The sequence below is a fragment of the Chrysemys picta genome, chromosome 17, assembly GCF_011386835.1.
Source record: "Chrysemys picta bellii isolate R12L10 chromosome 17, ASM1138683v2, whole genome shotgun sequence".
NCBI classification, from domain to species: domain Eukaryota; kingdom Metazoa; phylum Chordata; order Testudines; family Emydidae; genus Chrysemys; species Chrysemys picta.
Window position 1 is genome coordinate 12,719,026 of NC_088807.1, and position 71,877 is coordinate 12,790,902.

At 47.7% G+C, this 71,877-nt stretch overlaps 1 protein-coding gene, 1 long non-coding RNA gene and 1 pseudogene across 2 annotated transcripts; 2 read left to right on the top strand and 1 right to left on the bottom strand.

Annotated features, from left to right (window-relative positions):
- The first annotated feature begins 8,902 nt into the window (after window positions 1-8,902).
- Window positions 8,903-33,117, top strand: LOC101933780 (deleted in malignant brain tumors 1 protein-like; annotated as a pseudogene).
- Window positions 31,689-33,652, bottom strand: LOC135976295 (uncharacterized). Its single transcript, XM_065571330.1, has 2 exons — window positions 33,115-33,652; window positions 31,689-32,290 (listed from the first exon to the last, which is right to left on the bottom strand). Exons 1-2 carry the CDS (start codon window positions 33,650-33,652, stop codon window positions 31,788-31,790), a joined length of 1,041 nt encoding a protein of 346 aa, XP_065427402.1. The 3' UTR covers window positions 31,689-31,787.
- Window positions 33,653-51,507: 17,855 nt separating this feature from the next.
- LOC135976330 (uncharacterized) lies at window positions 51,508-65,242 on the top strand. Its single transcript, XR_010593485.1, has 3 exons — window positions 51,508-51,723; window positions 57,137-57,588; window positions 62,904-65,242. It is a non-coding gene; the product is annotated as an uncharacterized LOC135976330 (long non-coding RNA).
- The last annotated feature ends 6,635 nt before the right edge of the window (window positions 65,243-71,877 follow it).

Consider the following 71,877-nt stretch of genomic DNA (forward strand, 5'->3'; position numbering starts at 1 on the left):
CCAGTTCTCAGGGGCTCAGGGAGGGTGGGGGATCCTTTCTTCAGGATGCAGGTGATGATTGGGGCAGACACCAGCAGGAGCAGAACCAGGCCAGAGCGGAGAAACCAGACTCCAAGGGACATAGTAGGCCCTGGGGTGTGGGAGGAAAGGCAGAGGTAGGGCTGTGCCATAGGTTATAACACCAGAATATTGTGATCACCTTGTCTGCCTTCTTACATAAAACAGGTTGCCCCTGAACTAATTCCTGTTTGAACAGGCAGCTGGGAGGGCGGAGAATATTCTACCCACTGACACAGATTGATGGAGAAACTAGAATTGAGAGAATGTGCGATTTGGCTACATTCGGGACCTGAAGAGTGTTGAGTGCCCCCTGAGAAACACTGGGAGCCCTCCCATCCCACTGACATCTCAACACCTTGTGGGACCTGCCCAGTGACTCTCAGCATTAGTATTCCCTTAGACATTGGGGACTGAAGCAAAAAGAACTTTGGGCCAGGAAGTGAGTAGAATTCTGTGTCCAGCTGAAAGCACATGCCAGGATTTCAGGCTGAAAAAAGGCAAAATGGATTCACCCCACCTGGAATTCAGACCCAGCATTAACTCCCAGACTGCTGAGAAAGTGCCAAGAGAGAAAGAATGGGCAGGGCCTCAGTTTTAGCTCTCAGCATCAATTACCCAGTACAGGCCAGTCTGGGACATCAGAGTCAGGGCTGATTCAGAGGGGAGAATGACCCCTGTTGAGTAACACATGCTGCTCTACTCCCTGCAGCACAGTACTCACCACACAGTGCCATATGTGTCATGGGTGAGGGTTACCTGAGCACACAACACTGGCATCTTCTCTGTGGTTACAGTTATGGTCTCCCCAAGGCCCACTCCAGCATTCCGTGAGGGCAGCTTCTCTCCCTGTGCAGTTAACCTCAGCCAGCCAGATGGGGTCAGACCCTTCTCCAAACTCAGCCCCCCCTGGGGCTAACAATGCCGTCCCACAACCCAGCTGCCTGCACACAACTCCAGCATCGTTTAGGTCCCAGTCAACATCACACACGCTTCCCCACTGGTGGTTGTGAAGCACCTCGACTCTCCCAGCACAGTGACTCGAGCCATTCACCAATCGGAGCTGAGCTTGCTCTGAAATGGTCAAACCTACAAGTGAACCATGGGAATAAAGACATAGAGAAGGGGAGATTAGGTCTGATCCATGAACATCCTTTCTAGCATCCCTTATGTTCACATGCATTTACAGTGGGATGTTCCCTGTCTCCTGGGGACCTGGAGCTGACCAGCTCTTTGCCCTGAGCGAGGGCTTAGAATGTGCGTTTCAACAGCTGAAAATCCTAACTGTATAAAGGTAATGAGTTCTCTTCAGCTCAGACTATTTGCAGCAAGGGTTTCACAAAAAATATGAAGATTTCCCAGTTGAATATATACCTCCCTTTCAAATTGCTTAAGCTATTTGTAGAAACTCTACCCATAATTCCATCCTTCACAGGTGGGTGAGGCTGTGACCTGCACTATACATGGATTGCACTAGTGCAGTTGAAACCACTTCAAAAACCAATTTATTGAACTTGTGCAAACCCCATATAGATGTTCTCATTTTGAATTTGGCAGTTTTGAGGTTAGCTTCCCCCTGCCAGAACAGGAACAAAGTAGAACCAAGAAAAGTCTAGACACGCCAGCTGACATGGTTTTCACTCAGCTTGCAAACAGCACTTTAACCCAGTTTTAACTAAAACCCAGGGCGGGTTTGCACCTAAGGAACTGACTGAAGCTAAACCGCAGTGGGAACCCAGGTCAGGACTGGAAGGGAGCATCCCCCATCATATCACCCAATTCAGAAACACGTCAAGTTCCATCTTCAAACTAGTTAGGGTGTTTGTCCCCCATTCCTCCTATTAGGAGGAGGTTCCAGAATCTGCCTCCTCCTCTTTTATTTTCTGTAGCTCTTCACCTTCTCTGGTGCCCTCCCTCCCCTGCACAATGTATTTATAGAGAGCATTCAGATCCCCTCTCAGCCTGCGTTTCACCATGCTGAACAAGTCAAGCTCTTCCAGTCCCCTCTCATAAGACTGTCCTCCAACCCGTGGTCATCCTAACAACCCTTCTCTGCACTTGGTCCAGCCTGAATTCATATTTCTAGTACATGGCTGACCAGAGTCGTGCACAGTTTTCCAGATGAGGCCTTCCCAGCGCCTTGTACTATGGCATTAACACTTCCCTCTCTCGACTGGAAATACCTCTGCTTTGACCCCCAGCCCTACCGCCCACCTCCCTTCTGCAGCTGTGAAGCTCTTCACCCCTTCCCAAGCCTGGGGGAGCAGTTTCTACTCCCCCCCCCCACACACACAACCAACCTCCTTTCCCAGTCCTAGTTGTGCAGTTTTTTTGGTGAGGGGAACAGAGTCATTCTGAGCTGCTGGACTACTCCTGCTCCCCCATATATCCTTGGTCATTTCCTCCATCCCAGAACTGGAAATCAAACCCAGGAGTCCAGGCTCCCAGCCCCTCTGCTCTAATCACTAGACGCCACTCCACTACCAGAGCCAATGGTAGAATCCAGGAGTCCGGGCTTCCAGCCTCCTATGCTCTAACCCACTAGACCCCACTTCCCTCCAGCCCCCTCCCCACTCTAACTCACTAGACCCCACTTCCTCCCAAGAGCTGGGGACAGAATCCAGGAGTCATAGAATCATAGAATAACAGGGTTGGAAGGGACCTCAGGAGGTCATCTAGTCCAAACCCCTGCTCAAAGCAGGACCAATTCCCAACTAAGTCATCCCAGCCAGGACTTTGTCAAGCCTGACCTTAAAAACCTCTAAGGAAAGGAGTCCTGACTCCCAGCACCCCTTGCTCTAATCACTAGTCCCCACTCCCCTCCCAACATTAGGAATAAAACCCAGGTGTCTGGATTCCCAGGGAAATCCAACACCTAAGTCTTCAAAAGGCTCTGGAGTAAAAGATGCCAGAGAAACATTATTTATGAGGCTTTTAAAATCTCTGTGCAGCCGAACACCAGGAGAAAAGGGCACTCACCCCCAAGCCAGCCCAACAGGGTGAGCAGCGCTGTGTTCCCAGTCCCGTAACCCCTGGCGACCATCTCCAGAGCCCTCACTGTGAGCTGCGTGGTCCCCCAATGTGGATTGCTCAGTGGGGAAGGGAGAGCCTGGTTCTGGGCTTCTCCAATCTGTGGGTTTCATTTCTCAGGCTGGCCAAAGCTGCAGCTGCTGGTTTCCTGCATGAGACGCATGATGTGCCAGACTCGTGAGTACAGGAAGGGGTGTGAGGAGGCTCCTGTGCAGAGCCCAGGGAGGTATGAAATGAACCTCCTGGCAAGACCCTGCACCCCATGGCAACTGCTATAATTCATGCCCCATGCACCTCACTGCAGGGACAGCCTCAGGCACCATCTGGAGGGGCTTAGCTTGGTAAACCTTGCCCACTCCCATCTTCCCCTCTCTGCATCTGCTCGCAGCCCCCCAGTACCCGCTGCATAATCTCTCCCCCGCTCTCTGCACCTGCTGGTGCCCCCCAGCCCTTCCCGTTGCCTCTGCACCAACCAAAGGGGCAGACAGTCAGTGTTTCACTCATGCTGTCATGCAAACCCTGTCCTGGCAGGGACTCGAGGAGTGAGGAAGGAGTTCCTGGCTGGCTGCCGGGTGCTGAGGGTGAAGCAAGCAGTTGTCTGCAGGGACAAGGAGCTGGAGAATAGCTTCTGGCTGGCTGCCAGGGCTCAACTAAGATGAGCTATGGGGAAGTGGCCCAAGGAAATGTAGAGCAGCAATTAGTTAAGAGGCGCAGCACAAGGCTGCTATACTTCAAGGGTCCCTGGTTTTGGACCCAAAGCAGTGGGTGGGACCAGGTCCCCCACCAGGCTCTGGGGGAAGTGGCTATGCCCTAAGGAAGGGAATTAGAATGGTGGCACCGCAGGGAAGGGGGCTGCCCTGGGACTGACTCAGTGAGGAGCTGTGGTCAGTGAACTGAGTCCAAGAGGGGTGGCACAAGTGGAGGCAAGGAGTCGCAAGGAAGAAGCCCTTGGGGCACTGCTCAATTCCAGAGTAGGAACCTTGCAACCTAGCCGGACCGAGTGAGGGTACCGTGATGGGCCCTGTTAGATTGCTTAAAGACTGAGCCCAGGGAGGGCTATAGGAAGATGCACCAGCTGAAGGGGTACGGAGATAGGCCACCATTGGACTAATTAGGGGTGTCAGCCCAGGAAGGATTAGAGGTTGATACCAATGGAGAGGGTACCATGACGGGCCCTACTGGACTGTTAAAGACTGAGCCCGGGGAGAGCTGCAGGACATTTTGGACTGTGTACCCCAGAAGAGGTTTGTTTGTTTCACACACAGACTTGGGCTGAGTCACTGAAGATGTGCCTGACAAGTGCAGCAGCCAATGGGGGCACCATGAGCGGAGAAAAACTGCAGGCATGCACACACTTGACCAGGGGGTGCTTGCGAGAGTTGGGTGCCAGCCCATTACAGTGATACCAGAAGTGGGAATCGTTACAGAGACATTCAAGAAAGTTTTTTTTAAAAGCACAGAGACAAGAGAAAAGCATTTCACACCACAGATTGTGAACAACCAAACTGCAGCACCCAGGGCCGGCTCTAGGTTTTTTGCCGCCCCAAGCAAAAAAATGTTTGGCTGCCCCCCGCCCCAGCCCTGGGCTCTCCCCCCGACCCCACCCGCACCCCCTGCCTTTCCAGACCCACCAGTGCTGACTCCGCCCGCTCCCCCCTCACCTCCAGCCAGTCCAGCGCTGGCAGGGTCGGGTAAGCAGTGGGGCTCCCGGGCCGCGCCTCAGCCCAGGGTCCCTCCAGCCAGGGCTCCCGCCTCCAGGACTGGCCGGGACCCAGGAGGGCAGAGCTGGGGACCGCCCCGGCACAGGGCTGAGGAGCCGGGGCAGGGTAGCCCCAGAGGGAACAGAGCCCCGGAGAGCAGGATGCAGGCCCGGCACGGCAGCGCCCCGCCCTCTATGGCCCCACTGCTGCTGCTTCTGACCGCCCTGCCACAGTCCCTGGGCAGCTCGGGGTGCCTGCGGCACCTGCAGGCAGCTCCCTGTGCCCACGGGGCGGCCCCCAGCCCGAGTGTCCCCTGCTCGGAGCCTGCCTGGTCCAGCCACAAGGTGTGGGCACTGCTCCCCCGCGGCACGAACCGCAGCATCCCAAGGGCGCCCCCCGCGCACCACATGCTGCTGCTGCCAGGGCCGGCTCTAGGCTTTTGCCGCCAGAAGCAAAACAAAACAAAAAAAAGATGGCCGGAATGCCGCCCCTGAAAATGTGCCACCCCAAGCACGTGCTTGGTTTGCTGGTGCCTAGAGCCGGCCCTGGCAGCACCCCCTGCTCTGGAATCTTGCAACAAACCACCCATCACTGGTGAGCCAATCAGAAGGGATTCTTTAACCACATGACTTTTTGTGGACTCACATGTCACTAAATAGTAAATTGCATCACATTTTCCTAAACCAATCAGAAGGATTTTCTAACCCCATGGATTATCCAGCAGAGCATATTAAATTGTAAATTAAAGATAAAATACCAATTCTAATAAGCATGTATGTAGGTTTCTTTATCCATTTTTTTTACAATACCTACATACATTCAGCAGTTAACCTTATTTGTTTCTTAATTTGGACCAGGAATAAAATGTCTTCTTTCACCACAATTCTTTTAGCATTTGTCTTTAAAAACTGATAAGTACCTAAATTTTATTCCAATTTCCCTTATTCCATATACTCAAATAATGTATTTCTTCCTAACCTTTTATATTTATTGGAAATTAGCACCTATTGGCTCAAGCTGTATTAGGGGCCTCTTAATTTTCGTAAAGTTTTTGACAAAAAAAAAGTAGGGAAACTTGCAACACACCCCCATCACGCCCAACCCCAAATAAGTATGTTCAAGCCAGCTTGTTCACTATTTATAGATAACCCCTTTAAACATATAATATAAAACTACTTTGAATGTTTTATAGATGTGTCTTTCTCACACACACTTGTTTTTCAGCATTGTTTCATATAAAACACACACAATACCGCACTCAAAGGAAATCTAATGGTGAAAATTCATTAATAGGCCCATTTGTGAGAGAAAATGCAGGCCTAGTTTAAGCTACCTTTTTATTCCTCTTTCCTCAAACTATGCCCTTTTTGGTAAGATCTGAAATGTGGATTAATTAATTAAAGTTGTGTGTACTAAGTAAAATAAAAACAGCAATGGAGTATTTGGGAAACCTATATTTTAGTATTTGAGAGACAATAGCTACAAACAAAATTTTATCCTTAAGATTAAGCAGTAAATATTTTGCATTAATAACTTATTTGGCACATTTTGCAACATACACAAAAGAGATTAACAATCACTGAGCACATACACACACACACACAGGTACACAGAGTTATCTGATAATCAGAGCTATCTGAAAAACAGTTAATTTTTTTCATTTTATTTATCATCACACTGAAGCAGCACCAAGGTATTAATTTTCTTTCTCTTATAAAAAAATTATTGTATAGTGTCATGCTGTCTGGAGTGGCTCATGACTGTGAATGCTACCTCAGGGCAGACTGCCAGAAAACAGGGCAGACACCCCAAGCTGGTGGTGTGTTCTATAATTAGATTTCACCAAACCAATAACAAATGTGAACTCCTGGATCACTATACCAGTCATGCCATGGAGTCACAGACTCTCCAGCCTATCTTGCCACCCAGACAAACTGGATTTCATGATAAAACGGTCACTTAATCCAAAAATCACAAATATTTTAGTTACTCCCAGTCCCAAGAGGCCAGTCACTCACCCAGATCAAATGGTATCCTAGATCTTACACCAAAGACAATGCTGGCAGCCAATTCTATAGTAAACTAACTACAGTTTCATTAGCAAAGAAAAGGAAATGAGTTATTGAGAGGTTAAAGCAGGTTAAACATAATAACAGGTTAATCACAGTCTATAATTCCAAATGGTGGCAGAGATGTAATACCCAGCCATTTTCCCAAAAGGATCTCAGGGCTACCCAGATTAACTCTGGTTATTCCACCTGTTAGAATCCAAACAGCTCAGAGATGAAGGAGCTTTCCCTAACTCCAAACTTATAGCTTCTTCTCACAGCAAGCAAACTCACTGGGTCACTACCCACATGAGCTCTTCATTCGATTATGGAGAGTGAGGAATGCACTTAGCGTCTTTGACCTCTGATCACCACACACAATGATCACTTGCCTTAAAATTAGCACTTTTCTGTTAAAGTTCTTCATTTGCATTCCACACGGCTTCTTTTTTGTTTGATGGGTTATTTAGTTACAGGGATATACACTGTGGATGTTTGCTATTACATTATAACGGGATACAGATAAGTGAAAACAATGCACGTAACATCCCACTAGTTTTCATGAAGTTTAAACATCAAATACACTCTCATACATTTACCAATCACTTGGATGTGTACTAATACACAAGTGAATTGGTCTGGCTTCCAACTATGGATTTATAAACATTCAGTGAGGACTGGGGCTTTGGCATGAGCTGGTACCTGGTCTGCCAGCATCACATATAGTGCCTTTAAAACCATAACCTCTAATGCAGTGGTGAGCAACCTACGGCCCGCGGGCCGCATGCAGCCCATCAGAGTAATCTGATTGCGGGCCGCAAGACATTTTGCTGACATCCTCAGGCACGCCCCCCATAGGTCCCACCACTGCTCTAATGCTCCCTCTCCATGCCTCCACTCCACCTCTCATAAACCTTACTGTTGTGTCCTAACCAAAGAGAAGGGGGTCTGGTGAAATAAAAAGTAAATTACAATGCTGACAAGAGAAACTAGCTCAATCTTTTCAATAAAAGCATTTGTTTGTTTTTGAAGTGATGCCTACATGAATTACTCAACATGCAAAAAAACCCTGACAACAACGATATTCTTTAAGGGCAGTATACAAGGATATGATATAAGCTCATCAACTGTAATTTGTGAAGAAATTTCCAGAATGCATAAACCTTTGATCATTTACCTAGCGGTTTTACAATAAAAATATCAACCCTGAAAAGCCAAACCACCGCTTTGTAACTGCATAAAGGAGAGAGATAAAGTCTGTAGCATCTGACACTGTTATCTGAAAAAACTTGTCACCCCACATCCTACCCCATGCCTCTCTTTTCCTGACTTTTTTTTATCTGAAACAGCCATCTCCCTCTTCTGCTGCTGCTAAACTCACTGTTTTTAATAACATCAAACAACGTTTTACAAAATAAACTATCATAAACTTTTCAAAGTTGAATATGAAAAAAACAGGGACCTAGGAATAAGAGACCTGACATAGATTTGGGGGGTGGTTTGACTATGGACTGAAATTTGTTTTTGTTTAGTTTAAGAGTTTTGTATCCATTCTTTGTTAGTTGCCTTGCTTTAGCCAGGGCCAGCCTTTGTCATACAGAAACATTCACTGAACTTCAGAAGGCTTTATTGCCCCCCATCATTTTGCCAAATTTCTCATAATTTTGTCATGGTGCATGGGGGATTGGCTGTGGGGTGGGGGATGTTTTTCCAGATAACAGGCTACGGACTTTATCTATCTCCTACATGCAATTACAAAGCTTTTCAAATTTGATATTTTTTATCTGCAAATGACAATGGGGATTAAACTGTACCCTGGAATCTAACACTTTCTTCACAATTTACAAACAATGTTTATTAAGAGGTTTATGTCCCATCTTTGTAATCTGCCTTTAGAGGAGTCTTTTGTTTGTGGGTTTGTTTTTTATGGGGGGTTGCATGCTGGATAATTCATTTTAAAAAACAAGTTTATGTTCTTATTTAAAAGGTTGGGATAGTCTCGCTTTTAAATATTACAATGTAATTTTTATTTCACCAGACTTCTTTCTCTTTGCTTAAGACAAAACCATGATGTTTATCAGAGGTAGGGTGGAGGCAAGAAGTTGCTAAGAGGGTACAGTTTTAAAGGCACTATGCAATGTACATTTTGATAAAATTGCAGGGAAATTAATATTTTGGGGCCACTTCAAATGATGATAAAAATGGAAAAAAAGTAATTGTCATACAGCTGTTTAAAATATTGCTACAAAAGTAAATATGTTGGTGCATTTTGATTATATCACAGGGCTTTTTTATCATGTCTGAGCTGGGGGGGGTTGAAGCAGTGAGCTGCACAGTGCTAACAATGACTTTACCCCTCTACTCCTTTTAGGTTTCATGTTTCATCATTGCTGTTCTTTTAGGGTCATAGAATCATAGAATCATAGAATATCAGAGTTGGAAGGGACCTCAAGAGGTCATCTAGTCCAACCCCCTGCTCAAAGCAGGACCAATTCCCAGCTAAATCATCCCAGCCAGGGCTTTGTCAAGCCGGGCCTTAAAAACCTCCAAGGAAGGAGACTCCACCACCTCCCTAGGTAACGCATTCCAGTGTTTCACCACCCTCCTAGTGAAATAGTTTTTCCTGATATCCAACCTGGACCTCCCCCACTGCAACTTGAGACCATTGCTCCTTGTTCTGTCATCTGCCACCACTGAGAACAGCCGAGCTCCATCCTCTTTGGAACCCCCCTTCAGGTAGTTGAAGGTCCAATATGTGTCTTAGGATATTAATGAACAAAAATGATTGTTGCTTTTAAAGTACTTCTGTAAAATATCACTAAGGATGTAAAGACAAGCATTGTGATTATGGTACAGTGTTTGTCATCCCAGCCAGAGACCAGCCTCTGCATGTATACCCATTCCACCTGACGCCTTTGGAAGTGTTCGTTATTTACTAACTCCCCGGTGAAAAAGTGATTAGAAACACTGGAAAAACAAAAGTGGGAATATAATGCCTCATGCGGTTGAGAAGGGTTTCTGCATGACACATGCTTACCCACATGTTAAACCTTGATATCTAATAAAGCATACATACAAGGCTGTTTTGCTAAATAAAGATTTCAAACATTTGTTAAAATGCCCCTCCAAGTTTTTTTATCCTCATGCCCTGTGTTTTCATGTTACCTTCTAAAGTCTGCGTTCCTCTGTATGTGTGTACAGATCCATTTCATGTTTTTTCATTTCTTTTTGGTATTTTGCTAAATGTGCCTGTGGCAAGGTGATGACTCACCACGCGGCGCCTCCTGGTGGTTGTCCAGGGAATTAGCTCTTTCCAGCCCCGGGATGCCCTCTGCCAGCTGATGTCTCGCCTGCCACTGGCCCCCATGTCCCTCCTGGACCCCGGTGCCCTTTACCCAGGGGTTCTGCTCACCGTAGCAACCCCCAATCTGGGTCTCCCCACTCAGGGGAACCCCCAACCCCTATCCCCACCTCGCCTCAGTGGCTACTGCCAGTTACCATCTAGCCCCACTCACTGGGGCAGACTGCAGTCTGTAAAGGCCACTCATCATTGGCAAGGGGGGTTTGGACCTGCTGCCTCTGCCTATCTCTGGGCTGCCCCTCTGCAGCCCCAGTACCCTTTGTGGGCCCTTAACTCAGCCTGCAGCCTGGGGCTTTGCTAGGCTGGAGCTCCCTAGCTCCCTCAGCCCTTCCCCAGCACTGCTCCACCCTAGGTACCCTCCTCAGCTTCCCAGACAGCCAGGTCCTTCTCTCTCTACAGCCAGAGAGAGACTGTGTCAGCTTCTAGCCCACTGCCATCTTATAAGGGCCAGCTGGGCCCTGATTAAGCTACCACAGCTGTGGCTGCTTTCCTAATCAGCCTAGCTTTCCTCGCTGCAGCCCTCTCCAGGGCTGCTTTATCCCATTCAGGCAGGAGCAGAGTGACCACCCTGCTACACAGCCGAATAGGTTAATAATGTGAAACATTTACTGCTAAATTGTTTAAGAAACATTGAATCTTAAGAACATTTAGTTTGTAGCTACTGCTTCTCAGATACTAAAATACAGGTTTTTCTAATACGCCATTGCTGTTTTTATTTTCTTTAGTAAATTCAGGTTTAATCTCTTTAATTCATCTACATGCCATACCCTAAATTCGGAAGGAGTTACAGGTTTACCGTAACAAAAAGGGTATCATTTATGGAAAGACTGAAAGCAAAATTGTGCAAAGGATGCTGCAGCTTCATGGTTAGGGCACTCTCTGATGATGTGGGAGATTGAGGATCCAGTCTGTCTGTGAAAATGCCTGTTTCCACAGTGGAACATCTTCAACAGGAGAAACTGAGGAAGCCCCATGCCCGAATGTCCATGACCTAGTGGCTTGGGCACTCACCTAAGATATGGCAGATCCTTGTTCAAATCTTTTCTTCAGGTAGAGTGAGGACTTGAACTAGGGGTCTCCTGCATCCCAGGTGAGTACCCTCACTGGTGGGCTAGAAGTTATGAGGGAGTGTGATGGTCTATAATGCTATGGTCACCACTTTTATAAGGCTATGATACATTTTCTACAAAGTATGCCTTGTGAGGTATCATTTGAAAACTCATAATCTGCTGAATATTATTGTCCTGGTAAAATGTGTGTATCAATATTGTATGAGAAGTTATTAGATTAAGACAAGATTAAGACAAGCAAGCACAAACCAGTTTTTCAGAGACAAAGACACACTAGAACCCCACTCAAGTGTTAAAGGGCCATCACCTACTTACGCGGCCATTCTCCAGCAACTGGAAAGGGTAAACAAGAAATTTACATCGCATCACAGGAACATTTCAAACCTCATGTCCACAAGAGACAGATTGTTGCCTGCACCCCAGCTGTGAGTAATCCTTGAAGAAGGGAGAGGGATATAAATATGAGAGACAGTGACCTCCAACTCACCTCTCCTCCCATCTCTCTGCTCATGATATCAACAACTCTCAAAGAACTGAGCTAAGCGGGGAGTGGTCCCAGGCTGGAAGGAGACCCAGCCTGTGAAATTTACAACAGCGTATGGTGAGACAAAAATCTTTGTTTTTAGGCTTGTTAAATTAGGTATTAGCTTGCGTATTACTCTTGTATTTTCTTTTGTAACCAAACCTAACTTCTATGCATGAATACTCATAATCACTGAAAATGTATCTTTCTGTTGTTAATAAACTTATCTTATTGTTTTATCTTAATCAGAGTGTGTTTGGATTACAGTGTGTGGGAAACTCCATTTCGGATAACAAGCTTGGTGCATTATCATTTTCCTTTGATGAAATGATGGACTTTCTATGAGCTTGCATTGTTCAGTAGTGTGCTGGACAGTACAAGACACACATTTCTCAGGAAAAGTCTGGGACTAAGAACATGCGGGTGTCGTGCTGTATGTAACTCATGAGTGACTGATCAGAGTGCTCATGTATTTAGCTGGGAGTGGATTTACATGCTGAAGGTGCAGAGAGGGGAAGATGGGAGTGGGCAAGGTTTACCAGGGCTAGGTCCCTCCAGAGGGTGCCTGGGGCTATGAATTGTAGCAGAGGCCCTGGGGTGGGGGGAGCCTTGCCAGGAGTTTCATTTCATACCTCTTCCACCCTGGGCTCCACATGAGCAAGGGCCTCCTCACACCCTTCCTGTACTCACGAGCCTGGCCCAGCATGTGTCTCATGCAGGAAACCAGCAGCTGCAGCCCCTGGCCAGGCTGGGAACAAAACCAACAGACTGGCCCACAGCAAGTCACTCCTTCCCTTCCCCACTGAGCTCTCCTTGTTGGGGCCACACAGCTCACAGCGAGGTCTCTGGATATGGCTCCGAGGGACTGGGGGACCGGGAACACAGCGCTGCTCGTCCTTCTGGGCTGGCTTGGGGTGAGTGCCCTTTTCTCCTGCCGTTCAGCTGCACAGAGATTTCAAAAACTGGTTAAAGAATCTGCTCCTCTGGCACCTTTGGAGACTAGATGTAACATTTCTCTGGGAGTCAGGACTCGTGGGTTCTATCACCAGCTCTGGGAGGGAAGTGTCATCTAGTAGTTAGAGCAGGGAGCAGTGATTCAGGCCTCTGAGGTTTTAATCCCCAATTCTGGGATGGAGCAGGAGAGGACCGGGGATACAGGAGAGAGCCCACTGGCTCAGAGTGGGTGTGTCTGCACTGCAGTTGGGAGATCTGGTTGCAGCACATGCAGACATAATCTATCTAACTAGATCATAGCAGCGCCCATAACGATAGCAGTGATGCTATGGCAGAATGGGCTGTTCTGCTCCCCTCTCCCCTCAACACCAGGCCTCGGACAGGAAGGACTGAGGGGGTAAAATCCCCAGGAACCTCCTGCTCCCCCCCCCCCACTCCAAGTCTGCCAGGGGAGAAAAGCCTCCTCACGCAGCTGCAGAAGGATCTGATGTGGAGCTGGGTGGCAAAAGGGGTGTGTGTAGAATTGTTGGGTGGCTGGGTGGGTAGAACTCCTGTGGGGCTGGGCTAGACGTGGGGGGGGGCACATAATTCATGGATGTCGGCATGCAGGGGCGCAGAATTGTATTTCCCATGAAAAATGAGCAATACCAATTGTCACCCACACACATACACTCCATGGGCAGTTCAAAAATCAGAGGACAGCTCCCAACACGTAATTTTTTCTCTTTAAAAAAAAATCATGATTTTGAAGCCAATCTCATGATTTTTTGTGTGTGCGACTTATGATTTGTGAAGGCTTGGGGATGACAATTCTGTAGTCAGACTCATCCGCTGTCTTTAATATGCCTCTTGGTGTCTAGAAACCTCCCCAGTGAGAGTGTCTCCCCTCAAAGGCCCTAGGAGTGGTACTGGACATTTCAGGTGATGGCGTGGAGCAGGTACCTCGGCTCCCAGATTTAAGTAAGCTCTTCTCTTAAAGACAACGAAGCAGCAGGAGCTGCATCATCACTTCACAGGATCACGAGCAAAAAGAAGCAGGGAAAAGTTTTTAAAACCTCTAAGTGACTTTGGCTCCTCATTTCCATTTTTAAAAAGGACTTACTTAGTCCCAGATCCTCAAAGGTATTGAAGCTCCGAATTATCACTTATTTCAGCACTAGGGGGCACTGTCCTGCAAGGGGTAGGAAGGGGGTGTGTGTCAGATTTAAATGGGAATTCGGCGCCTAGGACCCATAGGCTTTGGGCTGTAGGAGCCTAAATCCCATGGGATTTTGAAAATTACACCCACAATCTGATTAAATAAATAGACTTTTTTCTACCTGGTGATGGTAGAGTTCTGTAATCCCAAATCTCCTGGGCAAGGATGTGTTCAAAGTTAGGAATTTCCTGAGACAAAGGATGTCCCAGTGGGTAGGTCTCTAGAGGATAAGGAAGGATGAGGTTGGGTTGCAATGCAGCATGGATAGGGAGGAGATCAAAACTAATCTAGGTATGGCCCAAAAATGAAATGAATACTTTGCCTCGGTTTTCAATAAGGATGATAATATGATACAAGGGCATGAAGGCAGGAACGCTGATGGAGATGAGGATATACACATGGAAATTACCACATCTAAGGTGGAAGAAAAATTTAAAAGTGCTTAACGCATCCAAATTGGGAAGGCCAGCTAATATCCATCCCAGAATACTGAAAGAACTGGTACATGAGATTGCTAGTCCACTAGCAATGATTTTTAATAAATCTATGTATTCGGGGACAGTACCTTATGACTGGAGAATAGCTACTGTCATAACTATATTTAAGAAAGCGGGGGGAAAAGTGATCCAGGCAATTACAGACCCATTAATCTGACCTCTATAGTAGGAAAGGTTTTAGAAGAAATTGTGAAGGAAAGAATATTTAAATTCATTTAGGTAAATGGAAAAGGGGCTGTAATGCAATCGTTTACCAAAGGTAGATTGTGCCAGACTAACCCAATTTCCTTCTTTGAGACAATATCTGATTTTTTAGATAAGGGAAGTGCAGTACATCTAATAGACTTGGACTTTCAGTAAAGCTTTTGTCAAAGTACCACATGGGAAATTATTAGTTAAATTAGGGAAGATGGGGATTGGTTGGTACAAGCATTGTAAGGCGGGTGAGGAACTGGATAAAGGGAAGAAGGCAACAGGTTGTGCCAAAAGGTGAACTATCAGACCGAGGGAGGTTACTAGTGGAGTTCCTCAAGGATTGGTCTTGGTATCAGTCTTATTCAATATTCTTATTAATGACTTGGCACAAAAAGTGGGAGTGCACTAACGAAATTTGCTGATGGCACAAAGTTGGGAGATGTGATCAGTACAGAGGAGGATCAGAGTATTCTACAGAAAGATTTGGCTGACCTTGAAGACAGGAATAACAGAAATGGGATGAAATTCAATAGTACAAAGTTGAACGTCATGCACTAAGCGTCTAATAATAAGAATTTCTACTACAAACCGGGGACTCATCGATTGGAAGCAATGGAGGAGGAGAAAGACCTGGGAGTGCGGCTCGATCACGGGATGACTCTGAGCCATGAATGTGATGAGGCTGCAAAAAAGACAAATGCAATCCTAGGGTGTATCAGGCGAGGCACTTCCAGTAATGAGAGAAAAGTATTAATGCCATTGTACGAGGCATTCGTAAGGCCTCATCTGGAATACGGAGTGTGATTCTGGTCACCCATGTTCAAGGAAGCTTCATTCAAACTGGAACAGGTGCAGACAAAAGCTACTAGGATGATCAGGGTTTGGAAGGGCGATCTTATGAAAAGACACTGGAAGACACTGGTAAGGAATGGTGTCCCTAGCCTCTGTTTGTCAGAGGGTGGAGATGGATGGCAGGAGAGAGATCACTTGATCATTGCCTGTTAGGTTCACTCCTTCTGGGTCACCTGGCATTGACCACTGTCGGTAGACAGGATACTGAGGCCTTGGCTACACTGGCGCTGTACAGTGCTGCAACTTGCTGCGCTCAGGGGTGTGAAAACACACACCCCCCCCCGAGCACAGCGAGTACAGCGCTGTAAAGCGCCAGTGTAATCAGCACCTGCAGCGCTGCACGCTCCCTCGCAGCGCTGCAAGCTATTCCCCTCGGAGAGGTGGAGTACATACAGCGCTGCAAGAGCTCTCTCGCAGCGCTGGCGGCGCGACTACATTCGCGCTTCACAGCGCTGCCGTGGCAAGCACTGCCGTGGCAGCGCTGTGAATTCCCAAGTGTAGCCAAGGCCTGAGATGGATGGACCTTTGGTCTGACCCAGTATAGCCAATCTTATGTTCTTATGAGCTTGGCCTTTTCGTTTAGCAAACAGAAGGCTGAGAGGGGATCTGATTGTTCTCTGTAAAAACACTGGAGGGGTAAATACCAGGGAGGGTGAAGAGCTATTGAAGATAAAGGACAATGTTGGTGCAAGAGCAAATGGATATTAATTGGCCATGAACAAATTCAGGCTGGAAATTAGAAGGTTTTTATCCATCAGAGGAGGCAGGTTCTGGAACAGCCTCCCAATAGGAGTTGTGGGGGCCAACAACTTAGTTATTGTTTTAAGAGTGAGCTGGGCTAATTTTTTAGTAGGATTGTATGACAGGATTGATTGTGGTGGTGAGGAGCAGAGCTCGGCAGCCCTGGGGGCCGATTCTGTTGCAATGTTCCCAAAATCTCCTGTTTCAGGGCTTCAGCTGGTCAGGAAGGGAATTTTTTCCCCAATGTAGTTTTGGTTGGTTGGGTGGTTTGTTTGGGCGTATTTTGGAGGTGGCGGGGTTGTGGGGGTTTTTTGGTCTCCTTCCTCTGAAGCATCAGGACTGGGCATGGCTGGAGATGGGACACAGGACAGGGTGGGACAGGGTTCTGAGGTGGCACCAAGCTTCTCTCTCAGTGCTTGGCTGGCTGGTTCGTTCACATGCTCAGGGTCTAACTGATCACCACGTGTGGAGTCAGGAAAGAATTTCCCCAGGTCAGACTGGCAGTGACCTTATGGGGGGGGGTTCACCTTCCTCGGCAGTGTGGGGTGTGGGTCATGTGCCAGGATCATCTGGGTGTATCTCATTTAATCAATTCCCTGCCATGGCAGGGACTTCGAGCCTTGGTGCACCTCAGTCCCTCCTAGTCTCTGTCTGGGGCACACAATAGTCTAGTCTCCTGAGGGCCATGATACAATTTCCATTGTAGGGTTTAGTGTGCAGGTGCCAGGTGATGCTGGTGGCCTGTGATACACAGGAGATCAGATTTTATCTGGTGGCCCCTTCTGGCCTTAAACTCTATGACTCTGGGCTGTGGTTCAAGTCCCTGTTCTGGCACAGATTTCCTGTATGACCTTGGGCAAACCACTTAGTCACTCTGGACCTCCGTTACCCATCCAGCCCATGGGGTTAAGAGCCCTGCCCAGCCTCACCGGGGTGTGAATTCAAACAGGCCCAGGTGCAGAGAAGGGCTGATAGGATGACCAGGAGAATGGAGAGCTGGTCTTACTAGAGAAGACTGGAGAGCTTGGCTTGTTTAGCCTAGCAAACGCAGGCTGACAGGGGATCTGATGGTTCTCTACACATACCTCAGGGGTCGGGGTAAAGAAGAGCTATTTAAGCTAATGGATAATGCTGGCACCAGAACAAATGGGGATAAACTGGCCAGGAATAAATTGAGGCTGGACATTAGAAGGCGGGTTCTAACCATCAGAGGAAGGAGGTTCTGGAGCAGCCTCCCAGTAGGAGGAGTGGGGACAAACACCCGAACTAGTTTGAAGATGGATCTTGACGTGTTTACGAATGGGATGATATGATGGGGGACGCCTGTAATAGCAGGGGATTCGACTAGATGACCAAGGAGCTCCTTTCCAGTCCTGACCTGGGGTCCCACTGTGTTTTAGCATCAGTCAGTTCCTGAGGCGTAAACCTGCACTGGGTAACTAAAGTGCTGTTTGCAAACAGAATGAAAACAGTGCTGGTTGGAGTGTCTACACTTATCTTGGTTCTGCTTCATCCCTGTTCTGACAGCGGGAAGCTAACCCCAGAATTGCCAAATCCAAAATAAGAGTGTCTCCACGGGATTTTGCACAGGGTTAACTAAATTCAGTCGAAACGGTGCAACGCACATGTAGCAAAAGCCACACCCCCATTTGCCCATCAAGGATGGCATTATGGGTAGGGCTTCTGCCACTTGCGTATGTCCTTCGAAAGGGAGGTATGTTCTCAAGAAGGAAATCTTCATATTTCTTGTGCAGCCCTTGGTGTAAATAGTCTGGGCTGTGGGAATTTGTTACCTTTATACAGTTAGGGTTTTCTGCTGTTGAAACTCACGTCCCCTGGCTCAGGGAAAAAGGTCTGGTTGCCTCCAGGCTCCCAGGAGATGGGGAATAGCCCGCTGTAAAGATACGTGGGCATGGAGGATGCTAGAAAGGACGTTCGTGGCTCAGCCCTAATCTTCCCCTCTCTGAGTCTTTATTCCCACATTGCACTTGTAGGTTTGAGCGTTTCAGAGCACGCTCAGCTCCGGCTGGTGAATGGCTCGAGTCGTTGTGCTGGGAGAGTCGAGGTGCTTCACAACCAGCAGTGGGGAACCGTGTGTGATGACGGCTGGGACTTACTGGATGCTGGAGTCGTGTGCAGGCAGCTGGGCTGTGGGATGGCGTTTATCAGCCCCAGGGCTGGCTGAGTTTGGAGGAGGGTCTGACCCCATCTGGCTGGCTGAGGTTAACAGCACAGGGACAGAAGCTGCCCTCTCCGAATGCAGAGCTAGTCCTTGGGGAGGCAAGAACTGTACCCACAGAGAAGATGCCGGTGTTGACTGCTCAGGTAATATTAACCCGTCTTATTGTGCAGGAGGTGGAGGCATTCTCCCCCCATAGTCAGTTCTCGCCCCAATGCCCCAGAGCAGCGCTGGGGCCGTTGTGCTGCTGGGAGTGGGGTGAGTGACTGTAACATGTCCAACAAAGCTGCCACACTGAGGTGTGCTATGGGGCCTCAGTTTCCCTTCTGGGTGTGACATGGGGATACTCATACATCTCCCAACTGGTGTTTCAAATGAAGTCTCCCCTTCTGGGCTTCCCACATCCTCTCTTGTCCCTTACCCCAGCATCACAGTCCCCTCTGGGACTCTGCTCTCAGGCTACACAGCCCCACCCCAGCCCTGCTCCCTATGCTGAGCTCCCACATGGTCACATGGTCCTTCCCAGCCATGTGCTGGCCTGGGACACCCCCCACTCCTCCCAGGGAAGTCATGTTCAGGCCCCTCAAGCGGCACTCCCAATGCTTCCCCCACTCTGGGGTGTCCCACCTTTGGTCCAGCGGGCCCTGTGTTCTCTGTACGCAGTGCCTCCGCCTAGTGGCCAGGTACATGAAGGGCCAGACAGCCCCTGTGATCTCTAGGGCATTGTATGGAGCCAAGGGCCAGCCCACGACAAGGGGAAACCACGCTTCATCGCCGGGTAGGTTTGGAGCAGGGGAGTTGACAGGGAGGTGGGGTAACAGAGTCACCCCACCATGCCACAGAAATAACCACTGCCTGCCCACAACCATGCAGGCACAACACACGCTCCCCCACAGCCCTCCACCCACCTCGACTGGTCAGAAGCTCTGGGGGACAATGGCAGGAGGGGCCCTTTGCTGGGAGGTCAACAGCTCTCCCCACTGGATGCAGTGGGTCCCTGCCTGCTCCTAGCTCCTGTTGCAGAGGGGCTGTCCCATGCAGGCAGGTCTTCCACCGATGGCAGTAGGGGTGCTCCCAGAATGGGTGGGCTCTCTGGGCCCTGCAGCTGGTGATGTGGCTTGTTCGTTGGGCTCCTGGTCCCATTCCCATGGGCACGGGCATCTCAAGCACAGCCAAGCTAGGCAGCCTCAATTCCACCCTGTGCTGCTGACTGTTGGGGGGCTGGGAGGGGCTTTTCACAAGCCCTCAATCTGGCTCCATACAATCCCCAGAATTCCCAGCTCTGTAACATGCCCATTGGGCCATACATGCACCTGAGAGACCAGCACTGTCCAAACCCCCCAGTCACTGCAGGGCAGAGTTAAGGTTGATTGGTGCTTACCTGTGACCTCCCAGATCATAACATGCTGAGGGTTCTTTGCAGTGTCACCTTAACACTGAATTTCCTAGGTTTAGTGCACTTGTTTGGGGGGATAATTACAGCATCCCCCTGGGGTGGATTTTACTGATTAGTCTTTTTTCTCCTGAGGCGTTTGTAGGTTTGACCATTTCGGAACACACTCAGCTCCGCCTGGTGAATGGCCCAAGTCGCTGCACTGGCTGAGTCGAGGTGCTTCATGACCAGCAATGGGGAGCCGTGTGTGATCACAGCTGGGATATGAATGATGCCAAAGTCGTGTGCAGGCAGCTGGCGTGTGGGGAAGTGTTATCAGTCCCAGAAAAAGCTTGGTTTGGAGAAGGGTCTCACCCCATCTGGCTGGATGAGATTAACTGCACAGGAACAGAAGTTTCCCTCACCGAGTGCGGGGCTAGACTTTGGGGAGACCATAACTGTACTCATGAAGAAGATGCCAGTGTTGTGTGCTCAGGTAACCCTCACGTATGTAATTTCCTGCATGGTGATAGGGGACCTGTACTGCAGTGATGGTGGTTCAGCAGGGGGCACTCTCCCCTCACAGTCAGCACTGGCCTCAGTGATCCAGCCTGGCATTAGTGGGCCTGGTTTGCAAAGAATGGGGTGGGTGAGTTCACTAAGGGGCACTCTCCCTTCACAGTCAGTGCTGGACCTAGGGGGCGCTGTGCTGCAGGGAGCAGGACTGCAGCTCAAAGTCTTTCATTACAACTTTGACATAAAATAAAAGATAATAGTCTTAATCAATACTAAGTAGCAGCTGCCCCTAATGATTTTAAAAATAAACAATAGACCAGCAATAGAACATATAATAATATAACAATAACAGAATATTATTATGTCATATCCTGACTTGTCAGTGGTAGTAGTGCATATTAGTCACCTGTACTACTGACAAGTCAAAAAATAACATACAAATAATATGCGCATGAATATAACCTCATCAAACAGAATTTGAAACAAAAGTTTGAAATTCCAAAACAAAATAAGAAAATGGGAAGTTTCATGTTATCATCTTTATCAAGAGTCATTTTAAAATATTATTTTCTAAATTAATAAAGAGACTACCAACAGCCAATTGCTGTTGTCCTCATTAGCATATGTAAGAACATAAGAACAGCCATACTGGATCAGACCAAAGGTCCATTTAACCCAGTATCCTGTCTTTCAACAGTGGCCAATGCCAACTGCTTCAGAGGGAATGAACAGAACAGGTAATCACCAAATAATCCATGCCCTGTCACCCATTCCCAGCTTCTGGCAAACAGAGGCTGGGGACACCATGCCTGCCCATCTTGGCTAATATACAGCAGCATGGGAAGTGATACAGAACCCAAGATTTTGCAAACAGGTGCCAACAAAGGCTAAAAATGGGAAACACGCCATTAACAATAATGAAAAGTGGCAATTTTTGAAGAGTTGCTCCGCTATGGGTCTGACCCCGAGCTGCTGCAAACCGACATCGACATTTCAACTACCTGGCACATTGTCATTTCTAAGTTTCATTCATTGCCACTTTTTCATCCTTCCTTTAAAAAAATCATCGTCCAACACTCCCGTAAAGGTAGCAGCCATCTTTTCCTTTTAGCTCTGGCCTCGGTACAGCTCCATGGTAATGCCTGTGGTGCATTGGTGGGTTTGACCATTTCAGAGCACTCCCAGCTCCGACTGGTGAACAGCCCGAGTCGCTGCACAGGAAGAGTCGAAGTGCTTCATAACCAGCAGTGGGGAACCGTGTGTGATCACAGCTGGGACCTACGTGATGCCGGAGTTGTGTGCAGGCAGCTGGGCTGTGGGACGGCATTATCAGCCCCAGGAAGAGGGCAGTTTGGACAAGGCTCTGACCCCATCTGGCTGAATGATGTCCACTGCACAGGGACAGAGGTGGCCATCACCGAATGCAGGGCCAAGCCATGGGGAATCCATAACTGCACCCATGAAGAAGCTGCCGGTGTTGTGTGCTCAGGTAATATTAGCCCAGGTCATCCCTAGGGGGCGCTGTGCTGCAGGAATCAGTGCCAATAGCTCACCAGCGAGCACTCTCCTCTCTGAGCCCGCCCGAACCCTAATGCTCTGCTGTTGCAGACGGAGTTACTGTGGGGATGGAGATACTGCTTGGGCTTCATTGGTGAGCAGGCCCAGCCTGCGCTCATGGGGGCTCACCATCCTCTGTCACTTTTACTGGACTCTGGGTGCTAACCCCATTTCTTTAGCTCATTGGCAAGTTGAGAAATTAATAGGTTTTAAAGTCTAAAGGACCATTACAGCCATCCCATAGAATCCTTCCCAGTCTCTCCTGCAGGGAGCCCACACTTCTGGATGAGCTATAGCTTACGTTTCAGAACAACACCCAGGCTCAATGGAAAGACTCCAGGTGATGGAGAATCCCCACCAGTTGTTTCAGGGGTTAATTCCACTCACTGGTAAAAAAGCCCAGTTTATTCCTGCCATTCAGCTTCCAACTCTTGGATCTCATTCCGCCTTCCTATGCCAGATTTAACAACCTTCTGCTCTCAGAAATCTCTACCCCGTGTGGTACTTGGAGACTGTGATCAAGTCACCCTTTAACCTTCTCTTGAGCAAACTAAACACACTGAGCTTCATAAGTCTTTTCACTAGAAGGCAGGTTTTCCGCACCTCGATTCATCCTCGGAGCTCTTTTCTGAACCCTTTCAACTTATCTTTGGAAGTGTGGACATAAGAACTGGACACAGTATGTAGTACCAGTCTCACTAACGCCATGTGGAGAGCTAATACCACTTCCCTCCTCCTACATGATATTCCTCTGCTTATACATCCCAGGATGGCATTTGCCCTCTTAGCTGCAACATAACACTGGGAACTCATGCTCAGCTGGTTCCCACCCTAGATCTTTTTCAGAGTCACTACGTTCCAGCTGACAGCCCCCTCCCCCCATCCTGCAAGTGTGCCCTGCATTCTTTGTTCCTAGATCTAGCCGGCTGTGTTAACATGCATGTTGTTCAAATGATCCTCTCCGTACCAAGCAATCCAGATCCATCTGTATAACTGACCTGTTCCCATCATTATCTACCATTCCACCAATAGTTGTGTCATCTGCAATCTTCACCAGCAGTCATTTTACATTTCCTCCAGATCAGATTATTGATAAAAAATATTGAATATCATTGGGCCCAGAACAGGTCCCTGCAGGACCCCACTTCAGTCACCCCATTGGATGATGATTCCCTGTTAGATTGCAAAAAATAATTGTATCAGTTAGACCAGTTTTAATTTACTATGGGATGCATTGATTTTGTAGAGTGCTAGTGTTTTAAGCTAGAATGTTTTGTGGAACTAAGTCAAACCCCAAACACATTTCTACATTCCAGTTCCCAGTTCCTCCCCCCCATTCCGGTGCCTTTATGTTGGGTAAAAGAGCTGGAGCAACATAAAGGGGCCCTAAAAACCCAAGTGCTGGCCCAGCACGGGGCGTGAAGAAGACAGCCAGATGGCTGTCCTCCAAGGACCCCCTCACAAGGCCTGGGGTAGGGGCATGCCGGGGCTGTCAAAGGTGGGACTGCTGCAACACACAGCGCTACTGACATTCTGTCAAAGCTGCAGCCCACAGGGCAGCCCCCTGGAGGCTGCCATAACCCACATAAGGCCTACAACTGTCCAAGTTATTCCAGGGGTCTCTTCAGCCCCCAAAGTAGCCCAGAATGGGGCAGGCACAAAGGTGGCTTAAAGCCACCATAACCCCCACCCTGAGCTGTGCGTTCTATGCTGTGCGTCTCAAAGACACAGCTCAGAATGTGGCACTGAGTATAGAATGTTAACACATCTACCCTTATCCAACAGTGTTGTGATTGCATCAGAAAACAATGGCTAGCTGTCAAGATCTATTTTCCGTAAAGCCATGTTGATTGACATGAATTATGCTGCCATCCTTTAATTCTTTACTGATTGCCTCCTTTCCATTATTTTGCCTAGGATTGATGTTATTCTACTTATAATTTCCCAGGACATCTCTTTTACCTTTTTTAAATATTGGCACATTAATCTTTTCCAAGTTCTCTGGGACTTGCCCAGAATTTGTTAAATATCAAAATCAATGGCTCAGAGAGTCCCTCAGCCAATTATTTTAATACTCTTAGGTGTAAGTTATCTGGTTCTCCAGATTTGAAAGCGTTGCGCTTCAATAGTTGCTGATTAACATATTACCTGGTCATTGAATAGAAAGTATTTCATTATTACTCTACATCATCCTTCCAAATACAGAACATTCTATCTTTTCTGCATCATGACTGACCATTTGACCATCACTATTAAGGAATTGGCCAATATCTTTACTATTTCATTTGTTCCCGATATATTTAAAGAAATTGTTTTTATTGTTCTTAACCCTAATAGCCATAGAGTTTTCATTAATACCTTTAGCTTCCCTTATCAATTATCTGTGTTTCATAATTGATGATTAATAGTCTTTACTTCCCCCTTTTTCCTTTCATTGTCTGGGTGTGGGTGGGTGTGGGTGTAAAATATTGTATTACTTATTGTTGCCTTTACTTCCCTACTTAACCAGGATGGATCAAAGAGCCCAACCTTTGTGACTGAAGAATTGTGTTTACTTTTTAATTACCTTTTAATTACCCTGCCTCTCTAAAACACTGCTACAATTTTGATCAGACTTAGGATTCTCTTCACTTGCTGTATTGAATGTCTGTGGCATGTTTCTCTGCCCTCTTAATGAGCTCCAGGGGTGGCTGCTTCTCAGTGGAGGGCAACATGGCCCTACAGATGCAGTAGCAGTAGCTGTATGTGAGCCCTTTGTGACTTCGCAGTCAGAGAGGCACTGTCATCACTCAGTCATTTGTAGTAAAATGAATTGAAGAGAGTCTCTATTCACATGTTGTGTTTGTAGGTTTATCTATTTCAGAGCCTGCTCAGCTCCAGCTGGTGAATGGCCCACATCGCTGTGCAGGGAGAGTCGAGGTGTTCCTGAGCCAGCAGTGGGGAACCGTGTGTGATGATGACTGGGACTTTCTTGATGCCAGAGTTGTGTGCAGGCAGCTGGGCTGTGGGACGGCATCATTAGCGCCACGTGAAGCTCACTTTGGACAAGGATCTCACCTCATCTGGCTGGATGAGGATAACTACACAGGGAAAGAAGCTGCCCTCTCTGAATGCAGGGGTAGGCCTTGGGGAGTGCATGACTGTTACCATGTAGAAGATGCCAGTGTTGTGTGCTCAGGTAACCCTCACCCATGTCACATATGGCACTCGGTGGCAGGTACTGTGCTGCAGGGAGCAGAGCAGCATGTGTTACTCAACAGGGGCCATTCTCCCCTCTGAATCAGCCCTGACTCTGATGTCCCAGACTGGCCTGAGTTGGGTCTTTCCTGCTGAGAGCTAAAACTGAGGCCCTACCCATTGTCTCTCTCTTGCACTTTCCCAGCAGTCCGGGAGTTAATGCTGGATTTGAATTCCAGGTGGGGTGAATCCATTTGCCTTCCTTCAGCCTGAAATCCTGGCATGTGCTTTCAGCTGGACACAGGATTCTCCTCACTTCCTGGCCCAACGTTCTTTTTTGCTTCAATCCCCAATGTCTAAGGGAATACTAATGCTGAGAATCGCTGGGCAGGTCCCACAAGGTGTTGAGATGTCAGTGGGACGGGAGGGCTCCCAGGGTTTCTCAGGGGGTGCTCAACAACCTTCAGGGCCCAAATGCAGCCAATTGCACATGCTCTCAATACTAGTTTCCCATCAATCTGTGTCACTGGACAGCATATTCCCACTCTCCCAGCCCCCAGCTGCCTGTTCAAACAGGAATTAGTTCAGGGGCATCCTGTGGCCCGTTTTAGGTAAGAAGTCAGACAAGATGATCACAATGGTCCCTTCTGGTGTTATAACTAAGGCTACGATTTAGTCACGGAGTTCACAGAAGTCACTGCTGGCCACTCCCGCAGCTCCCATATGACGTGGGTGGCAGGGTTCCCTGCAGCTCCTAGCTGCCGAGGGCGGCGTGGAAACCCCTGAGGACTCAGCTACCACGGGTGACGGGGGAACCCCCAAGCTCGCGGGTGGCAGTGGTGGGGGAACACTCGAGCTCCAGGCCGCCAGGGGCCCCTGAGCTGCGGGTGGCAGGGGTACCCTGCAGCCCCCCAGCTGCTGCAGGCAGCTCCCAATCCCTGCACAGTTGCCCTGCTTCAGGCAGTCTGGGGACCCGCAGATCCCCATTATGTCACAATATTTTTATTAAAAGTCACGGACAGGTCACAGTTCTGTGACTTTTTTTTTCCCCTGACCTGCCTGTGACTTTTACTAAAAATATCCATGACCAAAATCTTAGCCTTAGTTATAACCTATGGCATAGACCTACCTCTACCTTTCCTCCCACACCCCAGAGCCTGCTATATCCCTTGGAGTCTGGCTTCTCCGCTCTGCCCTGGTTCTGCTCCTGCTGGGATCTGCCCCAATCATCACTTGCATCCTGAAGAAAGGAGCCCCTGCCTTCCCTGAGCCCCTGAGAACTGTCAATGGCAGCAAGGAGCAGGCTGGAGGGACCAAGCGATGGGAGAGGAGTCGGTTATATACGCCAGTGAGTAACTGTCATTTATGGGTGGTTCTGCTTAGACATTCAGCTGGGTAATTCCAGCAGCAATGTCTCTGGTCAGCCTGAAAACATAAGTCTGAGTCCATGCCCCAGAGTCAAGGACACAAACAAACCCTGGAAATCTTTCATTATTTGTATCCACTTCCTTGAAATTGTCATGATCTGTAACTCAAAGGCAGCTTGAGCCATTCTTTCAGACTTTGCACAATACAATCCTTTCTTTCCCTTAGAGGTGAATCTGCACATTGGCTGGACTCACTGATTTTCCCAGGCAAAGCAATGGGCTGGGGGCATGAGATGTACAGTTACATGGAAGCAGGATGCCTGGATTGCAGCATGGTTCAGCTGTGAGGAGGGGGTTTTGGAATCTAAAACCAGACCTTAAATCTCCCCTGGCCCCGAGCAGAGACAGGATAGCTTAAAATCTGGCCTGTTTGAATCTGGGTCTACTTTTGTGGCTCTGGCCTGTCGCTCTCCAAGAGCCACTGTCAAACTGTCCCACCTCTGGGAATCAGAAATGATGCTTCTGAAGGCCCTGCTGTTGCTGTAGGATTTGTCCAGTATTTTCAGAGCTGAGATTCCTCTGCCACCCAGATGCCTCCCTGTGTCATAGGGCAGAGTGTGCTCCGCAGCTGCTGAGATGTCTGGGGGAATTATCGGAGGAAGCGGTTAGAGGGTGAGCAGAGCTCTGTGCCTCTGCGGAGGATTGCCAGGAGGATTATCGCTGTAATGATTTAGTTCATTCCATGGTGTCCTTGGCTCAGCTCCATTTCTTTCTCAGTCTCTATCCTCACCCCTCCCTTTCACAGTGTTTCATTCACAGATGTCCCAAGTCTTTTGGGCATCCAGAGACCTCAGCGAGAGATGTACTGACTAGGAGGATGCCAGCAACACTGGGCTGTGGGGGAGCCTGGCCTGGAACGGGGAGATGGCAGCTTCACCTCCTAGTGTCCAAACATTCCACCCTCCCTGTCTCTTGCACTAGTGCATGTGAGGGGCACATCCCACATTGCTGCTTCTACCCCCAGCAAGGGGAGGGCAATGCTTGCAGCATATGTCCTGACAGACCTTTAATGGCAGGGCACGTTCTGAACAGGACAACAATTTCATTGTTAATAAGTGTAGGAAACACCTGGAATAGCGTCTTTTATGAGCTGTGTCACCCCCTTGTGGTATGGTTGTGAGCTGGCCTGTGTGCAGCATGGGGAGAGACTCAGGGCATCTCAGCTGTGGGCCTTAAACCCAACCCTGGGAGTGACTATTCCTTTAGCTCAGGGAGTTGGGCTGTGATCCTGGGCCAGGCTGCTCTGACTTCTGGTCGACCTGGCTCCATGAAGGCAGAGCAGTGCTGGGGTCCCATCGGAGGTGCCTGTTGGCATACTTCTTAGCTCTCATATGTGTCTGAGCAATCGGACTGTGGCAAGGGAAGGGAGCATGCCGTGGGGCATCTGGAGCTGTGCTAGAACTGAGGGGTCACCTAGAACGGTTTTTAACCATAACCACCATTAAATGCTGTTGGCTCTCCATGGAGCCCACTAGACATATAAAATGATGGGGTCTAAATTAGCTCTTACCACTCAGGAAAGAGATCTTGGAGTCATTGTGGATAGTTCTCTGAAAATATCCACTCAATGTGCAGCGGCAGTCAAAAAAGCGAACAGAATTTTGGGGATCATTAAGAAAGCGATAGATAATAAAACAGACAATATCATATTGCCTCTACATACATCCATGGTATGCCCACATCTTAAATTCTGCATGCAAATGTGGTCGCCCCATCTCAAAAAAGATATATTGGAATTGGAAAAGGTTCAGAAAAGAGCAACAAAAATGATTAGAGGTATGGAACAATTTCCATGTGAGGCGAGATTAATAAGGGTATGTCTACACTACGAAATTAGTTCGAATTTATAGAAGCCGGTTTTATTGAAATCGGTTGAATACAGCCGATTGTGTGTGTCCCCACATAAAATGCTCTAGGTGCTCTAGTCGGCGGACCGCGTCCACAGTACGAGGCTAGCGTCGACTTCCGGAGCATTGCACTATGGGTAGCTATCCCACAGTTCCCGCAGTCTCCGCCGCCCCTTGGAATTCTGGGTTGAGATCCCAATGCCCGGATGATGCAAAACAGTGTCGCGGGCGGTTCTGGGTACATGTCGTCAGGCCCCTCCCCACCCCGTCACAGCAACGGCAGACAATAGATTCGCGCCTTTTTACCTGGGTTACCTGTGCAGACAACATACCACGGCAAGCATGGAGCCCGCTCAGCTCACCGTCACCATATGTCCTCTGGGTGCCGGCAGACGTGGGACTGCATTGCTACACAGCAGCAGCTGCTAACTGCCTTTTGGCGGTAGACAGTGCAGTAGACTGGTAGCCTTCATCGGCGATCTGGGTGCTGGCAGCCGTGGGGCTGCATTGCACCAGCCCCTTGCCTTTTGGCAGTAGATGGGGTATTACGACTGTTAACCGTCCTGTTACAAGTTGGGTCATCGCACATTAGCAGAGTCTTCCCCGAGCAGCAGATCGTGCAATAGGCCTGAAGACCATTGTCATACACTAACTGCCAAGTGCCCAGTATTTGCTGCCAAGCACCCAGAAAGATGCCAAGGGCTATCAGTCACGCTGCACCGTCGTCTTAAGATGTAAAAAATAGATTTGCTCTGTATTCATTTGCTCCCCCCTCCCTCCGTCAAATCAATGGCCTGCTAAACCCAGGGTTTTCAGTTTAATCTTTGGGGGGACCATTCTGTGTGACAGTTGTTTGTGTTTCTCCCTGATGCACAGCCACCGTTCTTGATTTTAATTCCCTGTACCTGTATGCCATGTCGTCACTCGGCCCGCCCTCCCTCCTTCCCCTAGTCCATCAGATACTACTTTCGCGCCTTTTCTTTGAATTCTGGGTTGAGATCCCAATGCCCGGATGATGCAAAACAGTGTCGCGGGCGATTCTGGGTACATGTCATCAGGCCCCTCCCCCCTCGTCACAGCAACGGCAGACAATAGATTCGCGCCTTTTTACCTGGGTTACCTGTGCAGACAACATACCACGGCAAGCATGGAGCCCACTCAGCTCACCATCACCATATGTCCTCTGGGTGCCGGCAGACGTGGGACTGCATTGCTACACAGCAGCAGCTGCTAACTGCCTTTTGGCAGTAGACGGTGTAGCATGAGTAATAGCCGTGGGGCTGGCAGCCGTAGGGCTGCATTGCACCAGCCCCTTGCCAGGAGATGGTATATTATGACTGGTATCCATCATCGTCGTACTGGAGTGGCTGTCAATCATGGCCACCTGGGCAGACATGCTACTGTTTCGATGATGATGGCTACCAGTTGTAATATACTATTTTCTGCCAATTGCCCAGTATTGTCTGCTAAGCACCCAGAAGAGGCCGAGGGCGATGCTGGGTGCTGGCGGACGTGGGGCTGCATTGCTACACAGCAGCAGCCCCTTGCCTTTTGGCAGACGATGGTATATTATGACTGGTAACCGTCGTCATCGTACTGTAGAGGCTATCACTCATGCTGCACCGTCGGCTGCCAGCTTAAGATGTAAAAAATAGATTTGTTCTGTATTCATTTGCTTCCCCTTCCTCCGTGAAATCAACGGCCTGCTAAGCCCAGGGTTTTCAGTTTAATCTTTGGGGGGACCATTCTGTGTGACAGTTGTTTGTGTTTCTCCCTGATGCACAGCCACCTTTCTTGATTTTAATTCCCTGTTCCTGTACCTGTACGCCATGTCGTCACTCAGCCCTCCCTCCTTCTCCTGGTCCATCAGATACTAGTTTCGCGCCTTTTTTCTGACCAGGCGCCATAGCTAGCACTGGGATCATGGAGCCCGCTCAGATCACCACGGCAATTATGAGCACTATGAACACCACGTGCATTGTCCTGGAGTATATGCAGAGCCAGGACATGCCAAGGCGAAACCCGGACCACCCGAGGAGGCGATTGCAGCGCGGCGAAGAGAGTGATGAGGAAATTGACATGGACATAGACCTCTCACAAGGCACAGGCCCCAGCAATGTGGAAATCATGGTGTCACTGGGGCAGGTTCATGCCGTGGAACGCCGATTCTGGGCCCGGGAAACAAGCACAGACTGGTGGGACCGCATCGTGCTTCAGGTATGGGACGATTCCCAGTGGCTGCGAAACTTTCGCATGCGTAAGGGCACTTTCATGGAACTTTGTGACTTGCTTTCCCCCGCCCTGAAACACCAGGATACCAAGATGAGAGCAGCCCTCACAGTTGAGAAGCGAGTGGCGATAGCCCTGTGGAAGCTTGCAACGCCAGACAGCTACCGGTCAGTCGGGAATCAATTTGGAGTGGGCAAATCTACGGTGGGGGCTGCTGTGATCCAATTTGCCAGGGCAATGAAAGACCTGGTGATATCAAGGGTAGTGACTCTGGGCAACGTGCAGTCAATAGTGGATGGTTTTGCTGAAATGGGATTCCCAAACTGTGGCGGGGCCATAGACGGAACCCATATCCCTATCTTGGCACCGGAGCACCAAGCCACCAACTACGTAAACCGCAAGGGGTACTTTTCAATGCTGCTGCAAGCCCTAGTGGATCACAAGGGACGTTTCACCAGCATCAACGTGGGATGGCCGGGAAAGGTACATGATGCTCGCGTCTTCAGGAACTCTGCTCTGTTTCGAAAGCTGGAGGAAGGGACTTTCTTCCCGGACCAGAAAGTAACCGTTGGGGATGTTGAAATGCCTATCGTGATCCTTGGGGACCCAGCCTACCCCTTAATGCCATGGCTCATGAAGCCGTACACAGGCAGCCTGGACAGGAGTCAGGACCTGTTCAACTACAGGCTGAGCAAGTGCCGAATGGTGGTGGAATGTGCATTTGGACGTTTAAAAGCGCGCTGGCGCAGCTTACTGACTCGCTCAGACCTCAGCGAAAAGAATATCCCCATTGTTATTGCTGCTTGCTGTGCGCTCCACAATATCTGTGAGAGTAAGGGGGAGACCTTTATGGCGGGGTGGGAGGTTGAGGCAACTCGCCTGGCCGCTGATTACGCGCAGCCAGACACCAGGGCGGTTAGAGGAGCACAGCAGGGCACGGTGCGCATCAGAGAAACTTTGAAAACGAGTTTTGTGACTAGCCAGGGTACTGTGTGAAACTTCTGTTTGTTTCTCCTTGATGAACCCTCCAACCCCCCCCCCCCGACCCGGTTCACTCTACTTCCCTGTAAACCAACCACCCCACCTCACCCTCCCCTCCCCAATTCAAGCACCGCTTGCAGAGGCAATACAGTCATTGTTTTTTCACATTCATGCATTCTTTATTAGTTCCTCACAGAAATAGGGGGATAATTGCCAAGGTAGCCTGGGATGGGTGGGGGAGGAGGGATGGAAAAGGACACACTGCATTTTAAAACTTTAAGTCTTATTGAAGGCCAGCCTTCTGATGCTTGGGCGATCATCTGGGGTGGAGTGACTGGGTGGACGGAGGCCCCCCCACCGTGTTCTTGGGCGTCTGGGTGAGGAGGCTATGGAACTTGAGGAGGAGGGCTGTTGGTTACACAGGGGCTGTAGCGGCGGTCTCTGCTCCTGCTGCCTTTCCTGCAGCTCAACCATACGCTCGAGCATATCAGTTTGATGCTCCAGCAGACGGAGCATTGACTCTTGCTGTCTGTCTGCAAGCTGACACCACCTATCGTCTTCAGCCCACCACTTGCTCTTTTCAGCCCGCCATTCAGCCCGCCACCTCTCCTCTCGTTCATATTGTGCTTTTCTCATGTCCGACATTGACTGCCTCCACGCATTCTGCTGTGCTCTATCAGCGTGGGAGGACATCTGCAGCTCCGTGAACATATCGTCCCTTGTCCTACGTTTTCTCTTTCTAATGTTCACTAGCCTCTGCGAAGGAGAAACATTTGCAGCTGGTGGAGGAGAAGGGAGAGGTGGTTAAAAAAGACACATTTTAGAGAACAATGGGTACACTCTTTCATTACAAGGTCACATATTTCGGCTTGCAGGCAGCCATGGTAGGCCACAGTGTTTTGGCTTTTTTAACCTTCTTAACATGCGGGAGAGGTTGCAAACAGCAGCGCATTTCCCATATCAAGGATGAATTGGGTTGTCCATTTAAAATGGGTTTTCAATGTAAAAGGAGGGTCTGCGGTTTCCCGGTTAACATGCGGCACAAACACAAGTAAACCACCCCCCACACACACACACACGATTCTCTGGGATGATCACTTCACCCCTCCCCTCCACCGCGTGGTTAACAGCGGGGAACATTTCTGTTCAGAAGAGCAGGAACGGGCGCCTCTGAATGTCCCCTTAATAAAATCACCCCATTTCAACCAGGTGACCGTGAATGATATCACTCTCCTGAGGATAACAAAGAGAGATAAGGAATGGATATTGTCTGCATGCCAGCAAACACTGGGACCATACGCTGCCATGCTTTGTTATGCAATGATTCCAGACTACGTGCTACTGGCCTGGCGTGGTAAAGTGTCCTACCATGGCGGACGGGATAAGGCAGCCCTCCCCAGAAACCTTTTCCAAACGCTTTGGGAGTACATAAAGAAGAGCTTTCTGGAGATGTCCCTGGAGGATTTCCGCTCCATCCCCATACACGTTAACAGACTTTTCCAGTAGATGTACTGGCCGCGATTGCCAGGGCAAATTAATCATTAAACACGCTTGCTTTTAAACCATGTATAATGTTTACAAATATTTACAAAGGTACACTCACCAGAGGTCTCCTGTGTGCCCTGAGGGTCTTGGGTGAGTTCGGGGGTTACTGGTTCCAGGTCCAGGGTCACAAACATATCCTGGCTGTTGGGGAAACCGATTTCTCCGCTTCCTTGCTGCTGTGAGCTACCTACAGTACCTCCATCCTCATCTTCCTCGTTCCCCGAACTGTCTTCCCTGTGTGTTTCTCCAGTGAGAGAGTCATAGCACACGGTTGGGGTAGTGGTGGCTGCACCCCCTAGGATCACATGCAGCTCCGCGTAGTAGCGGCAAGTTTGCGGCTCTGCCCCAGACCTTCCATTTGCTTCTCTGGCTTTGTGGTAAGCTTGCCGTAGCTCCTTAATTTTCACGCGGCACTGCTGTGTGTCCCTGTTATGGCCTCGGTCCTTCATGGCCTTGGAGATCTTTTCTAATACTTTGCCATTTCTTTTACTGCTACGGAGTTCAGCTATCACTGCTTCATCTCCCCATATGGCGAGCAGATCCCGTACCTCCCTTTCGGTCCATGCTGGAGCTCTTTTGCGATCCTGGGACTCCATCACGGTTACCTGTGCTGATGAGCTCTGCGTGGTCACCTGCGCTCTCCACGCTGAGCAAACAGGAAATGAAATTCAAACATTCGCGGGTCTTTTCCTGTCTACCTGGTCAGTGCATCTGAGTTGAGAGTGCTGTCCAGAGCGGTCACAATGAAGCACTGTGGGATAGCTCCCGGAGGCCAATAACGTCGAATTCCGTCCACACTACCCCAATTCCGACCCGCAAAGGCCGGTTTTATCGCTAATCCCCTCGTCGGAGGTGGTGTAAAGAAACCGGTTTAAAGGACCCTTTAAGTCGAAAGAAAGGGCTTCGTCGTGTGGACGTGTCCAGGCTTAATTCGATTTAACGCTGCTAAAGTCGACCTAAACCCGTAGTGTAGACCAGGCCTCAGACTGGACTTTTCAGCTTGGAAAAGAGACAACTAAGGGGGGATATGGTAGAGGTCGATAAAATCATGACTGGTGTGGAAAAAGTAAATAAGGAATTTATATTTACTCCTTCTCATAACACAAGAACTAGGGGTCACCATATGAAATTAATAGGCAGCAAGTTTAAAACAAACAAAAGGAAGTATTTTTTCACACAACACACAGTCAGTCTGAGGAACAATTTTCCAAAGGATGTTGTGAAGGCCAAAGACTATAACAGCGTTCAAAAAAGAACTAGATAAATTCATGGAGGATAGGTCCATCAATGGCTATTAGCCAGGATGGGCAGGGATGATGTCCCTAACCTCTGTTTGCCAGAAGCTGGGAACGGGTGACAGGGGATGGATTGCTTGATTATTACCTGTTCTGTTCATTCCCTTTGAGGCACCTGGCATTGGCCACTGTTGGAAGCCAGGATACTGTGCTAGATGGGCCTTTGGTGTGACCCAGTCTGGCTATTCTTGTGTTCTTAGATTGAGCACCCCATTGCCACACTTACTTCTGTGCTGTTACTGGCAGTGACGCTGCCTTCAGAGCTGGGCGGCCAGAGAGTGGCAGTTACTGGCTGGGCACCCAGCTCTGAAGGCAGCACCACTGCCAGCAGCAGCACAGAACTGCAGAAGGTGGCTGTAAGGGTGGCAATGCTATACCATGCTACTTGCACTTCTGCATAATGTTTGACCTTTGCACTAGGAGGGGTGACTATGGGGGGGGGCTAAGACAAATTTTGGGGTGGCGATAGCTCCCACCAGTGCCGCCCCACCTGTGTGTCTGACTGTTAAATTATAAATTGCTTTTTTGTGGGGGCAAGGGCAGTCTCAATGTTCTGATTTGTCTGCAGTTTAATGCAGCTCTTCAGCTGCTGAAAAGTCGAGCCCTCTAATGTTGTCTCAGTCCCACCTTTTCAATCTCAAGAGAACAAACCTGCATGCACAATAGTACAATCCCCAGTTTCCTTACAGTGGTGATAATACAAATATATATTTCATTTAGGAACAAGGATCACTGCATAATACATCTACAATACGTTTTGAAGTAAATGCACTCCCTTGCAATGGAAAGGTGTATGTAATTGTTCTAAAACGCTAGATTTTATTTAAATTATATATTTTATAGCTGTTGCTCTCTGTTTTGCCCACGTAATAACCTCACGACCCCTTCAGGAGTTGTGACGCACAGTTTGAGAACCGCTGGCATAGGCACCCCTAGGGGATCAGCAAACAAACCTGCTCTGCCACAGGGTTCAGTTTTGGCTGGTTTGGTGTTACAATTCACTTTCGTATTGAATGTTGAAATGTTCTTTCCTTATTCCATGAGTAAGGGGCAGTAAAGGAACTTAGTCTGCCCTGATTAAGGGGGATCCCCTTACACTGAACCTCACTTGCTAACCATGAGGTAGGGATGCCAAATCCCTGTAAAAGGGAGGGGACGGGTTGTTTTGTGTTGTCTGCAACAGCTGATTGGGTTCAGTGGTGAGTTCTTGTTTCTGGTTGCTAGAGCAGAAGTCACCGGTGAGTAGGTCGAGGGGTGAGGCCTGAGACCGGGTGTGGGGACAGTGCTGCAGTGAAAGACAATGAAGAGGCTCTTAGTGAAATCATTGAGAGCGGGGCTATGTGGGGGCCCTTGGACCGTGGCGCTGTAGAAGGGGTAGTAAGCAGCAGCAGTAATAGCAGCAGCAGAGCTGAGTGGTGACAGAGAGAACAGCTATTGTAGCAGAGCACAGTGGCAGAGTTAGCAGCAGCCATGAGCCAGCTGCCGAGGTGCATGGCTGCAGCATGATACTCAACGACCCCCTCCCACACTTTCAGGGGTGGGAGGTGAGCCCATGTGAACACACCTCTGAACTCTGGTCCTCCCTGACCAAGGACAGCCAACGGTGAGTGGAGTGCAGCAGAGGGAAAGGGGATGGGCATGTTAAAGGGACATTGGCTCCTCAGACACTGCAAGGTGGGAAACTGAGGCAAAGGACACTGCCCAATGTACTGTTACCCGCGCACTATCTAGGGCACCCAGCTTTACCCAGTTCCCAGGGCTCAAGGCATAACCCAGTTTATTTAAGTACCCATCTGTCACGGAGTTCCCGGGCAATGCTTTGGAACTGCTCCCCACAAAGCCAGTCAGGACTCTGGGGAGCCTCCTCTCCCTTAAGCAGAATATCTTTAGGGCAAGAAGTTCACACGGCTTCACCTTCCTGGATCTGACCTTGGAGCAATCAGCATCCTCTGCCCCTCCATGAGCTTCCCACAGCGAGTCCGCCCAGGCGGAGTCCTGGGGAAGCCAGAGGGTCCTGCATGCACCCCCACTTTGCAGTCAGATGTGACTCTTAGCCAGACGGTAAAATAGAGGTTTATTAGATGACAGGAACACCGTCTAAAACAGAACTTGTAGGTACAGAGAATGGGACCCCTCAGCCAGGTCCATTCTGGGGTCCAGCGAGCCAGACAACCCCATCTGCACTCACTTCCCGTCCCCAGCCAGCTCCAAAACTGAAATTCCCTCCAGCCGTCTCACTCAACCTCCCTCGGGCTCCTCCCCAGACCTTTGTCCAGTTTCCCGGGCAGAGGTGTCACCTGGCCTTCAACCCCCTTCCTGGGTTCTCATGTTACGTGCTCAGGTATCCTCCCTCAAGGAAAGTCTCCCATCCCCAATGCAGACAGTCCCAGCAAAACTCCCCTGCAATCTTCCCAGGTCAATACTCCCCACTCAGTATTCAGAGGAAACATTAAGACCAGTCCCAGTTCGTCATACCACCATTACCCAGTTCCCAGGGCTCGGGGCATACTCTTTTGAAAAAACAACAAGAAGTCCGGTGGCACCTTAAAGACTAACAGATTTATTTGGGCATAAGCTTTCATGGGTAAAAAAACCTCACTTCTTCAGATGCATGGAGTGAAAGTTACAGATGCAAGCATTATATAATGACACATCACAAGTGGAGAGGTACCTGCACGTCTACTTATGTTATATATGCCATCATGTGCCAGCAATGCACCTCTGCCATGTACATTGGCCAAACCAGATAGTCCCTACATAAAAGAATAAATGGACACAAATTGGACATCAGGAATGGTAACATACAAAAGCCAGTAAGTGAACACTTCAATCTCCCTGGACATTCTATAACAGATTTGAAAGTAACTATTCTTGAACAAAAAAACTTCAGAAACAGACTTCAAAGAGAAACAGCAGAGTTAAAATTCATTTGCAGATTTAACACCATTAATTTGGGCTTGAACAGGGACTGGGAGTGGCTGGCTCATTACAAAAGCAGCTTTGCCTCTCCTGGAATTGACACCTCCTTATCTATTATTGGGAGTGGACTACATCCACCCTGATTGAATTGGCCCTGTCAACACTGGTTCTCCACTTGTGAGGTACTCCCTTCTCTTCATGTGTCAGTATAACAATGCCTGCATCTGTAACTTTCACTCCATGCATCAGAAGAAGTGAGGTGTTTTACCCACGAAAGCTTATGCCCAAATAAATCTGTTAGTCTTTAAGATGCCACCAGACTCCTTGTTGTTTTTGTAGATACAGACTAACACGGTTACCCCCTGATACTCTTTAACAAGACCTTTTATCAGTGAAAGAGCCTTACACAATAATATCCTTAACCTCTATTTATTAACAATCACCAAGCAAAATAACACATTAAGCATACAATGCTGTCACACAGGTAGACTTTCCCTCTTGGCTAGGCTAGGCCCATTTCATCTGGGTTCTGGTTGTTAGACACTAGGGCTCTGAGCTCTTCTTCTTCCAGATCTTTCCTTCTTATTCTTCTTTGCCTTTCCCTTTCTTTTCCCCAGCTGGTCTCCTTCTTGGACCTCAGTTTTTATAGTGTAACCCTTCTGCCCATCTAAGTTGGCAGCAACAAGGGCCAGGTTCTGTATCTAGGGGTTCCGCTTCAATAATGCAATGCAAAAATGGCTCGAGCCCCCACCCAGTGACCTGGGACAATTACATACCACCCCCTGGGTGCCTCTAAGAGGCAATACTTCCCCTCTCGCAAGCACGGAGTCTGAGTGTAGCAGAAAATGTTTAATAACATGAGGTAAACGACATCAGCATAAAATTGGAAAAACACCACAAACAGGATTCATAACACAAACCATGAGCAAAACCCACCCCAGCAAATTGGGCTGTGTCCTTTCCCTCGGGTTCTTGAATCCAGCAGCCCAAAAATCACCCAGAGTCCCCAAAGTCCAACACCCCCCAAAGTCTCTTGGGTCCAGCAACCACCCAAAGTCCCAAAAGTCCAACAACCCCCCAAAGTCTCTGTCCCTGGTCAATGCAGCCCCAAGAGTTCAAAGGTGGGGGGGGCACGCAGGGTGTTAAGGGGCACTTTACGTGATCCGAGGCTGATCAGCTGCCTCTCCGTGGGGTTCCGCCGCAGCCTTCACCACTAGCCGCTCCACTCCACCAGCTGTCCCGTGAGCCGCTCCTGCCATCCCACGAACTGCTCTGCTCACCGACCTGTGAGCCACTCAGCTCTGCTCCACTTCAGCCGTCCCTTGGGCCGCTCCCACAAGGCTCCGCTCTGCTAGCTGCTCCTCCAGCCACTTAGCAATATAGCTTCAGGCTCCCCCACTAGTTAACACAGCCTCAGTGATCTCAGCTCTTGGTAACTTTAGCTCTTTTGTGATTTCAGCTCTTAGCAATTTCAGCTCATAGTAGGGGAACCCCAGTGCTAGTGCACCATTGGCCCAAAGTGAATTCAGCTCAGCAGCCTGTAAGTAGACTCCTAATGGAATCAAAGTTAGCTCTGATATTCAACAGTGGAGAGAGAAGGTAGTGCAATTAGTATTTAGTTCAAACCCTCAAGGGGGCACCATGCCATGCCATCAGATATACCTTCCCCCCATCGTCTCTCAATTCACTGGGTTTTGTAACCCATGCCCCTTGTCAAGTAAGTGCTACTTAGGAAATGTCATACAACAGTTCCACTGGCCTTGATTCACAGAATCAGGATAACAAAACTTTATTCTTCCTGCCCCAATAACAGAGAAACTAGGGATCCCACACCAGCCAAAGTAACCACTTTCAGTTGCTGTTGTTTCATGCCAGGCGGGTGGGTGTGCCTATGCAAACAAGATTAGCCCTTGGAGTTCTTTTCCACACTCGCCATAATTCACCACCAGATGTCAGGGTAGAGCTCATTCTGACTCTGCTTACATCAGTGAAACTTTGAGTCCCACTTAGCTCTACCTCAACCATTTTATTAAAATATTACAAAATAATTCTTTGACCAATACTAACATATTGTGAAACAATTCTTTAACCAATCATACTCCACCATCTTAGTTGATTCAAAACTTGCAAAATTAGGTATACAACAGACAGAAACAAAGAACCAGACAGAAGCCATACAGATAAACAATAGAGAAGTGGGGCCCATAAAGACAAAACAATAAAGTAGAGATTTCACACCCAGAACCATTGAAAAGTGTTTCCTTGTCAGACAGAATGCTGTCAAACAAAGTTTTCTTTAAATCTCTTAAGATCTGTTTCATTATCTGGTGAGGGTGGGCACTATTTGGACAGGATCTCCTTTTTAACAGCCCAATATTACATTGTTTTAATGTAATTTAGATGGAATGTGAGGCTGTGACTTTCTGCTGCTTGGTTCATGGCTGCTGCTCTCCTAATATGGCTGCAGGAAAAGGCCTCAGACCTCACTGTATTGTGGGGTGGGTGAGTGTTTGTGTAACCCACAGACCTCCCAGGTGCGGGGTTCTGTCCCATCTAGTAACACTGAGACCACAGAGAAAGAGAGAGAGAGAGAGATTTGCTTATGGTTGCGTTCTTTCAAATCAGGGTTGTGTTGTTTCCCCAAATTAATGCTGGGTTCCCTTTCCCTTTTAATAAAAGTTTTCTTTTTGTTATACACAGATTCCGTGTTTGCGAGTGGGAAAATATTGCCTCTTAGAGGCGGAAGAGGCCAAGCAGGGATGAGGCCTCAGTGCTGAGCGCAGGTGGGGCCCCAGGGGGAAGAGGCTGAGTGGGGCAGAGCATGGGTGGGTGGAGGGGCCACAGTCCAGGCTCTGGGGCCCACAAAAGATTAATCCAGCCCTGTCCAGGGATGGTGGTTAGTTCTCCCGGATTTCTGAGTGGGGGCTTGAGCCAGTTCAGTGTTGTGTTGTTAAGAGGATCCCCTAGATATTGAACCCTGCCTTGTTGTTGCCGACTCCACCTGGCAGAAAGGCTGCATAGAGTTTAAGTCCATATGGGACCATTAGATCATCTAGTCCTGTTCCTGTGTAGCAGAGGCCCTGAAATGTCACCCAGTTACCCCTCTCGCAAACAGGCTATGGCAGAGTGGGGCAGGGGTGGTCAGAGAAGAGGGATGAGAAGGATCGAGGGACTGGAAAAACTCTCTTGTGATGAGAGATTGAACCAGTCGGGAGTCTTTGCAGAGGAAACAGATGAGACAGGGCCTGACCAAAGTCTATAAAATACTGAGCTGAGCAGGACAGCAGCCAGTCAGAGCCTCTCTGGAAAAAGGCGCCTGACACCCGACGATGGGTTTGTCAGGGACCTGCTGAGAGTTAAGCGGTGGGGTCTGAAGGTTAAGCCCAGAGTGCAGGCAGGGGAATAACCTCAGAAGGGCTGAGCCCTGTTTGTTTTGGGACTGCGACTTTGGACACTGCCGGAGAAGGTTGAACTGTCCTAGCCACCTGGCTGGGGGCTGAGCCGGGAGCCACCAGGTCAGGCTGGAGACCCTGTCAGGGAAACTGAAGCAGAGCGGCTGCAGCACTGGGACAGCACACACACCCGACGAACACCCTGCCCTCAGCAGTCATTGGAACTACCTCATACACGAAAATTAACAATGAAGAACATAGCGGGTGCTCAGAGGGGACCGTCCGGCTTCATTTTTTACACTAATTCTCACTTAATTTTAGCTCACGCAGAACACACTACAGTAGCCACTCCCCACAAACAAGCCACCTTAGCGCACTTTATATTTCTGCGGGGTCAAAGCTCATTCATTTCCAGCCTGCAGCTGCTCTTTCTTTGTTCTCTCCAAACGTCACGCCACTGCTCCACCCGTTGCCCTTGGCGGTCTCTAGCCAACTCTCTATCCTTGGGTTGGAGTGGCACTACCCCCAGCCAACCTGGCTTGGCTGCCCTGTGGCCCAATGGATTGCAGAGTGGCAGGAAAGGGAGAGAAGGGAAGGGGAGGGATTCGACCCAGTCCCACCCCTACCAGTTAAACACACCTGTCCCCTGGTAGCAGGCACGCCCTGTGGCTGGGGCTGGGGCACCCTCAGCACCACTGTATTAGTTGTGTACGGGAAAACACCCTATTTGAGAACATCAGGGTTCTCCTGCCTCATTGCACTGCTACCTCCAGGGTCAGCCTTGGGTGTGTCCTCCCTGGAGCCACGAGCAAAGAGATTATCATCACCTGTTGTTTGCTCCTCCAGTTCTCAAGCAAACTGGCCTTTGTCCATTCTTTGTAAATAAACAGGACTGCACCAAAGATACCTGACTCAATCATCAGTTTCTCCTCCCAGCTGGAACAATCTGCAAGACCCCGAATTTTGAGTAACTTCTCAGGTCAAAAGGGGGCAACATTATCATTCTGGTTAAAAAATTAAAAAAAGATTAAACAAATGGTATATTTCAAAATAATTTTATTTTTAAGGTTTCATACATAAAAATAAGAAAGATAATTACAAAGAAAATTCAGTGAGCATAGTAAGAAAACTAACCGACCATCTGAGCTATTGAACAGACGGCTTTTGTCCAGTCCTAAGCACAAGCAATGATAGAGAACTAGAAAAGGGTCCTTAAACCTGACCAAGCCAAATGAAACATTCCACAACAGCACCCGAAAATGTTTTGAGAAAAGTACAGCTCTGAAACAGACACAGGGAACAGATTTAAAATCCTCAGCACCAGGGATATTTGGTTATGATTTCAATGCACAAGGAAACTGCCCTGCAATAAACAGAATATGTCCTGATCAGCAGATTACTGGAAGTCTTTAGGATTATTCTCTTGAGCACAAATCAATGACATGACCATTAAATTCTTCAGAAAGACAAGATGCAGAACCTGAAGAAGAGCTCTGTGTAAACTTGAAAGCTTGTCTCTCACACCAAGAGAAGTTGGTCCAATAAAAGATATTCCCTCACCCCCTTGTCTTTCTAATATCCTGGGGCCAACACAAGTACAACAACACTGCAAACAATATTAAATTCTACATACATTTTTTAATATCTGTGGGAGATATTGTGGGGAACACTCAGCCATACAGCTGTTTTCTACCTGCTAATATGCACTGTACATAATAAAGCATGACTTTTTTGTTAAATTCTATTGTCGGTACTCTTTCAAAAAGTGTGGGGGCGGTGGTTTCTGGTTGTATTGATTTATGAAAGTCACCATACAGATGTGGGGCTGCAGCCTTTTCCATGAAGATTACATCAGTATTGGCTATCTTGGCCTGATTTCCAATTCAGGAGGAACTTTCACATTTCAGTTTCCATTTGGGGAGTTTTAGATGTTGCTGGTGGGTTAAGAAACTTTTTTACTTCTTCAAATATGCCTTTTATACTTATGTCATTCGAAACATTTTTCAGGTGATCCTGAAACTTAGATACCAGGACATTCTGCACTATTTCCTGCACATACTTTTCCTCTTTTGAAATACAGATTTGAGTTTCTTCCTCTAGTATGCGCTGGCTCTCTATCTTCTTACGTTCTTCTTTATCATTACAGCAGAACCAGAATGGGTAAAGTGTGTATAGGCAGTAGACAAATATGATAACAAAAAGGGCAAATAGTCCAAAAACCTGAGGGGGGAAACCAAAGCTAGTTATTTTCAGGGGAATTTTTCTTTATGCATCTTTTGCATCCCACCAAAATGGATATGTCCTCTTCTATAAATTTAGCTACACAGATCTATTTACAAAACAAAAATATTCTCTTCAACTGGATTTGGGGATGGGGAATGGTGGAATCTTTCAGTGTTACTAAGACCGATGAAGTAAACTCAAAGGTTTTGGAGTTCGGATTTGGCAAAGCCGCTAAAATTCTGTCTTTATCATTATTTATTTTTCTACCAAGCCTTATGTCATCTGCAAGCTTTAGCCGCAATGATTTTATATTTTCTACCAGATCATTGATAAAGATATTAAATAGCACTGTACCTGTTGGATGAAGATTCTCCATTTATAATTTCTTTTTGAGATCTAGCAGTTAGCCAGTTTTAAATCCACTTAAGGTGGAGTACATTTTTTTAATGTGCTATCTTTTATCAGAATATCATGTGAGACTAATTTAATGCCTTACAGAAATTTAAATATATTATGTCAACACAGCTACTTTTGTCAACCAAACTTATGATCTCATCCAAAAACAATATCAATTTTGTCTGATAAGGCCTATTGTCCATAAAACCATGTTGATTATGTTATCATCCTTTAACTCTTTAGTCACTGAATCTTGTATCAGCTGCTCCATTATTTTGCCTGGGATCAGTGACAAGCTAACTGGCCTGTAGTTACCTGAGTCATCCTTCTTAAATATTGCCACAACTTGGGCTTTTCCCCCAGTCCTCTGGAACTTCCTGAAACTTGAATGATCAAAGAAGGAACTACAATATGGGTATAAATATTAGTTTGCTGTTAATTATTGAGAAAATGTACATTGTTAAATTCAGTAAAATAATAAAAAAATAAAAGTATTGATGAAGAATTTCTTAAATTTGGTAAAAAGAACAGGAGTACTTGTGGCACCTTAGAGACTAACAAATTTATTAGAACATAAGCTTTCGTGGGCTACAGCCCACTTCTTCGGACTACATCCGAAGAAGTGGGCTGTAGTGCACGAAAGCTTATGTTCTAATAAATTCGTTAGTCTCTAAGGTGCCACAAGTACTCCTGTTCTTTTTACGGATACAGACTAACACGGCTGCTACTCTGAAACCTTAAATTAGGTGAGATTCTTAAATTATTATTAAATTTGGTGAGATTCTTAAATTATATTCAGGTTATTCTGATTACATTGATCCCTAGGCTAGAAAAGAATGTTATAAAGTATTGGAAATAAGGGCATGCTGGTTGTTTATAAGATTTTGGACATTAGATCTTGTATTTGGATCTAATTTTGTGCATTTTTATTTATTGTCAGAGCACCTGTGATCAAAGATGGGGACTGTCTTTACTTTTTAGAAATCTGAAGAAATAAAAAAGACACAGGTATCATTGTTGTTGCCAAGTGCTAAAGTTTTAAAGAAGACCCAGACTTCAAAACAATGTACTTTTTTAATAATTTACAACTGTTTCGTATCCACCAGCTAGCATTTTCCCCTAACTTTCATTCAAAGTTATATATAGAAGTCATTTTAGGAGCTGGGTGCAAAATACCAATGGAAGTATTCCAGTAACTCTAGCATATGTTATATTTTCAATGGCAAAGCTTTAGTTTCATGAAGGATGAGTTTATTAATTTATATGGATATATCTTTTTTTAAAAGTAATACATACAGCACAATTACAAATATTCAAATAACGTTCAAAACTACTACTTAATAAATCATTCTACAACATAAAGCCATTTCTCTAACTATATTTTTTCCAGGGTTTTCACAAAGAAAACAGAGAGGAAAATAAAATGCCTGAAGTAGTTCTGTCCCTTACTTCAGATGGGCTCTTACCTGCGATATTACATAAGCTTCACTGGGTGGCTGTGCTGGTGTTGTTGGTGCTGTGGGTTCTGGGCTGTTTCCCTTGAATGCCGTATTTATGCAATCACTGTATCGGCCATCAATGAGGAGAATCACACACCATAAAAGAGAAGATCCAACAGCCTTTCCCACTATTTCACAGCGGTGGTCGCGATCGTATTTTTCTGAGCAGCGAGCCCAACCAATGAAATCCTGCTGAAGTATCAAGCTCAGGACAAGCAAAATAAGGGCTGGAAAAATGAAAAAGGACAAGCCATAGTAAATTCTCAAATTCTTTCTTTGAGGGCATTTAAATTCACTTTCAATTACTTCTTCAACCACTACCAAAATTAAAGAGCAAAATGACACAGATATAATAGGAAGACTACTTTTCCAAGTCCCAAAGTATTTCTTTCTAACTGCCATTTGATCCTGTGAACAATTCTTTGCTAAGTCAGGGCACTAATGAACCTTGGATTTCAGCTCCACTTTCTACAAATAACTAAGCACAAAGAGTAAACATGAAAGTGAAAATGTTACCTTACAAAACATGCCCCATAACTGGTTGTTCCATTGAAATACAGTGTTGGAGGTAAGGATGGTTGGTTACAAACTGCATAGTGTAGATTTCAGTAGTTGCAGGGTTGCAGCTAGACTGGCAGACCAGCAATCTGATTCTAGCTCTTCACCACTAGCAATTTCTCCTGTGACACTAACCCTTCTGTGACATCTCCTCATGTCTTGATGGGGATTATTTTTTCTTCAACAAAAAGATAAAATCCTTTTAAAAAACTGAAATGTGAGGTTTCTGAAAATTATATCAAAGCAACCTTGTTGCTTTCATCAGGATGTGTTTAACCAAAAATGCCTTTTATATGAGTTCAGAATTGTAGGTTTATGGGTATTTAATACAGCAGTCTTAAACAACTTTCAATGATCATTACATTTTTATGCTTATTATTTCCTTCCCACCCAGTTTTGCTCATAATTGTTTTCAGCTTTGGGAAACTGACGATTTTTACAAGGTACCAATAATTTATATTACTGGTTGACAGGGCTGATGGCAAATGGGAAAGGAGGAACAAATGTACCAGGGTCCCAGATCAGAGTACCCCCCCAAACATAGGGTTACCATATTTTGTGCCTCCAAATGGAGGACACACCCCGGGGCCCCGGCCCCGCCCCCAGCCCCGCCCACACCCCCGCCCCAACTCCGCCCCCTCCCAAAGTCTCCGCCCCCTCCCCTGCTTCCCGCGAACATTTAATTCGCGGGAAGCCTGAAGCAGGTAAGGGGGGGGCGGGCGGGGGGAGGAGGCGCGGCCCAGGCTGGCCCCCCCCGGCGGCTCCAGCCTGGGTCGGCTCGGGCCCTGGGGTGCCAGCCCCGACCGACCACCCCCCGTGGGCCCGGCTCCCAGCCCCGCGGGCCCGGCTCCCGGCCCCGACCCCGGCTCCCAGCCCCGACCCCGACCCCGACCCCGGCTCCCGGCTCCCGGCCCCGGCTCCGGCTCCCAGCCCCGACCCCGACCCCGGCTCCCGGCTCCCAGCCCCAGCTCCCGGCTCCCAGCCCCGACCCCGGCTCCCGGCCCCGACCCCGGCTCCCGGCCCCGGCCCCGACCCCGGCTCCCGGCCCCGACCCCGACCCCGGCTCCCGGCTCCCGGCTCCCGGCTCCCAGCCCCGACCCCCGGCTCCCAGCCCCGACCCCGGCTCCCGGCTCCCAGTCCCGACCCCGGCTCCCGGCTCCCGGCTCCCGGCTCCCAGCCCCGACCCCGACCCCGGCTCCCGGCTCCCAGCCCCGACCCCGACCCCGGCTCCCGACCCCGGCTCCCAGCCCCGACCCCGGCTCCCGGCTCCCAGCCCCGACCCCGGCTCCCGGCTCCCGACCCCGACCCCGGCTCCCAGCCCCGACCCCGACCCCGGCTCCCGGCTCCCAGCCCCGTACCGCCCGGCTCCCCGACCCCGGCTCCCAGCCCCGACCCCGGCTCCTGGCTCCCAGCCCCGACCCCGGCTCCCAGCCCTGGCTCCCGGCTCCGACCCCCCGACCCGGCCCCGCGGGCCCGGCCCGGCCCCCCGACCCGGCCCCGCAGGCCCGGCCTGGCCCCCCGGCTCCCGGCCCGGACCCCGGCCCCGCGCCCAGCCCGGCCCGGCACCATGCCCCCGGCTCCGGACAAAGAGGCCCCGGCCGAGCCTCCCGATTTTCCCGGACATGCCCGGCTTTTGGGGATTTCCCCCCGGACGGGGATTTGAGCCCCCAAAAGCCGGACATGTCCGGGAAAATCCGGACGTATGGTAACCCTACCAAACATCTGTAACTGGGGTGAAATGGGACAAGGTGTGGCCCCAGCGAAAATGATGTACTAAGGCTTCAGATTTCTCTTAACAGGTCTGCTGTTTGGGACTATATTCTGTTTGCACACAGCAAATGAAATTAGTTCATGATCACTTTCATCTAGGTAACTGTTAGGATATAGATGTTCAAGCCTGTCTGGCCTATACTGTAAGAATGTAGGTGTATTCTTATCACTTAGCTAGTTATAGAGGTATAAAAGAAAGAATCAAAATCATTGTCTATCTGTGGAAGGGCCTTCTCTCACTGTGACAGGCTGAGGCCCTGTTTAGTCATATTGAAATAAGGCAATCTGGGGCTGTTAGGAAGGTGATCCAATCTATCACCTCCAGAGAAAGGAACATGTAAAAGGAAATTTAGTTTGATAGTTTTCTGTCTGGTAAGAACTCACTTACCAATAGACACAGCTGGAAAACCCTTATGTCTGTATAGATGTAGTTGTAAAACCCTTATGTCTGTATTGTTTTGTATGTTTATTTGCATGGTCTCTGTCTGGTTCTGTAATTGTTTCTGTCTGCTGTATAATTAATTTTGCTGGGTGTAAACTAATTAAGGTGGTGGGATATAACTGGTTAGCTAATCATGTTACAATATGTTAGGATTGGTTAGGTAAATTTTAGTAGAATGATTGGTTAAGGTATAGCTAAAGATATTACTATATAAATTAGGGGCAAACAGGAAGTAAGTTGGGATTTGAAAATAAGGAAAAAGGAACTTGGATTTAAGGTTGCTGGAAGTTCACCCCAATAAACATCGAATTGTTTGCACCTTCAGACTTTGGGTATTGTTGCTCTCTGTTCATGTGAGAAGGACCAGGGAAGTGTGAGAGTGAAGGAATAAGCTCTCTAACAGTAACTATCAATGTTTAACTCCTTGAGCCACTTATCTTTATCCATCAGAATGAGGTGTAATATAGAATTACCCAGGAGGGAGAGGGGGAGGGATAGGGAGGTGTTTAAGCTGCTATGTAAACTAGAAGGAGAATCACGCCATCTGTCAATGCATCACTGCACTGTTATATACTTTTTTCTGAAGGTTTATGTAAATTCTAAAGTAATCTGGAATCCTAATCTTGAGCCCAGTCTCCAGCTGATAACAGTGCTGAGAAGAGTGCATCATAAACCAAGTTATCCTCAGAAGAGTATTTTCTGCCCCCACAGTAGTTACAAAATTAAAGATCAAGGCCAAGATTTTAGAAAGTGGCAAGCCATTCTGGGCATCTCAATTTCTAAGAGACTAATGAGACACCTTTGAGACAGACATTGCAACCGCACGCAGAATCTTTGGGGGGACATATTATATAGTAGTAAGTTTAGGTATCACTGTGAGCCAGGGATGGTATGAATGATCGTTTTCTGCTCCTTTGGATAGGATTACCACAGCTACTTCAGGAACTAAAACAGGGTGGTGAATCACTCACATTACAAACACCTCCTGAGAGGTACCACACCCCAGGAAGGTTCTCATCTACTGGTTTAAATTGGATTTCCAGAGACTTGGCAAACAAAGAAAGGGCATGTGGTTGAAAAAGGCTGCGTCTAAACTGTCTCAGGGCCTTTTCTCTGATCCAGGAAATGGACAGAACCTTCTGGCTAAGGGGAGGGGCCCCAACACTTTAGGGGTGGTGGGAAAGCCTTTGATGTACTACGGCCTCATGAGACTGATGGGTGAGAACTTTTAAATTATTTTAAATTACCCGCTGAATAATATAGGCCAATAGTTCTAGGCTGAGGTTCATTCGTGACACGTTTATTATAACTATTCAATATTTGAAATTAAAAGGGGCTTGACAGGATCTATAGGTCACATGGCCCGTTTCTGACTTGATCTAAGTTATTCCAAGAATTTAGTAGAGTCCTAGATTCTAAGGCCAGAAGGGACCATTACGATCACTCATCATGACCCAAGCCAGAGACCCCTACCCCATGACTCCTGAAGGGGAAGGAATCATTCTCCCCTAGCATGTGAACACCAACTGGAGCGGGGAGCCTGGCAGTCCTGGAGACACAGCTCAAGAATGTCAATTTCACTCAGCATCCCAAATGCAAATGTTAAGCCATGTGACTAAGCGGCCTAGATGCAAAGTAAAGGTTTTAAAGCATCCTGTGAAAATGAAACTTTACATTGTTATCTGAAAACTCGCATCAGTTGAGCCATGGCTTCACAGGCTTTGGGGCATCCGGATAATGACGACCGTAAAGACCTGCTTTCGCCCCAACCTGAAGGCAGATGTTCAACAGCAGAGAGAAAAGATGGTGCTAATTCCACAGACATGGACTAGCTAACATTGTGGGAGGAATTTAGCATTGATCTAACTGAGCCAGTGCCAATCAGTAAACATAAAATTGGTGTGTGTGCGATTGTATGAGTTTCTGTGCATAGAAGCTTTGAGCACTCACTGAGAGAGCCTGTCATAGATGCCCCAGGCACAATGCAGCCATGACTGTGTGAGCTGGACTTGAAAAGATGTGAACCCTAAAATTGGATGAACATTTGGGTTTTAATTTAGACACGTTTAACTGAGTCACGTTTAACTAATTCATATTAATTTTTATTTTTACTAATAGTGGATTTAACAAGACTTTTACTGGATTACTTTGAGTCACAAACAATTGTGGTTTCTTTATTTTAATTGGGGGACCTTTTTTGAATGCATAGTTCCTGGTCCAGGTTCTGGTGCATGTGTCCAGGAACCATAGGTTCAATTTACTATGGGGTATTGGACAGTATTCCACAATAACTGTTAGTATTGTTTTTGTTTTAACAGGCTTGTTCCATTGATATGCTAATTGTGGATAGCTCGAACTTTAGGTGGTATTTTTATAGGGACCTTTTATTTTAATCCCTATTTCCCAGTTGTTTGATATTCCTGCGGTGTGATAAGGTAAGCCTTAAGTTCCACTTTTTTTTTCTAGGAATACACATTGGTATTTTTTAAGGGGTTTAAGATATGGCTAGTGTTTTGATTACACTATTTTATGAGGATTACCGGATCACAGGTAGGAATCCCTGATTTGTTGGCGGGGAATGAATTATTCCTTAAATATTGGCTTATAAGAAGGGCTGCATCTTCTCCCATGATCTCTCTAATTATCTGGGCACTAAAAGTTCCCAGAAGCAGGTAAAGCCAGACCTTACACTGGAGTCTCATTTTCTGTGGATTAAAATTGTGGTGGTTAAGCAGCGCCTCCAGTTCCAGGAAGTCCTTTTCTGCAGTTTAACTTGTGAAACATGTACCCATTTCAATTTTCCATCTTTTTCAATGCGGTATACCAATGGGCTAAGGTGGTCCACTAGGGAGTAAGGGCCTATCCATTTTGATTCCAGAGAGTGACCCCTTTTTCCCATTCTAAGGTACATGACTTGGTCCCCTGTTTCCCACAAGGCTGCCTTTGTGGGCCTTTGGTTCTGAATTTTGTTGTTCATGTGTTCGATGGCCTGATTAACCCTATCCTGGAGGGTGGTTTTATCTTCTTGTAACTGTTTGAGCCATTGAAAATAATCATACTGGGTTATATAAGAGCTCTCTTCTTGACCCTGCACCAGGTAACTAGGATCAATCATTAGGCGCATTGGATGTCCAAACAGAATATGAAAGGGTTGGATTTTTGTTCTTAGTCTATTACTGGTGCAGATGGCAGCCAAAATCAAAGGCTGTTTATTTGGCCAGTCTTTTCCTGTGTAATTTACTACGTTCTGGAGCGCTTCCTTAATAGTGCGGTTCGTGCGCTTTACTTGGCCTGAGGACTGAGGCTGGTATGGTATATGGAGCTCTTGTTTAATTCCCAAGGCTTGTATCATTGTTGTAAAGATCTCTCTTACAAAGGCTCCCCCATTGTCAGAATCTATTATTTCGGGGGTGCCATATCTGCACACTACCTCATTAAAGAACTTTTTGGCTACCACCCTGGTGCTGTTATTTTTAGTGGGAAATGCCTCCACCCATCCTGAAAAGGGATAAGTTGTCACCAATAAATACTGGTGTGACAATGTATCCCATAATGCTTTATGGGAATATGACATAACTGGAATATGTTTTATGCTACATGTGCCATGTAACATATCTCTGTAAAGGTTATGCTCTACTGGATCTATTCATCTTATTTGTACACATATATCATTTTTGTATTTGAAGTTATGAATATTGGCTGTATACTTGCTTGATTTCTAAGGCTTTGTAAGGCATTTAGTCAGCTTCTTTAGAAAGGAATTTGCAAAGTTAAGTGCCCAATCAAGAAAGCACTTAAGGAACAATGGATCTTGGAATGCTCCAATCCACATAAGAAGTCTACTTGAGAACGTTCAAGGTAGCATGTGAACAATGGCTGCTACCTGTAGTTCTGAGTCACACATGGACATGAGCCTTGCCCATGTGACTCCAAAACTCTATCTTGGAGTTGGACTTTGCATAGGAGAGAGGAGAGGGACTCCACCAACAAAAAAAGTCTATTTAAATCCGTGGGAGACCTCTCCATTTTGTCTTCAGCTGGCTAAAGAGAGAGCCTCTCCACCCCCAAGGATACCTGAAAGAAACTGGAACAAAGGACAATAACCACAGGGGGTGTGAGTGATTGCTGGACCCGGACTAGAAGGAGACTTGTCTGTAAAAAGGAAGCTTACTGGTGAGGTTTTTTATCTGTACTCAATTGTATTACTGCATTAAACTTAGATTTGAGTGTTTTATTTTATTTTACTTGGTAATTCACTTAGTAACAATTCTGTTACTACTTGGAATCACTTAAATCCTACTTTCTGTATTTAATAAAATCACTTTTTACTTATTATTTAACCCAAAGTATGTATTAATACCTGGGGGGGGCAAACAGCTGTGCATATCTCTCTATCAGTGTTATAGAGGGTGAATAATTTATGAGTTTACCCTGTATAAGCTTTATACAGGGTAAAACGGATTTATTTGGGTTTAGACCCCATTGGGAGTTGGGCATCTGAGTGTTAAAGACAAGAACACTTCTGTTAGCTGCTTTCAGATAAGTCTACAGCTGTTAGGGGACGTGATTCAGACTTGGGTCTGGGTTTGCAGCAGGCTAGCGGGTCTGGCTCAAACCAGGCAGGGCACTGAAGTCCTAAGCTGCCAGGGCAGGAAAGCAGGGGCAGAAGTATTCTTGGAACATCAAGTGGCAGCTCCCAGAGGGTTTCTGCGATCCAACCCATCACAACTGGAATCCTTTCTTACTCTTTGGTAATTTATTACTAAAATCAATTTGAACCCTGTGCCATGGCCCAAGCCTTCATTGGTGCATCATGGGTTGCCAATGCAGAGGACGAGTCTTGTCTCATACAATTTCTCACCCATGTTTTAGCATCATTCTCCATACACTCCCATTCTGCTACTTGCTTTAACCTTTTTGAAGTCCCTTCCACTCCTTTATGCATAAACTCCTGGGTTACTTTAAGTAACTCCTGTCTCTCTATTTTTTCTGAAATTCGGTTAGAGCGGTCTGTAGTGCCATCTGTCGGCTCAGATGTGTCAGCACAGACACCCCTTTTCTGATTTCTAGTTACAACTGCTATGTCATGCTGTTGCGCTATTGTATCTACCCGATTATTCCGGGTGGCCTCGATTACCCGTTCCTTTACTGTGTGCCTTTACATGTCACACCTTTAACTGTTTAGGGTTCCGTGTTACCCACTGGTAAATCCATTTCCATTCCTTTGAATATGCAATATCCTTTTCATCTGCTGCTTTTCACCCATTCCTATACCAATCATGTATCCAAATTTGTATCCCCTTTACACAAAAATCACTGTCAGCATAAATATACATGGGCCGTGGGGAATTTTCATATTGCCTTAAAACCTGATAAATTGCATGGCACTCAGCATGCTGGGCGGATCTAGACATCCCTGAATGATTTCCTCCTTTAAATTAATGGCAGCGTATTTTACACATCTTTTCCCTTTTACTACCATTGCACTCCCGTCAGTGAGTGCTTTTTTTGACCTACGGTAGCTAATTCTTCCAGTGGGGGTGCCTCTACCAAGGCAATTCTTTGCTCCAGAGTGACCTCTGGACATTCATGTCGGTTTCCTTTTTTAATCAGGACATGTGTTAGCAAGTCCAGCTTGGACACCGTTTCTGTAGTCACCCCTCTGTTGACTAAGATAAGCGTCCATTGAGCCATTTGGGTGTTTGAGACTTTACCGCCCATCAATCTCCCTGTCAAAATGTACTTGAGGGGAGTGTGGGTGCTTTGGATAGTAATAGGGGCTGTTCCTGTGAGTGGCTCAAAAGATTGTACTGCCCAGACGGCTGCTAGGCGCTCACATTCACAGGGATCAAAATTTATTTCTGCTCCTTGTATTTTCCTAGATTCATATGCTACTGGCACTAGCTTTCCCTCTTCAATATTTTGTAATAGTGTGGCAGCCAAGGCCATGTTATTGACTGCCAAATGAATAACAAAAGGCTGATTCATCAGGGAAATGCAGGGCTGGGGCTGAGAGAGCCTTCTGTTTTAAAAGTTCAAAGCAGAGTCCTGCTCTTTTCCCCCTTCCCATTCTGTCTTTATTTTTTAGTTTCCACAATGGGTGAGTTATTTCAGCATATTTATAAATGTGTGATCTGAGAAAATTGAATCCTCCTAGCAGTATTCTTAAAGAGTGGGCGTTGCTAGGGGCCGGCATTTTTATTAGTGCCCTTACCTGTCTCCCTTCTTGGCCAACAACTATGCCCAGGTATATAGCCTGAGGTAGCACCAACTGAGCCTTGGCTAAAGCTACTTGGAACCCTATTTCCTGAATTCATGCCAAAACTTTTTTGTTAGTGTTTGAGTTTGTGCCTCAGTTTCCCCAAATATCAAAATGTTATCTACATATGAAAACACAAAAGATCTTTCTTGTGGACTCAACTGGTCTAACATATCCACAGCATGCCCATGGGCAATAGCCAGGCTGTTGTGATATCCCTGAGGTAACCAACAAAAGGTCCATTGTTGCTCTTTTATTGTAAAGGCAAACCGATCTTGTGAGTCCGGATGTAGGGGTGTGACAAAGAAACAGTTGGCCAAATGAATAACTGAGAAATACTTAGATGTGGCTTGCACTTTTTGTATGATCTGTGTCATATCAGCCACAATAGAGGCCATAGGAATGGTGCCACTGCCCTTATTGATTCTTCTATAATCAATTGTTAGACACCAGGATTGGCTGTCTGCCTTTAGCACTGGCCACACAGAGGACTTAAAGGGTGAATTTGTTTTTCGAATGACCCCTTGTTGCTTTAATTCCTGGATGGTTTGCACCAGTTGGGCCTCTGCCACTCTCAGGTACAAGTATTGTTTTTGGGGCGGCACAAATTCCCCAACAATCTTAACACAAGCATTAATTTTACCGCAATCTGTTTTCTTTTGAGTCCATGCCGAGGGGAATTTCAAGCGCCAAATTTCAACCTGTTGGGCTGTAAGTGCGGCTACTGGTCTCTCTCCCTCTTTTGTTAACAGAACACCCTGCCCAATTTTTCCTGAATGGGGAGGGGGAATTTCTAACTTCCAAAGGGTACCTCTAGGCATATCAAATACCACATTGTTTTTGAACAGTCGGATCCCAGAATAATTTCATCAACCATATCGGGAGTGTGGATTAAATCCCCTAATGTCTTAAATCCTTGTACCAAAAAGTGGACTTGGGTCCATTCCCACCCGAGACTAGGTTTCCCTTGAAAGGATTTCAAAGCTACTTGGTTTTTTTTGTTTGTTTGTTTTTGTTTTTTGCTTTTGGGGCTGTTTTGGACCCTGGTGGCGAATATTTTCCATCAGTTTCTCCTTCAGATACACCACGTTTCTCATGCAGTGTGGCATTCTCCTCTCGGCAGCTAACCAAGCGGAGAAATGCCTCATTGCAAGCATCCCACTATAGCCAAATTGCAGCCGAGTCCATTTTTATCAGAATCGATGCCCTGCAGACCAAAAGATATTTTGCCAATCTATTTTCTAAATCAACTATAGTATGTACATCAGCTAATGCTTGTCCAGTCCATGGGCTGTGCCCAAACTTTTGTAACATTTTCTTAAAAGGAGTAGATTCCTGTACAAATGGTAATTTTTTCTGATCTTCTTGAGTGTTGTCCTTAGGGGACTCTTTTCGCCTGAACATATTTTCTTTATGAATCTCTTTTACCCTTATGACTTTTCCGTACCCACACTTGTGCTGGGACTTACACAACACAAAAAGACTATATCCACTAAAAACCCTGACAAATAGCTAGACCCATCCACAAACCAAATTTGTGCATTTTTCTCCTGGGCTTTCTGTAGGGTGAATCCTGATTTCACTGGCCACTCCACCTTGTTCTACTCTGGGAGAGAACACTCACGCTCTTGTCCTTGCACTACAAGGCCATATGGTGCAGGGGATAGAACCTTTCCCTTTTCTACAGTTATCCCTCGATTTACAAGGGCCACAGTCCATTGTGCCAACCTAGGATTAGATACCTGCCCTTCCTGCGCTTTTCCTGATATTATGTATCTCAATGGGGAATGTATTGTTTGTAGTATGACTTTGGATCCTCCAATGATATATTCCCAATGCTGCAAGGCCCACACTAAGGCCAAACTCTTTCTCAAAGGGGGTAAAATTTTGCTCCCTATAATTAAGTGTTTTGGACCCATAAGCCACAAGTTGTAACTTCCCCATGCTTTGTTTCTGCAGTAGCGCTGCTCCCAGTGCTATATCAGTACTAGTCAATTGCAGGATAAATGGTTCTCCCACCTTCGGGTATGCTAGGGCCGGGGCCTGAGCCAGAGCCTGTTTCAGGGTCAGCAATGCCTTTGTTTGATCAAGCCCTCACTCCTTCCCTTTCTTTAGGAGAAAGCACAGTGGGCGACTCTTGTCCGCAGGCATTTCAATGAAATCCCTCAAAGTTCAGGGTTCCCAAAAGGGCTCCTAAGGATGCTACATCAGTAGGGGTGGGAAGTTTTCCAATCAGTTCAACCCATTGTGCATCTGTGGTTCATCCTTCCTTTCCCAATATGAACCCTAAATATTTTATCTCTTGCTGTACCAGCTGGGCCTTGGCTCTACTAGCTTTAAATCTAGTATCCTGAATGATTTGCAACACATGCTCAGTGATTCTACCAACCTCCTCTCTATTGTCCCCTTGCACCAATCTATCATCAGCATAGGAAATTACTTTCTTTTGGTCTTCAGGTGTCAATTTTCCCCACATCTTGACCACATGGGAGTGACAAATTGCGGGGGCATTATGAAACCCCCGGGGGACCCTTGTAAAACAGAACTGTTGTCCCCTGGAAGTGAAACCAAATTTGTACCAAGGCTCAGGGTGTAAGGAAATGGCAAAGAAAGCATTTGCCAAGACTATTACTGAGAACCACTGTGCTCCTGCTGCTACTGCAGCAACTACTTCTTGGCACTTGGCCACTCCCAGGACAGTGGCAGGGGTTACTGCGTTTAATGCTCTAAAATCCACTCTCATTCTCCAGGTCTTCCCATCCCCTTTTAGTACAGGCCAAATCGGGGCATTATTAGTACTAGCCATTTGCACAATAACATCATGTCCTAAAAATATTTTAATGGTAGAATTTATTCCTTCCTCTGCTTCTAACAGATACTTGTATTGGCGCTGTGGATGGGGGTCAGGTCCTCGGATTAAAAACTCTGCGTCAATTTTTCCACATTCTAATTTCTTTTTGGCCCATACCCTGGGAAACTTTTCCACACATAGGTCCCCTTCTTCTGCTTGCCCACCTTCTGGGGCCTTTATGGCCGCACACCTATGTATAGCATTAATGAAGGGGGTGGATGTTTCTGCTGGCTCTTCACTATTTGCCCATAGGAACCTGTTGGCTAAATCCACAATGAGCCCCCCACCATTAAGGTAAGGCATGCCCAATATTCCATGCTCCTTATCCACGTCTCCAGTTTGATCCCGCTTCTGAATACAATAATCTACCCATGATTCCCAATTTCTTTCACGGGTCAGGATCGGTCTCATGATAAATGCTTCCACTGTCTTCCCTGTGTATGATACTAGTTGTGTTGAATTTTTTGTTCCCACAGTGTCCTTGGGAAGCCACTGCTCTCCAAGCACACATACTGAAACACTGATGTCAATTAACATAGCGGGGCATATTTGTTTCCCTAATCTCTGGTTCCCCGCTGCCCCAGAGGGGACGAGCCCCTCCGGATGCCAAAGTGGGTGGAGCCAGTGGAGCTTGCACCCGCCCCCTCAGAGGTAAGGACGCAGGACAGGAAGTACAAAAGCCCAACCCCAGAGCTCACTAGAGGTCCCACCGCCGAAGAAGCCAGACGCCTGTGGCCTAGCTCCTGGTTGGGAGACTCCTGCAGTTTGCGGCCAACCTGCGGACCGGCCAGACACTGACCAGACCCCGGGGAAGCTGTTAAGCCTGCCTGTGGCAAGTTACCCAGAGGAGCTGCCAAGCCTACCGCTCATCGGGTACCCAGAGGAGCCCATGGTGCTGGATTCCATGGAAGACACCGTCCAGATGCAGGTACCTCTAGAGGGGGAGATAGGAAGTAGCCGGGGGCAGCCGATCCCAGTCTGGCTGCAGCACTGCCAGAGCCTATGACAGTGTGTTGCGGCCAGGATCCCCACTGACGAAGCAGCGGATCTTCTGCCGCTGCTAGGGCCCCGGGCTGGGACGCAGTGGAGTGGGTGGGCCTGCGTCCCCCCTGCCACCCAGCTTGTGGGTGGCCATCTCCCCCTCTCCCAGGTCCTTCGGAACCAGGACCTGGGCCTCCTAAACTTATTTGTCTGCTCCGCCCCTGCCTGAGGACCTGAGCTACTGACTGTTTGTTGCCCTGCTCTGATCCAGGGCCTGGGCCTGCTAATATTGAACCATTTGCTCCGCCCCTGCCTGAGGGCCTGAGCTGCTGACTGTTTGCTGCACAGCCAGGCTAATTCCCCGACTCACCTGACCTAAGTAGCGAGGCAGCCTGGTTCCCCACCGCCCTGGAGGGGGACGAGCCCCAGCCAAACCCCCTACACTTCCCCATTCAGGTTTTCTACTTTCTGTTTCTGTTGTTCACACTCTCCTGCTTTTGCCTGTAGAGCCGCTGCATTCTGTAACGCTGAAGCCACACTGGCGCACTGAGATGCCTTATCCTGAGCCAAATTATCCTTAACTATATCCCACACCAATTTGTAATCCTCCAGTTGCCTTTCCTGGAGTACTACCAGGCTGGAGAGATTAGTGACAGCTTTCCATAATGCCCAACCAGCGGCTGCTTTCATAGCCTTTTTCTTTGGTTTTAGCTTCATGCACTTACAGAAAGCTTCAAAACCCTTACAGGTGGAGTCAAGGGCATCCTTCCCCTGGAAAGAATCTTGTTCCCATGGGAATGGACCCCATTGGGCTGCCCATTTAGCAAGGAGGGTGGTTCCTCAACTAACCCCCACCCCTCCTGGGTCCTTTTCTTTATTCTCTCCTGAGTCCTTTTCTTTATTCCCTCCTGAAGCTAGAGTGTTCATTCTGTCAAGCAGGTAGCAGCCCTTTTTGACAAAATGGCACCTGTGTTCTGCTGTTATTACCTTTGTACGACTATTCACTGTGTGAAGCTCGATTGATTCGGTCCAAACGACCTTACACTGCCCGCATTCTCTCCACCAATTCGTTACCTGCACACATTAGGGTACCCCACCTTTTCCCAGTTCATAGGGTTCCAGGCATAACCCGGTTAATTTAGGCACCCCCACCTTTTCCCAGTCCGTAGGACTCCAGGAGAAAAGCACCAACCCTTACCCAATCCGTAAGGCTCAGGGCCACCCGTACCCAATTCGTAGGGCTCAGGGTGCAACTAATCTGGTCAATTTAAGTACCCACACCCTTTCCCAATACATAGGGCTCCAGGTGCATACTACTTCTGCAGGTGTGCAGGACCTTTTACCAGTGAAAGAGTCTGACACAGTAATATCCTATTTATTAACAATTACCAAGCAGAATACACATTAACCATACAATGCCATGCTCACCAATCCTGATCAGGCAGATGGACTTTCCCTGTTGGCCAGGCAAGGTTGGTCTCGTCTGGGTCCTAGTTGCTGCACATCACAGTCGTGCAGAGGATTATTAATAGCTCTGATCTTAGGCTGAGTCTTGGGGGTGAGATCTTCTTCTTCCTGGTCTTTCCTTCTTCTTATTCTTCTCTTCCCAGCTGGTCTCCTTCTTGGACCCCAGTGTATATAGTGAAAATTGAGTCTTGCTTAGCTATACCTTAGCCAATCATTTTACTGAAATCTATCTAACCAATCCTAATATTGTAACATAATACTCTAACCAATTATACCCCACTACCCTAATTAACTTACACCTAGCAAAATTAATTATACAGCAGACAGAAACAATGAAAGAACCAGACAGAGAGCATACAGATAATCAATAGGGAAGTGGGGACCATAATGACAAGACAATAGGGAAATGAGGATTTCACAATCACAACTCTTGATAAGTGATTTCTGGACAGACAGGATGCTGTCAAAGTAAGTTTTCTTTAACCATCTTAAGATCTGTTTCTTTATCTGGTGATAGTGGGTGTTATTAGGACGGGGTCTCCTTCTTAACAGCCTGAGATGACATTGTTTTAATGTAATTTAGATGGAATGTGAGGATGTGACTTCCTGCTTCTCAGCTAATGGCTGCTGCTTGGCTGCTCTTTTAATCTGTCTGCAGACAAAGGCCTTAGGCTTTAGGCCTTACAATATGGCTGCAGACAAAGGCCTTATCCTTACAGTACCCCTACTATTCCTTCCCCAGTTTCCTCCCCTGGGCCCCCTCCTAAGACACATTCCTCTCTGCTCCTTAGGAAGGGTTCTATCTCTTGTTCAGCTGCAAAACTCTGCCAGCTAACAACTGGGACAGTTTCCTTAATAACTGACCACACCTCTACTGCCCCTGCACCTGAGGGCATGTTGCCTTCTGCTGGAAAGGAGCTAGTCTCAACCCCTCCCATACTTGGAAGCACCCTGCTTCCCTGTGTTACAGAGTCACAAAATCCTCACCCACCTCAGTGGTTTCTGAGATTCCCTGCCCCTTCCCTGGGCTCTCCTCTGGGATACACTGCTCTATGCTCCCTAGAGCTGGGTTTGTCTCTGGTTCAGCTGCAACCTGCTGGCAGCTAAGAACCCGGACACTTCTCTCCCTGGCAGGCATAACACCCCCATCTCTTCCTGAAGTGGTGTTGCCTCCAGCTGCCGTGCAGGAGTTGGTCTCAACCACTCTCCCACCTGGAAGCACATGGCTCCCCCCTGCTGTTGAAGAATCAAGGAGATGCTCTCTCCCATTCTCTCAGCAGTTCCTGAGACCTAACCTTTCCCTCGGGGGTCCCAGAATAAAATCACCTCCTGCTGCAGGCAAATACTTTAACCTGAGCTACACGGAAAAAGGAGCAGGTCGAATAGGGGTGTTCTATTACCCCTACAGTCAAAACACTTTCCAAACCTTCACAAACCACATGGATTTTAGCTAGTGGTACAAGGAATCTGCTTTTGCCCACCCCCACAATCTCTGCCATTTGGCCAGGTAGCGTACTGCCCTTTGGGACCACACTCTGCTTAACCAGAGAGATCTGGGCCCCTGTATCCCTCTGCCCCAAGTATTCCCTTCCATCAATTTGGACAGCCTTAACATGCTCCATATCTGGTTCTGCAGAAGCTAACCTCACAGAACCAATATGATAGGTTTCAATTGCCTGAGGGGTTCTGTGTTGAGGACAGCAGCACTAACATGAGCTATTGGTTGCCTGCTTCCTCCTAGCACAGGGCATTTATTCCTCAGGTGATCAGTGGAATTACACTGCTAGCACCTTTTGGGCTCTTCTGCTTTTACAGGAGATTTGGGATGAGAGTTACCAGTAGAGGAATGTTTTGGGGTAAGAGAATGTTTAGACTCCCAGCCCCCTTCTCTCTTTCCAGGGGCAAAATGGGATCCTCCCTTCCCACCAGTTTTAAACCCCTCTTTCTGTGGCCTGCCCTTAATAGATGCCTGATTCTGTTCAAAGGCATCAGCTAAAACAGCCACCTCATCCACAGACTTTACATCTTTGTCCCATAGTGTTTACTTTGGCCTTACATATGCTTAAGAAATGCTCTTGAGCAACAAGATCAAGCATTCGTTCAAAACTTGCCACCTCTTTACCCTCACCCATTTCCCCAACAAATCTTTCATTTTGTTTACATATTCCCCATTACTCATACCAATATCCCTCTTAAGAGTCCTAAATTTAACTCTATATGTTTCAGGGGTAATCTGAAAACTTCGTAAAACAGTATCTTTAAATTTACAATAGTCTAAAGCATCTTCAATTGGCATTCTATTTAATAGAGTTTGAGGTTTTACCAGTTAATTTCGCAGTCAGGGTAGGAACTCTCTTAACATCAGGGATTTCATGTAGTACACACAGCCTTTCGAAGACAGTCAGATATTCAGCAATATCATCCTCTTCACTGTACGCAGGACATAAGTGTTCCCATTTGTGGATTTTTGGAGTGATGGGAGTCGCTGGGGTCAGGGGTGTCTGGTTCTGCTTCTCTAGCAGGTCCAGTTGGTGTTTTCGCTCTTTCTTTTTCTTTCTCTCTCTCTCTCTTTTTTTTTTCTTTACTCTCTCTCTTTTTCTATTATCTCCAGTTCTTTCAGCTGTAATAATCTCTGGTGTTCCCTCTCCTTCTGTGCAACCTGTAGCCTAAAAAGCTCCAACTTTGCAACCGCTTCACTGCTTTCACTCATTTTCCTGCTTTCCTGTTCTTATTTCCCTTTCCCGAAATAAGCAAACAGAAAATAACAAAACCGTGACCTCCCCCTGACTGTTGTTAGCCACTGCCCTTAAGACTCATTAAAAATCACAAATATCAGTGGTTAAAGTGTGAATTCCACTTCGGGTAAAAAGTTGCACATACACCCTGCTTGCTGCGCCACTGTGATGTTCCCCTCTGGAGTTATCTGGACCGGTGATCTGCTAGGTCACTCCAAGCCTCGACTCTGGGAGCCAGCCTTACCCTGCTCTGCTGTGAGAACCGCCACTCCTGGGCTGTTCACACACAGCCTCTGGCATGTAAGCTACTCCTTGGACTGTGCAACCGAATGACACTAGCCAATATCTCCGGTCCCAGACACAACCCTACGAACCTCCATCATGCAGTGTCCAGTTATGCCCACTGGATGCTGCAACCTTATATGAGTTTGTCAATTTAACAAAGAAATTGATATGTACCAGGCTTGTTATCCCAAGGGGAGTCTCTGACACGCTTTAAACCGAACTCACTGATTCAAGTAGAATAAACAAACAAATTTATTAACTTTGATCAGCACTTCAGTCACTTGGTGTTGAGGTGTAAGTGGAAGAGAGAGGAAGAGCATGGCAAATGTTTCTCCCTTTCATCATGTCCTTTCTTCTCTCTTGGCTTTGCATCCCCCCTTCAGAGTCAGGTGATCATTACCTCACCGCAGTCCCAAACTGACCAGAGGAAGGGGGGTGACTCACTGGAGAGTCCAACAGATCCTTTGTTGTTGCCTAGGCCAGTATGCTTTGTTCCTGTGATGTTGGGCTGGGTTTGTCCCATACATGCCCTGATGAGGTGTGAACTGCCCCTCCACTTTAAGCCATGAGGACACATTTTCAGCCTCATAACTATATACATGAAATTACAACCTATAACATTACTATAACAACAATGTTCAGTACATCATGAGCCTTGTGAAGACACCCGACATGACAAACTTTGCATTAGATACCACACAATCATACTATAAGGGTGCTGGATGTTCCACCGAGGAACAGAATGTCACTCTCTGCCTTTCCTCCCACACCCCAGGGCCTGCTATGTCCCTTGGAGTCTGGCTTCTCCGCTCTGCCCTGGTTTTGCTCCTGCTGGTGTCTTCCCCAATCATCACCTGCATCCTGAAGAAAGGAGCCCCCACCCTCCCTGAGCCCCTGAGAACTGGCAATGGCAGCAAGGGGCAGCCTGGAGAGGACCCAGCAACGGGAGAGGAGTCGGTTATTGTCAAGGCTGTATCCCCACTTTGAACTTTAGGGTACAAAATGTGGGGGCCTGCATGAAGACTTCTAAGCTTAATTACCAGCTTAGTTCTGGTCCGCTACCACCATTCTCAAAAACTAATTCCCTTCCCTGGGTAGCCTTGAGAAACCTTTCACCAATTCCCTGGTGAATACAGATCCAAACCCCTTGGATCTTAAAACAAGGAGAAATTAACCATTTCCCTCCTTCCTCCCACCAACTCCTGGTGAATACAGATCCAACCCCCTTGGATCTAAAAACAAGGAAAAAATCAATCAGGTTCTTAAAAAGAAGGCTTTTAATTAAAGAAAAAGGTAAAAATCATCTCTGTAAAATCAGTATGGAAATTAACCTTACAGGGTAATCAAACTTAAAGAGCTCAGAGGACCCCCCTCTAGTTTTAGGTTTAAAGTATAGCAAACAAAGATAAACACTCTAGTAAAAGGTACATTTACAAGTTGAGAAAACAAAGTAAAACTAAGACGCCTTGCCTGGCTATTTACTTACAAGTTTGAAATAGGAGAGACTTGTTTAGAAAGATGTGGAGAACCTGGATTGAGAGCGAACACCCTCCCAAACAAAGAACACAAACAAAAGCCTTCCCTCCCAACCCCCCCCCCCCCCCCAAGATTTGAAAGTATCTTGTCCCCTTATTGGTCCTTTAGGTCAGATGCCAGCCAGGTTACCTGAGCTTCTTAACCCTTTACAGGGAAAAGGATTTTGGAGTCTTTGGCCAGGAGGGATTTTATAGTACTGTACACAGGACAGCTGTTACACCCTTCCCTTTATAGTTATGACAGTTATATATGCCAGTGAGTAACTGTCATTTATGGGTGGGTGGTTCTGCTCAGACATTCAGCTGGGTAATTCCAGCAGCAATGTCTCTGGTCAGCCTGAAAGCATAGGTCTGAGTCCATGCCCCAGAGTCAAGGACACAAACAAACTTTGGACATCTTTCATTATTTGTATCCAGAAAAACGTTCCACTTCCTTGAAATTGCAGGGGGGAAATCCCACCTCTAACTGATAATTGGCCTCTAAATTGTGAAATCCCAGAATCATGTAGAACTACAAGGATGGGCCAAAATCATCCTCAGAGTAGGATACCGTTTGTGACCTAAATCATGGGTAGATTGTCTATCTGTGAGCAGGAGGAGATTTCTCATGATCTATCACTCAAAGGCAGCTTGAGCCATTCACTTCAGACTTTGCAAAATCCCTTAGAGGTGAATCTGCACATTGGCTGGACTCACTGATTTTTCCAGGCAAAGCAATGGGCTGAGGGCATGAGATGTACAGTTACATGGAAGCAGGATGCCTGGATTGCAGCATGGTTTAGCTGTGAGGAGGGGGTTTTGGAATCTAAAACCAGACCTTAAATCTCCCTTGGCCCAGAGCAGAGACCGGACAGTTTAAAATCTGGCCTGTTTGAATCTGGGTCTACTTTTGTGGCTCTGGCCTGTCGCTCTCCGAGAGCCACTGTCAAACTGTCCCACCTCTGGGAATCAGAAATGATGCTTCCGAAGTCCCTGCTGTAGCTGTAGGATTTGTCCAGTATTTTCAGAGCTGAGATTCCTCTGCCATCCAGATGCCTCCCTGTGCCATAGGGCAGAGTGTGCTCCGCAGCTGCTGAGATGTCTGGGGGAATTATCGGAGGAAGCGGTTAGAGGGTGAGCAGAGCTCTGTGCCTCTGCGGAGGATTGCCAGGAGGATTATCGCTGTAATGATTTAGTTCATTCCATGGTGTCCTTGGCTCAGCTCCATTTCTTTCTCAGTCTCTATCCTCACCCCCCCCTTCACATTGTTTCATTCACAGATGTCCCAAGTCTTTTGGGCATCCAGCGACCTCAGCGAGAGATGTACTGACTAGGAGGACGCCAGCAACACTGGGCTGCGGGGGAGGCTGGCCTGGATTGGGAAGATGGCAGCTTCACCTCCTAGTTCCAAACATTCCACCCACCCTGGGCTCTTGCACTAGTGCGTGCGAGGGGCACATCCCACATTGCTGCTTCTACCCCCAGCAAGGGGAGGGCCATGCTTGCAGCATATGTCCTGACAGGCCTTTAATGGCAGGGCACGTTCTGAACAGGACAACGAGCTCATTGTTAATAAATGCAGGAAACACCTGGAACAGCATCTTTTATGAGCTGTGTTGCCTCTTTGTGGTATGGTTGTGAGCTGGCCTGTGTGCAACTCGCGGAGACACTCAGGGCCTTAAACCCAACCCTGGGAGTTGCTCTTCCTTTAGCTCAGGGAGTTGGGCTGTGATCCTGGGCCAGGCTGCTCTGACTTCTGGTTGTCCTGGCCCAATGAAGGCAGAGCAGTGCTGGGGTCCCATCGGAGGTGCCTGTTGGCATACTTCTTAGCTCTCTCATGCATCCCAGCAATCGGACTGTGGCAAGGGAAGGGAGCAAGCCATCGGGCATCTGGAGCTGTGCTAGAACTGAAGGGTCACCTAGAACGGTTTTTAACCGTAACCACCATTAAATGCTGTTGGCGCCCCGTGGAGCCCACTAGACATATAAAATGATGAGATCTAAATTAGCTCTTACCACTCAGGAAAGAGAGTCATTGTGGCTAGTTCTCTGAAAACATCCACTCAATGTGCAGCGGCAGTCAAAAAAGCGAAGAGAATGTTGGGAATCATTAAGAAAGGGGTAGCTAATAAGACAGAAAATATCATATTGCTTCTATATAAATCCATGGTATGCCCACATCATAAATACTACATGCAGGTGTGGTTGCCCCATCTCAAAAAAGATATGTTGGAATTGGAAAAGGTTCAGAAAAGAGCAACAAAAATGATTAGGGGTATGGAACAGCTTCCATATGAGGACTTTTCAGCTTGGAAAAGAGACAGCTAAGGGGGGGATATGATTTTTTATTTATTAATGGAGATATCCTATCTCCTAGAACTGGAAGGGACCTTAAAAAGTCATTCAGCCCAGCCCAGCCCAGCCCCCTGCCTTCACTAGCAGGACCAAGTACTGATTTTGCCCCAGATTCCTAAGTGGCCCCCTTAAGGATTGAACTCACAACTCTGGGATTAGTAGGCCAAGGCTCAAACCACTGAGCTATCCCTCCCCCTTATTGAGGGATATAAAATCATGACTGGTTTGGAAAAAGTAAATAAGGAATTTGTATTTACTCCTTCTCATAACACAAGAACTAGGGGTCACCAAATGAAATTAATAGGCAGTAGGTTTAAAACAAACAAAAGGAAGTATTTCTTCACACAACGCACAGTCAGTCTGTGGAACTCTGCCAGAGGATTTTGTGAAGGTCAAGACTACCACAGCGTTCATAAAAGAACTAGATAAATTCATGGTTCCAGAGTAGCAGCCGTGTTAGTCTGTATCCGCAAAAAGAACAGGAGTACTTGTGGCACCTTAGAGACTAACAAATTTATTAGTATGGTATGCATCTGAAGAAGTGGGCTATAGTCCACGAAAGCTTATGCTCTAATAAATTTGTTAGTCTCTAAGGTGCCACAAGTACTCCTGTTCTTTTTGTAGATAAATTCATAGAGGAATGAATTAGCCAGGATGGGCAGGGATGGTGTCCCTAGCCCAGGGGTAGGAAAACTTTTTCGCCTGAGAACCACATCAGTGTTCCAAAATTGTATGGAAGGCCGGGTAGGGAAGGCTGTGCCTCCCCAAACAGCCTGGCCCCCGCCCTCTATCCCTCCTCCCACTTCTGGCCCCCTGATTGCCCCCCTCAGAACCTCCAACCCCCTCTGCTCCTTGTTCCCTGACCACCCCCTCCCGGGACCTCCCACCCCTAACCGCCCCCCGGGACCTCACCCCTTAACCAACCCCTCACCTGCTCCCTGTCCCCTGAATCCCCCAACCCCTATCAACACCCCCGCCCCCTCACAGGCCCCCCGGGACTCTCACGCCTATCCAATCCCCCCATTCCCTATCCCCTAACTGCTCCCCCCAGAACCTCCGCCCCATCCAACTGCCCCCTGCTCTCTGTCCCCTGACTGCTCCCCCAGGACCTCCTGCCCCTTATCCAACCCCCTCCCCCCCACTCCCCGCCCCCTTACCATGCCACTCAGAGCACCAGGATTGGCAGCCGCGCGGCCCGGCAGGAGCTCACAGCCCCGCCACCCAGAACGCTGGCGGCACAGAGAGCTGAGGCTGCAGGGAAGCGGGGACAGCAGGGGCGGGGCCGAGGACTAGCCTCCCTGACCGGGAGCTCAAGGGCTGAGCAGGACAGTCCCATGGACCGTAGTTTGCTCGCCTCTGCTATAGCACCTGCTCATCCTCGGGCAGCTGTGAGCCTTATTGTGCAAAGTGAGGACATTTCCAGCTTTACTCAGATACATTTTCTCGACTCAGCACATTAAGCCTGGGTTTATAAATAGAAATGTCACACTGGCAGCTCACTGGAGACCTCTGATCAATGTGTAAAAAGCAACAGAGAGTCCTGTGGCACCTTTAAGACTAACAGATGTGTTGGAGCATAAGCTTTTGTGGGTGAATGTTAGTCTCAAAGGTGCCACAGGACTCTCTGTTGCTTTTTACAAATCCAGACTAACACGGCTACCCCTCTGATACCTGATCAATGTACAGCTGCCAACAATAAAGCTAACACGACATTAGGTGCATAACGATAGGATGGAGAATAATACAGAGAATATGCCTATATTTAAATCAGTACTTTAGCCCAGTCTGCGTGCAGTACAGTAGAGTCATAGACATAAGCAGGGGCTGAATGAGCTCTCTCCTGACATCTAGTGGCCAACTGTGGGGAAAGACCCGAGGCGCAGACCATATCTATAGAGTGGATCTCAATTTTTTTGTATTGGCGAGCCAGTTCAGACAGCAAGCCTCAGTGTGACCCCCCCTTAAATTAAAAACACATTTTTTATATTTAACACTATTTTAAATGCTAAATTTCTAACCCTATTGTTTAAAACAAATTTACCTTTTCTCACCGCTTTTAAATTAAGACTAAAACACATTTTACTGAGTTATTATTATAAGCAGAAAAGTTATTTTTTTAAATAATTACTGTTTAATACTGGGAGAAGGGTGCGAAGAATCTTTGTCAATATCACTTTTCACAGCAGACTTAGTGCTCCATTGCCACCCTTACTTCTGTGCTGTTGCTGGCAGCGGTGCTGCCATCAGAGCTGGGCGGCCAGAGAGCGGTGGTTACTGGCCGGGCACCCAGCTCTGAAGGCAGCGCCACCGCCAGCAGCAGCACAGAACTGCAGAAGTAAGGGTGGCCATGCTATACCATGCTACCCGCACTTTGCATAATGTTTGACCTTTGCACTAAGAGGGGTGGCTATGGGGGGGGAACTAAGACAAATTTTGGGGTGGCGATAGCTCCCACCAGTGCCGCCCCACCTGTGTGTCTGACTGTTAAATTATAAATTGCTTTTTTTCGGGGGGGGAGGGGGCAATCTCAATGTTCTGACTTGTCTGCGGTTTAATGCAGCTCTTCAGCTGCTGAACGGTCGAGCCCTCTAATGTTGTCTCAGTCCCACCTTTTCAATCTCAAGACAACAAACCTGCATGCACAATAGTACAATCCCCAATTTCCTTACAGTGGTGATAATACAAATATATATATTTCATTTAGGAACAAGGATCACTGCATAATACATCTACAATACGTTTTGAAGTAAATGCACTATCTTGCGACGGAAAGGTGTATGTAATTGTTCTAAAATGCTAGATTTAAATTATATATTTTATAGCAGTTGCTCTCTGTTTCGCCCATGTACTCGCAACCCCATGTAATAACTTCACGACCCCTTCAGGAGTTGTGATGCACAGTTTGAAAACTGTTGGCATAGGCACCCCTACTCCCCCTAGGGGATCAGCAGACAAACCTGTTCTGCCAAAGGGATCAATTTTGCCTGGTTTGGGGTTATAATTCACTTTCGTATTGAATGTTGAAATGTTCTTTCCTTATTCCATGAGTAAGGGGCAGTAAAGGAACTTAGTCTGCCCTGATTAAGGGGGATCCCCTTACACTGAACCTCACTTGCTAACCATGAGGTAGGGATGCCAAATCCCTGCAAAAGGGAGGGGACGGGTTGTTTTGTGTTGTCTGCAACAGAGCTGATTGGGTTCAGTGGCGAGTTCTTGTTTCTGGTTGCTAGAGCAGAAGTCACTGGTGAGTAGGTCGAGGGGTTAGGCCTGAGACTCGGTGTGGGGACAGTGCTGCAGTGAAAGACAATGAAGAGGCTCTTAGTGAAATCATTGAGAGCGGGGCTATGTGGGGGCCCTTGGACCGTGGCACTGTAGAAGGGGCAGCAGCAGTAACAGCAGCAGAGCTGAGCAATGACAGAGAGAACAGATCGGAGGGAGAGATAGCTCAGTGGTTTGAGCCTTGGCCTGCTAAACTCAGGGCTGTGAGTTTAATCCTTGAGGGGGGCAAAAATCTGTCTGGGGATTGGTCCTGCTTTGAGCCAGGGGTTTGAACTAGATCAGGGGTAGGCAACCTTTCAGAAGTGGTGTGCCAAGTCTTCATTTATTCACTTTAATTTAAGGTTTCACGTGCCAGTAATACATTTTAACGTTTTTTTAGAAGGGGTCTCTCTCTAAGTCTATATTATATAACTAAACTATTGTTGTATGTAAAGTAAACAAGGTTTTCAAAATGTGTAAGAAGCTTCATTTAAAATTAAATTAAAATGCTGTTCTTACGCCACCAGCCTTAGGGGGGTTCAGGGCAGAGGGCAGGGTGTTGGGGGGGGGACTCAAGGTCAGGGCAGAGGGCTGGGTGTGTGGGGGTGCAGGGCAGAAGGCTGGGTGTTGGGGGGAGGTCAGGGCAGAGGGCTGGGGGGTGGGGGTGCAGGGCAGAAGGCTGGGTGTTGGGGGGAGGTCAGGGCAGAGGGCTGGGTGTTGGGACGACTCGAGGTCAGGGCAGAGGGCTGGAGGGTGTGGGGGGGTGCAGGGCAGAGGGATGGGGCTGTGGGGGTGCAGGGCAGAGGGATGGGTGTGTTGGGGTGGGGAGGTGCAGGGCAGAAGGCTGGGTGTTGATGGGGACTCGAGGTCAGGGCAGAGGGCTGCGGGGGTGTGGAGGTGCAGGGCAGAGGGCTGGGGTGCTCGGCTCGTGGGGGTGCTCCCAGCCCCCTGCCCTGAGCGGATCATGGCAGGGGGCTGGGAGGGATATGCCCTGTTCCACCCCCTTCCCCCAGGCCTGTCCCTACCTCTCTCTGCCTCCTCTACGGAGCAGCGAGCACGCTGCTACTCGGCTCTGCTCCTCTGGGAGGAGGAGGGGCCGGAATGCACCACGTTGTGCGAAGAAGCGGGGGAGGAGGGAAGCTTGGCTGCCGCAGGACCAAGCTTCTGCCTCCTGCCCCCGCAGGGGAGAGTGGTGGGCAGGGGGCTGAGTGGGGCTGGGGGCCAGGACACCCCCCCACCGCTCTCCCCTGCGGGGGCAGGAGGCAGAAGCTTGATCCTGCGGCAGCCAAGCTTTCCTCCTCCCCCTTCTTCCCCCAGCGTGGTGCATTCCGGCCCCTCCTCCTCCTCCTCCTCCTCTCAGTGGGCAGCAGCGTGCCACTCAAAATCGGCTTGCGTGCCGTGTTTGGCACGCCTGCCGTAGGTTGCCGACCCCTGGACTAGATGATCTCCTGAGGTCCCTTCCAACCCAGATGTTCTATGATTGTAGCAGAGTTAGCAGCAGCCATGAGCCAGCTGCCGAGGTGCATGGCTGCAGCATGATGCTCAACGTTGGTGGGAAAGAGGGGCAAAGGGGAGGGGTTTGACCCAGCCCCACCCCTACCAGTTAAACACACCTGTACCCTGGTACCAGGCACACCCCAATGATAGAGGAACTAGAAAAGGGTCCTTAAACCTGACCAAGCCAAATGAAACATTCCACAACAGCACCCGAAAATGTTTTGAGAAAAGTACAGCTCTGAAACAGACACAGGGCACAGATTTAAAATCCTCAGCACCAGGGATATTTGGTTATGATTTCAATGCACAAGGAAACTCCCCTTCAATAAACAGAATATGCGCTGCTCAGAAGATTATTAGAAGTCTTTAGGATTAGTCTCTTGAGGACAAATCAGTGAGATACAGTGCTTGATTTGTAATGAAATAGGTGCCCAGGCTCAAGCAATTTTTTTTTTACATTCATAACTGATGCAGCAAGCCCAAAGGTGCCGGGGTTATGAACTGCCAAGCCTAGAGGTGCCAGGGCTCAGCCCTGGCAAGCCCTGGCACAAATTAAGCACTGGCGATATGACCATTCAAGTCTAGAGAAAGACAAGATGCGTAACCTGATGAAGAGCTTTGTGGAAGGGAATGTCTCTACACACAGCGCTGCAGCAACGCAGCTGTACCAATGCAGCTGCAGAGTGACTAGTGAAGATGTCCTAAACCAACAGGAGAGCTCTTTCCCATCGATGTAAAAATATCACCTCTGCAAGCGGCAGAAGCCATGTCGATGGCTCTCTCGCTGACATAGCTCTGTGCACACAAGCGGTTGGTGTAACTTATTTTGCTGGGGGAGGTGGAATATTCACACGCCTGAGCAACATACGTTTTGCCAATATAGGCTGTAGTGTACACATAGCCTAAGCCTGAAAGCTTGTCTCTCTCACCAACGGAAGTTGGTCCAATAACAGATATGACCTTTCCCACCTTGTCTCTCGAATATCCTGGGACCAACACAGGTACAACAACACTTCAAACAATACTAAATCCTACATACATTTTTTAAGATGCCTGACTGATCTGTGGGAGAGATTGTGTGGAACACTCCACCATGCAGCTGTTTTCTATCTGCTAATATGCACA

Bases quoted from the DNA above. Each gene is read 5' to 3' on its own strand.
- LOC135976295 (XM_065571330.1), bottom strand. From the start codon at position 33,652: ATGGAGTCCCAGGATCGCAAAAGAGCTCCAGCATGGACCGAAAGGGAG. The intron at 32,291-33,114 runs GTGAGTGTACCT...CTCCTCCACCAG, and splicing joins GGGCACACAGGAGACCTCTG to CTGCAAATGTTTCTCCTTCG.